We start from the raw sequence: 71397 nt of genomic DNA, 5'->3' as shown, positions 1-71397 counted from the left end.
GAGCTCAACGATTCACATGCTCGGAAGCGAGGAATATATAAGTATAAGAAATGGGCCATGGAAGTTTAATACTTAATGAAAATTGTAAACTTAGCAGTTCAAGAGTAGATTTTTGTTGAAGAAGACATGAAATGATGAGATATAAATTCTGAAAAGTGAACTGAAACAGAAACAACTGTGGTGAAAAGAAGTTCATTAACCTACTTCTAATTCTAATTACATTTTTTTTTTCAAAACATAAAAAATAGTTATTTGCTATTTGGTAAAATCTTTTGTTTTTGTTCCAACTTCAAAGTATCAAAGATTTTTATCTGGTGTTTGGTAAACTTTTTCTAAAATTATTTACCCGCAAAAAAAACTTTAGATACTCTATCATTGAGGCTCAACTCAAGTGAGTTGATGCAATTGTTTTCCTTACGTAGAGTTTATGTCAACCTCTAAAGTTGGGGAAAAACCTACAATGGATTTGACTTCTTGTAAAGTTTTCTTTGATACAAAAAGATATATAAAAATATTTTTTTTAAAGAATACAATTTTAAAATGTTTTATAGAAAATACGTTGTTTGAATTAAAATTTTGGAATTTATAAGGATAATTTAATTATTTAAAATTAGATGTTTAAAATTTTTATTTTAAAAATAAATTAGGTTTAATATTAAATTTAGCCTTCTTTATATTTTCTATTTTATGGTTTTTAGTTATAATTTTAATTAGGATATTTAGTTAGAGAAGAATCGTCTCCAATTCTAAATAATATAATAATTTAAGTTAGGGTGCTTCTTATTTCTTAATTAATATTAATTTAAGTATTTTATTTGTTAATGTATGGATACGATATGTATGACACGTATCCTACAACCATAATAGTTTATTATAAAAATATTAAGATATGATACGTTATATTTTAATATTGACAAGTGTATAATATCTTTTAAAAACATGATAAATATATTAATGTTATTCTGTATATCCAAATTAAAATCATAAGTATTAAATTTATCAACATAAAAAATTATAAATTATTGTTATCATAAAAGTATTGTTGCTTTATATATATTAGATACTTTTAATTGAAAGATATTTTTAAAAACATAAATATTCCTATATAATTTCTAAAGTTTACATATCAATTAAATCCACGTCAAAATTTTCAAATCAAGCAAACTTGAACGAATGTTTAATATATATATTATTCAATGAAATTATGCTTTAATACTAGATTATTTTATTCAAATATTAATCAATTTTAAAATGAAGCCATTCAAACTTAATATATTTTGAACTTTTTGGAAGTTATAAAATGTTTTATTCAAACACTTGAACTTGAATCTAACGTTTTCTTATCACTTTATCATTTACTCATAAAATTTAACAAAAATTCTACAAGTTTTGTTAAGTGAATGTGATTTGTCTTCGACCTATGCCCAAATTACGTACCTCAATAACAAATCCATTGTTTTGGGTCAATCATGAATATTAATTTTAAAAATATTCTAAAATAAATATTTTTTTTTTCTTATCAAACGTTAAAATCTATCAATTCATTGATAATATTATAAGAAATACCATATATAGGAAAGAGATATTATAAATCTTTTATAAAATAGGAAAGCAGATTTTGCGTACGTAGCATACAAGTAAATAAGAACACCAACTATACGACTTCATCCCATATATATATAACTGTTACGTAAAGTTAATTATATTATATATTTTTTGTAATTTAAAATATCTATATATAAGGAATGATTTTAATAAAATTTTAAGCATGTTATTGAAATAAGTTTCTTAAAGGTAGAGTTATTTAAAATGTCATTTCTGGAAATACAATTTATACGAAAAAAAGAAACGTCTTTTTTTTTTTGTGTGATGTATGTACTAAAACAAAATATCTGCTTATACAAATAATTATCAAATCATCATCATATACATGTTCAAGTATATTGACTAGAGATAAGCAAATATATACAATTAAAAAACGCATCTCTTGAGTTTTAATTGATACAGACTTAATTTCTACTTTCGATGGATATTAACCAACATATTTTACTTCAACACGTTACTCATAATTTGGTAAAAAATAGAAGATTGATTGTATTATTTTTACAAATTCAATTTATTAAAATAAAAAAGATAAAAAATATTGGTTCAAAATTTTATTGAATTTTCAGAATTATAAATTTACGCATTTTTAATTTAAAAATTAGTAATAATAATAATGAATTCTTGGATTAAAGCTTCACACAGATAACAACATTAAATTTTATAAACATTTTCTTTCAATGTTTGAAAAGTCAAAAGTGTATTGGTTTAGTCTTTTAGAAATTAAAATTTTGTTAAAAAAGGATCATTAATATTTATTATATATGTGGTCAACAAATCATATTCTCTCACATCAAATTTATTTCAAGGAAAAATATACTTTATCTCATGATAATGATTTATTGATTAAAATAAACCTTTTATCATTTGTGCATGGGCCTCCTCGTGAAAACGAGAAACACCCAAGGAGGAAGGAATTTGGATTAACTGAAACCCAGGAGTCAAGGGTTGCTTCCAGTTATGGACTTTCAAATTGGGCCTGCCCAAATAGATGCATTGCATCGGAGTTCACTGTATAATATTTTTTTTTATATTAATAATTGTGTGATATATCTTTTTAAATAGGTTAAAATACTCCCTTGGTTCATGTTTTTGTTGAAAAATTTCAAATAGGTCTTAATATTTTTTTTAGTCTCAATTAAGTCCATATTTTTGAAAATGTGTAACAATTAGGCCCATTCCGTTAGTATAGAGTTAACAGTGTTAAAGATGTGTCATGTGTCAGCTCCACATATTTTTGATTTTTTTTAAAAAAAATTATTATTTTTTTTAATTTTTTTAATTTTTTTTTAAATTATTCATGCCACGTGTCACGTCAGTATTGTGTCACGTGTCAAGTCAATAAGGTGACACGTGTCGAATCATTGTCTGAATCTCAATTTGGTTCATATATTTGTTATTTTTATTACATTTCAGTCCATTCTTTTAAAATTTTTTAAATATATTTATTTTAACTTTTTACAAAATTGTTTTAAAATTTTATATTTAAATTTATAAAATTGTTAATTTTTAACCAACTCTAATTGTATATAAATTATTTAAAATAATTTTGTAACAAGTTAAAATAAATATTTTAAAATTTTAAAACAAAATATAAAATAAACTTAATATTATTAATATGTTTAATAAAAATATCATTATAAAATTTATATAAAAGTTAAATTTGATATCAATTTGGAGAGGATGAAATTGAAAATTAAAAAAAATGGATTGAAATATAATTAAAATAACAAAAATATGGACCAAATTGAGATTCAAACAATGACATGACACGTGTCACCTTACTGATTGACACGTGGCACAATATTGATGTGACACATGGCATGAATAATTTTTAAAAATAAAAATTAAAAAAAATTAAAAAAAATTAAAAAATATTAAAAACACATGACATATCTTTAACACCGTTAACACCATACTAACGGAATTGGCCTAACTATTATACATTTTCAAAAATATGAATCTAATTAAGACTAAAAAAAATCTTAACACCTATTTGAAATTTTTGAAAAAAACATGAAAAATAAAGTATTTTAACCTTTTAAATATTACAGAATGGCATTTAAAGTGTTATTGAAAAAGAATAAAACTATTTTCTTTTAAAATTTGTGTTGATTGGGTAAATAAAAACCAAATCAGCAAAACAGTCCTCTGGTTTTCGTTCACAGCCGGTTAGAAAGGTTTATCACACTCACACAACCTCCGATTTTCTCTGAATCCAAGACACACTCCAATTGATACGGTACTTTCTCTTCTCTCTCCGTCGTTTCAGATCTACGATTTCCATGTCAATGCAGGCCTTTTAGATATCATGCGTTTTTCATGCTATTCTCAACTCGTTTTCCTCTTCTCGTTCATCCTTTTTTATTCTCTATGCTTTCATTACATGATCAACGCTTGGCTTTTCATCTGCTTGTTATCGACTATGTATTTTCATCTGATTGATGCAATGTATAATCACCATGGATTATTTGTATATGTCGTTTTTCAATTGGCGTTTTGATGCGCGTGTTTGATCTGCTTTCTGTACGATATCGTTGTCTTAAATCGCAAAAAGGAGAATTAGGTTTTCATATTTAAGTTTATTAGCATTGTAAGTATATTGAATCACTTCACCAAGGGAGAACAAAAGTAAATTAGGGGAGACTCTACTCTAGTGTCTAAAATTGAAATGTTGTACATAATTGATGATTATTCTCCGCCTCCTCCTTTTGGAGTGAGGAGAAGTGTTTCCGGTGGGATTACTTGTCTAATTTGTTGAGCTCAAGGTCTTTGTGTTACAACTTATGCGTAGTTATTTCCATGTCGCGATTGTGGTGGTTTGTTTGCAAAGGAATTTGTTTGAATTGCTGAAGGACTTGTTTTATGTCTAATTTGTAGATTTTAGTAATTTCGTAAATGTTGATCGGTACCAACTGATTTTATCACAGAATGGCATCTAACAGGGGTCAAGGTGGAATTCAACAGTTGCTGGTGGCTGAACAAGATGCCCAAAGGATTGTCAATGCTGCAAAAAATGGTATTGTTCATATTCTTGTCTCTTTCTTTCCCTTTTGCGTTGATATTTTCATTTACATATATAGGTCTGAGTTATTGGTTTCATTATAATCAGACAGCAAATTCTTTAACTATTACTATAATAAGTTATTCCACCTCCTCCCTATGGACAATCCTTGATTTTTCTAACGTAGTTTAGTGTAATCTATTGATTGATGTAATATTATCTTTTTTTTCTTAAATAATTAATGATCCATACTAAGGCACATCCGATAATAAGAACGAGAGTTAAAAAATGGGAGTGGTTATATAATTTTCTTTTGTTTTTTCCCTTTCCTTTATTGTACTTCTATAACTTGCGCTGAATATTGGTGTAATCTCTTCATTGGTGAACTTATCAGTATCATTATTGTACCTTGCTAGAAAAATTGGCTAGACTGAAGCAGGCCAAAGAAGAGGCTGAAAAGGAAATTGCTGAGTACAGAGCTCAGTTGGAGTACGAGTTTCAAAAGAAAGTGTCAGAGGCAAGTCTATAATTGACTACAGTAAAATAAAATAACTATAGCTTTTGTAATGTGTCTTGTTCTAATTATTATGGTCTCATTTTTATGAATACAGAGTAGTGGAGATTCTGGTGCTAATGTGAAGAGACTTGAGCTAGATACTGGAGCAAAGATCCATCACCTGAAAACTGAGGCAGGGAGGATATCAGGGGACGTTGTCACCATGCTCCTCAAGTATGTAACTAGTGTGCATAATTAAATATTGGTGCTGGGAACTCTCAAGTTATGCAGAATAATATATTTCATTTATCTTGTGTTTATTATTGGTCTAGACTGTGGTGGAGATAGAGTATTGCCTTTTTGCTATGATATGTGGTGTCTCGTTGCCATGTAAAATTAATTTTCAGTTTGTTAAAATAAGCGGTTAAGAATTCATAGACATGTTTTATGTATCACATTTTACCAGAGGTCCGAGGATCACTTTGTCAGTTTATATTGAGTAAAGCTGGAACCACTGATTTATTCTTTTGTAAACACCATCATATTCTCCTTTTTACCTGATTTTGGCTTTTCGACTGAGTCTGTTAATTGCAGTTTCCACCGTGAGTAATAATAGATTGAAGCTCTCTTTTGAAAGCTCTTTACTTTTCTTTTTAGGTTCAAGACTTTAATGGAATTGTTTTGTCCAAGGTTAAGGTAAGCATGTTTCATATTAGTGAAGTTAAACTAACTTTTGTTAAGACCGAACCAGAAATTATTTTAGGGTAACTTATTAATTTTTTATATTAATTTGATATATTATGTAACTTACACACAAGAAATATTGAACTATAACTATATTGAGTATAGTATAGGAAATACTAACTACCAAGAGTAATATACAAGTGTCAGTAGTAAATAACGCCGATGACCTATGAAAAGAAAAAGAAAGCAAAAAAATAATAGTAACAATTCTCTCAAACACAAATAAAATAATAATCCTTTATATTCCAAAAAGAGATGAAATATGAAAAATACAAAACCGCAACTAAGTCACCTTTCAATTCCAATAAGACTAATCACATTATCTTTTATATACAATTATGATAATTTATATTAGTATTATATTGCTTAACATGCTTTTATGGCATGAACTTATGGTATTTTAAATTTTTTCAAATATCAAAATAATGAATACAAAATCTCACAATTTCTTAAATATTTAAATATATTAAATTTAATTATCACATTTTACATTATTTTTTTAAAATATTTTATTTGGATGAGGAAATTTAAATTTAGTAAATTTTAGTTTTATTGTTTGAATAAAATATTTCTCCATTACCACCAAATATAAACATTTATTTAAATATTAAATGATTGTTAATAATTAAAAAATGTCAATGTTGATAATGTTTTTAAATCAATTTTGGTTAATGTTATATTTTAGTTAAATTGAGATTTTGATTGACTTTATGTCAATCACAATTATTTATGCATTGATGTTAATGATAAAAATAATAATTACGACTGATATTGACAAACGTTAATTGAAGAAATTCAATTCATATATGAAAAAGATATAGTGTTTCCAACATTGATAGAGAAAATCCTAACTAATATTAATCAAGAAATAACAATGGTTTCAAAAAAATCTAACAATTTATATTACAAAATAACTTCTATCAACATAGATAAAAACAACTATAATTGACATCAATAAGAAAAATAGTCATCTCAACAGTGTCTCAATGTCAAAAAAAAAAAAAAAAATCCTATCCAATATCGAGTTAAGACAAGTATATGAAGGAAAAAAAGTGAATTTAAAAATATAAATGATTTGAAATCCATACTTTTAGATAAAATTTAAGATTTCCTAATTTAAGTAATCTAATATCTCTAATAAAATTTCTCTGTTTTTTTAATTTTTGATCCAAACAAATATCTTGACATAAAATATTTTAAATTTTCTATAAAAATAAATCATCTTTTTAAAGCTTTCTATTCAACCGACTATAAGTTTTTATTATGGAATTTCACAGAAAATTTCTGTTGGAAGAAACAAACATATGAGAAAAAAAAGAGAGAGTAAAAGATCAAGAAGGAAGATAATCAAATACAGTAATATAACGTGATTGGATTAAAGTCATAATGAAATTAGATATACATCACCGTGTTAATTTCACCTAAGAATGTATTTTTTCTCTATCGCAAATTAGAGAAACAACTAACCAAATATTACAACTGAAACTTTATTCTCAATAAAAATAAAGACTTGCTCACACTTAAGTCTTATTTACGCAATGCAATAAAATTTAAATCCGTGACATGTGAAACTTGAGTTTAACGGTAAAACACATTTGGATAATTTACTGTAATAGTTGTATAAGACCATTTTTTATCAAAATAGTCTTCAAATGTGGATGAGACTCTCTTTGTTAATAGTTATTGCTCTGCTATCAAATCCTTTTAATCATATGCACTCTATTCAGCTATATAATAGTTGATACATGCCTAATAAAACCATCATATTTACTTAACAGTTTTAAATTAAAAAGATTACAAACTGCTTCTTGATGCTTTTAGATATTTTTATTTAAAATAAAATATTTATTTATTAAATTTGTTTAGACAGACTAGATTGATGAATATAAAAAAAATGGTTAGATTAATCTTATCAAAGAATAGTAATAAGTATATTTATAAAAATATTAGAAAACTCAATTTAAATGTAAAAAGAAAAAAATATTTTATCTAAGCCTAGTAATAAATTTATTAAAAAATTATTTCATGTAAAAACATATTTGAAGAATGATAAAAAAAATTAAATTGATGCTTAACTCCATTAAAAATTTAAATATTTTCTATTTTAGTTTTTAAATATGACTTAATTAAATTTTAAATTTTTAATAAATTTTACGTATTTTCAATTGAGTTCCTATTAAAATTTTCTGGTTTATTAAGTAATCAAAATTTTTATATTTTTAAATAGAATTCATGTTGTTTAATGTTTCTTTTGACTAGGTGATGTAATTGTTATCTTTTTCATTAATTTATACTTATGTGAAAAAAATTAAATGACAAGGAGTCAATTAAAAATATTTAAACTTTTAGTACTCCATAAACTAAAAATAATTATTAGGACTCAATTAGAAATGTTAAAATTTATTAGACTTTTGAAAGTTATTAAGCCTAAAAAGATTAAATTATCATTAAATAAAACATTTTGATTTAATATAAAATTATAAAATTGAAAATGTGAAAAATGCATTGAAATATTGTTAACTTTCTGGTAAAGAGCATTGGATTCACATGAATGTGGTGTAAGATACAAAATGAGGTATTAAGAGATGGAATTTTATGAATTGTAATGATATTTTGTTGTTTTATAATTATGTGAGAGAAAATATCAAGTATGCAGCTGAGTCAAAGTCATTGAGGTACAACCATGAAAGTAAAAAAGACAGAACAACATATTTTAACTTTCTGGCTGAGCACAACAAATTGGAGTTGAACTACATGAGGAATCATTCTTTGCATGAAAATCTGGAGCACCAACCCATGAGGTTGAGTAGATAAGAAATCTCTCCCAAGAAGTAAAGGTCAAGTGTTAAACACTAACACAATGGGCTAATTTGAGAAAGAAAACAACCTGTGAAGAAACCCATGTGGCTGAGCGCCAAAAGTTGAGTTGAGCACTGCTAAAAAATTCCTATAAATAAATACCCCATTTACTCATTCTAAGTATTGAGTGGAGAGTTAGAAATGTAGTAGTAGAGCAGGAATATGACTCTAAGGCTAGAGAGATATACTTTTATTATAAATTCTATGTCCGATGAAGTTGTATTACAATATTCTATGAATAGTTGAACTCTCATGTCCAGGTTTGATGTAATCAATTTTAATTATCTATGCTCCTACTTCTTGAGTATTTATTTATGCTTTTATTCAATAGTTTGTGGCTTGATTTATGCTTAATGATGAATTAACAACTCATCTTATTTTACTTTTGCGGATTGAGTTGGAAGACTGGTCTCAACTGTTTGAATGAATTGACAACTCATCGTACTTCACTAGTTTTGATTGAGTTGGAAGACTAGTCTCAAATTGAGGCCCAATCAGACCATCATTGTCTTACTATAAGCTTCCACAAGATTTAGAGGGTGTTCAAGATGAAGGAGTCTTGCACAGTAAAGCAAGGATTCATTCAATCAGGAGTGGAGAAATCATATTGGGTTTAAAGTCCTTAGGTTTTAGACTGCAGAAATGGGCCTACTCTAGGATATTAAATAATTTGCATATTAAGTAGACAAGATAGTAGTGGTGCAGTTGAAGAAAATGAGATGAAATCCAATCAAAGTCCCTGCTCCGCTCAATCTATATAATTACTACTATCAATATTTAGATGTACTATTTATCAAAATTCAAAAACTAACTATCAATATACTTGTTAAATCCTTATGAATACGACACTTTGATACTACTATGCACCGATGCACTTTCTGTAAATGATTGTTTAGAAAACATCATCGCATATTAAGAACCATATCAACTTTATACTACTAGGCACAAAACAAACCATAAAACATGAAATGAGATTAAATAACCAAAACTTAAAAGAGAAGTTAGCATTAAACATTACAATAGTTTTTGGTATTTTTAAAATAAGAAAGCTAGTTGGATGAATATGTTAAGATTCGACTTCATCACCCCACTCTCTTATTTCATTAAGCTCAAGAATAATGATTCTCCTCTTCTTCATGGTCATCAATCTTTATCATAAAAAGTTATACACCAATATCTTACATTAAACATTAAACGTTAAGTATACTCTATTGAATTACAATTCCTTATCAACTTAATAAAAAAAAACCTCATTAAGGTCAAGAATTTAAAAAAGATTAATAACTCACTTTTCGTGTCTAGACAAATGGTTTATTGATTACCCTATCTTCGGTCAAGAAATCGTAAGGGTTTTCCAACGTCTTACAACTTATGAAGCTCCGAGCACTAGTGTAGTAATGACTTTTGGCCCCAGTTGTTTTTGTTATTCTGCCTTAGTTTTAGAATTGAGACATATTTGGACGAGGCCAAAAGGGGATGACTTTTGGCCTCGAGTGCGAACCGAAGCCATAGAGGCGCTATTTTGCCTAGGTTCTAGGGGGACCGAAGCCATAGAGGCGCTTTTCTATCTTGGGTCTTGTCTGAATTGAAGCCATAGGTTCACAAAATTTTTAATTAATTTAAAAATTCACAGAGCGTTTGGCCTCGGTTATGGTAAGAACTGAGGCTATAGACCACCTTTTTGCTTTAGTTATGGTAAGAACCGATGTCTAGTATACTATTTTTTTTAAATACATTTTCTGTTTTATTGTTATTCACACATTTAAACCTGCATATTTTTTTTTAAAACCAGCATAGACTAGAACAAAATATTTTATGAAACATCCACAATCCAAATACATATCCTAATCAATTCTGTTGTACATATGAATTATAAATTTTGCACATGCTATCCTACCAAATTGTATGGACTTCGCGGGAATTGGCACAGAAATCTTGAATGTCTGCAAAATAAGACATTAACTTAAGTTAGTATATATAAAGACAATATTGCAAAGTATTCATTTTAATTCAAATATATATTACCGTTTCCCAATTAGTTGTAATACAAGCATACACAATGATTGTCATCCATTGTATTATATAGTAACCGTACTCATATGAGTCACTTTATCTATTAGACTATATTATATCAATAACATTACAATTAATTAAGGAAGAAAATCAAATAAACAATTATAAATATATGATAGAAATATCAAATTTGGAGGAAACACCGTGCAAGATATTATGCCTTAGCCGTTGAGATAACATGCCATATTCATAGGATTGACATTGAAGTTCTTACCAATAATTAAACTAATGTATAAAATATAAAACTAATACATAACAAACTACAAAATCATAAAAAAATAGTAGAATTAGGAACCTAGGAGCGTAAAAAGCAAATGACACTGGAAGATGATGCAATGCAACACTAACCACGTTTTCAAGAGTTACAAGAGACAATAAAAAACACAAGAGAAGGTCACAAATAACACAAAAAAGAAAAAACAACCAAAAACCATGACAAAATATATTACATATTGAATTGTAGTGTTGTTACAATGCTTTTAAATTCAGACTTAATGCTCTAAAATTTAGACCCACTGCTCTTAAATTTAGACCCAATTCTCTTACAAAACTACTCAAAAGACCCCACACAATTTCAAACCTAATGCAAATCAATTCTCGCGACTCAACAATAACCCAAATTGAAAATAAATATATACAAAACAAAAAATGAAAGGAAAATGCGTTTGGAAACTTACCTTGGAGGAAAGACGGCGTGACGGAGGTCGGAAAATGGGGAAAAAGGTGCAGGAAATGGACGTGCACAAAATGGAGGTGCTGTAAATGAAGGTGCAGCGAAACAGCGGAGGCGACGCGACGGTGGCCGGAGCAGGGTGGTGGTAACGAGGTGGCAGGTGCAGGTTGCAGGGAGAGAGAAGAAAGAAATGGAGTTGCAGCGAAGAAGAGAAGAGAAGAAGCGCGAGGAAGAAGAAGAGAAAAAAGGGGTTCACGTTTTGAATCCTAATTAAACTCTATGGCCTCAGTTCAATTAATAACTGAGGCATATGATAGCTTTTGTCATCGGTCTGCTGCCACCCGAGGCCAAATATGTATCGACTAGTGGCATTTTTGAAATATTAGCAAGTTTTTGGCTTCGAGTCTCCGCAACCGAGACATATGCGAGCTTTTGGCACTAGTTTTTAATGAACTGAAGCATAAAACCTTTTTTTTGCTTCGGGTGTTCTGTGAACTGAGGCATAAAAGTTGGCTAGAATTGTAAAAATACCACCATGCCATTATATGCTTCGGTTCTTGGATAACCGAGACATATAAGACGAGTTAAAAACAATAATCTGCACTAGTGGAGACGTCTCAAAGACCCACGTTTGCCCGCTTCTAACGCATTGTGAACATGTACACAAATCGAGGACGTACGCAACTGTTAGACATACTTCTTTAGTCCAGACACAACATTGTTGTCGGATGCTTCAGAGGAGATACAACCTGGTTATAGAAGCATTAAAGTTGAGTTAACATTGAAGAGGAGATATAACAATTTAAACGCATTTTATCATAATATTTGAGTTAACATTGAAGCGAAAATGTGTCAAATGGTGTAAACAATTCAAATATTTTATGAAATGTGCTTCAAATGTCAAATAAACTTAACAAAATTTGGAAGGACTAAATTCACGCATTTTTAAAAATGAAGGACTAAATTGGTCAAAAGTTTTGAAGAGGGACTAATTCCAAATTTCATTGAAACTTGAGGGACCAAAAACATATTTAACCCAAGATTAAAAGTCAATGTAAAAGAATAATTTTATGACTATATCTAGTCCAAACAAAAGAATATTTAGCTACTTATGAAGTTGAATAACATGAAATCTCTATATAAAAACAATGAACAAATGGAGGTAGTAGTCATGGGTGGTGTCTCCAATAAGTGACCTAACCTTCCCTTTTTTGTTATTTGCTATGTTCTCTTTTCTATCTTCCTATACTCTTATATGTGATTTCGAGCTAAAGGGAGAACATTCCATAAGTGACTTGTTAAGTCAAACTTAGACTTGTTGAGTGAGATATGCAACCAAAGTTCTCATGCTGTTTACTTACAATTTTCACTGGTCAGTAACGTCTCTTGTTAGGTGAATCTCGATGCTTAAGATATATTGTTCTTTGGTTCGTGGTTTGACTGAACAAGGAAAATGTTGATTGGATGCTACTAAATAATTATGATTAAGCAAGGAACTACTCTAGTTAAGCAAGAGACCATATAAGTTTGATTATCTTGTCTTCTTCTATGTTCATTAGTTCTTGTAATTTTTATTCCATCACTAAATTTTACAAAAAGAATTTAAAATGTTAAAATGTTATATATATTAATAAAAAATATATATAGTTAACCTTCTATTTTCCTATAAATGTAAAAATCGAATAGAAAACTATGAAAATAAAGTGTGTAAAAAACTTAAATAAGTAAATGTTATAGTTAATAAATTAAGTATAAATAACACTTATCAAATATTTCTTAAATAATTATAGTTTATATAATTTGAAAGCAGATAAAAATAAAAATAAAAAAATTCAAAATTGTTCATAATGGTTCATAGTAACTTGATTTGATTCACGAAGCAAATGATTTTACATTTCAATTAAAAGTATTCTTGGAGTTTAGTTCTACAATGGCGCACAGTTTGTTGTAATGTAACCTTGATATGCTTTGTATATCTAATGTGAGTTGTACATCAGATTAAAAGAAAATATTATTTCAGTAATCTACAAAATAAAATAAATAATAATTTCTTTTCACGCATCTTTGTCAATAAAACAAAAGTCAAGACATTTCAGACAAGAGAAAAACCAATGAACCAACGTTACACAAAGTTCAAGTTAAATATTACTAGTTTTGGGAAACTAGATTAACCTTATAATATAACTTCTATTGAATGATATATTTATTAAGGTTTAATTATTCTTTTGGTCTTGTTTTTGTCAAATTGATCTTTTAATGTTTTTAAATTTTAATTTGATCTCAATTTTTAAAAAATTGATGCAATATGATTTTTTTCGTTAAATTTTTTGAAACAGGCTAAGAATTTTTAATTAAAATTAAAGTTATTAATAATGATAATATGTTTTATTGATGTAATTAACATAATTATACTGTCAATTTTGATAAAAAATTATTAACTCATTTCAAAAAATTTAACAAAAAAAGGACCAAATTATATTAATTTTGTAAAAGTCGGGACCAAATTAAAATTTAAAAAAACTGAAAGATCAATTTATTAATTTGGAATAAAAATAGAAAAAAAAATAATTAAACATATTATTAATGTCATTGGAAGTCATGGATTTTTTTTTTCACATTATAAACAAAATTTTGTTTTCAAAATTATGTTTATATATTTTTCAAAATATATTAAATATGAATTATTCATTATGTTGCTAAACCATAACAAAAATTTAACATAAAGAATCATTGTTATATAAAAAGTATAATTTAACAATTCAATTGATAAAATAGGCTTTTTATTATTAATGTTTTACTTTTAAAAATTATATCGATCCTTCTGGAACGTGATCTCTCCCTCACACCGATGTTCAATAATTTATGGCAGTTTATATGTATTGGCCGATTGTCTGTGTCCTCACTTAATTGTAACACATAGCTCCTAATGATTTGAAGTACCAATTGCTGTGTTGCTCTCATGAAAATAAAAGAGGACCACTCATACCTCATTGCAAAATCATTAATATGGTTTCCTTGTAAAAAACAAAACTGTCCCCACATTTAATCGAATTGTCAATTTAAGATAGTTTTGGGTTAAGCATGTCATGTTAAAAAAAAAAAACAACTCAAGGATACAACATAGAAAAGTTGAAATTAGAAGACAACAATGTAAACTTTGTTTTTATTTTTAAGGCTACATGTTTGAATTGACATATAAGTATGAAATCACGTTGTAACGTTAGATAATGTAATTTTAGATAAATATTATATTATAAATTTGACATGCATGCTTTGTGATGCAATGTTGACTAGTGTCTATTAGTGTGTTGTCTTATATAATTATTTAAAACTGTGTTGAATTGATCCGAATAATGTAATAGTAATTAAAATATAAGGGCAAGCAACTTAAAAAGTTGGAAGTAAAGCAGAAGGCATGTGCACAAGTGCTGGTAGCAAAGCATAAACAAAAAAGAAGAGAAGAGCATAGAAGGTTATTCCAAACACATATATGTTGCCAAAGGAGTGATATAGCAGGTTCCTACTTCATACAACAATGTTTTGTAAATATTTGTCTTGTCGAGTATTCTCTACAAGATTCTGAGTATGGAAAATCTGCAGCTTTATTTGCAACTTGAACGTGTTTGTTTCAGGATTGGTTCTGGTCCTACGTGAGATTCCTGTCTAACTAGAAGGGAACCCTCTACTTTAGCCACTCTGCTTTTGCATAATTGCATGTGTCTTTGCCCGTGACTGTTGTAAGCATTACCCAGGACGTTGCTTTTTTTCCATCATGCATGCAATTCATTCAGCAGTTTAACATGTTAATGCCTTTCAATTTGTCTTTTCTTTTTTTTTTTTTTTTTCTCTGGGTCGAATAAAGTTTCGTGCTTTCCCTTTTAATAATTTCATTTTGGAGTTTATCAGTTCTTGCATGGAGTATCAACAGACAAAATTTGAAAGCACCCGTGTATACTACGCAAGACAATAGGTTACATACTTTGGTACAGACGACAAACAATTCTGATTCAAAAATTTTCGTTACAACCAAAGTTCATAAGAAATAGACAGATTACTGAACACTTTATCACAGTTGTTTGTTGCTCTAACATTTAATTATCATATGGTTTACACAGTGGACCACAACGAAGATGGTAGTGGTAAAAAATGATTTTACAACAGTTTATTCTGCAGAAGTTGATTCAATGGAAAAAAAAGGACATAAGAAAATTAAATAAATATGTTCCATATGAGTAGCTCCCTTTCAATATTTCAATTCTAGGTTGTATTCTTACATCATGTATACCATACCAAAAGAGAAAGGAAAAAGAAACACTTTGTGTAAAGGGAAAAGGACAAGAGAGGGAAATATCTTGTTCTTTAAAGAAACTGAATGGTGAGGGAATAGGAATCTTAAGGGGATCCAAGCACTTGGAGACAAGTTAGTTTCTCAAGATAAAAATGACTTGCCCTTTATGCAATGGAAAAAGAAGTTGAATCCTGAGCCATGCCTAGAGCCATCTCAGCCAACAGTAAACATGACAAGACCCTCATAGTCCCTCTTCAATCACTTTTTTATATATATATATATGTGTGTGTGAGTGTATTATATATGTAACACTATTCTCTTCAATGAGTTTGTAACTCTTAGGGAGTTTGAAAAAGTAAAGTGGGGAACAGAAAAAGAGAGAGACAAGGTAGGTTCAGGTAGAATTATTTACAAAGCAAACTTTGCTTCATGCCAAATTTCTAGCTTCTTAGTTGTTTCCCAAGTTAAAACAGTAGCCAGAAGGGTTTTAGGGGTGTTTTTGTCATTTGGAAGACATAGAAGGCCTTGTCTTTGTGTATATATATATAACATGCTGTTCAATTGCTTCTACCTCATATACATACCTTCTTCCATGTTACTGAGAAAAACATGGCTAAGTTTGCATTTGGTTTTATATGTTACTGTTAACATGCTTGGCGTGCCTGGCTCCCTGTATGCCATTTGCAGAGCCCATCAGAACAGTGATGGCTTTAACTAATGGCGTGCGAGGAGTCATGCATGTTGTTAGTTATTAGTTAAAACAAAAACTGATGTAGTTTGGTTTCATACTTTCTGTGAAACTCAGTTCATGATGTCTCTTTTGTTTTCCTAATGTTTCTTTCTACCTCTTCTGTCGGAATGAATGATGTTAGAAGAGGTTTGAAAATAAGGTCTCATATTAATTTCCTCTCATGTCTGATAAATGATATATCTACTGATCATGCTTGATTGTGTTAGGTTTAATCCATGGCCTACCTGGTTCAAAGTATCATCTAGAGAGGTAAGTGAAGGAAATAAAATAATTAAAGAATCATTGTTTCTTTTGATATTTGCTTTCTCTTCTTATCGGTATTACATTGAGATCTTTTGTCCTTCAAAGATCATTGTCATCTTGAATTTGATGCATGCACCAATCCTTTTCATTGTTGTGTTGTCATTTTTTTTGTCTGTGATTGACTAGTTAACATCTTGGCTTCATTTGCATTTGTTTCTATTCAGTACATTTCAACCCAAATCATGCACCAGGTTTTGAGATATTCTCTATTTCACTAGTTTGAATTCGTTGACAGAAAGAAAACAGTGACATCATTAACTGTAAATTTTGATGATATAACATAGAACAAATATATTATGTCTTGTAGTTAGTAGATTTTTTCCTTAATTGTTTTCTGTCTCTTTCATGTTTCTATTACCCTTTTAGTGACACAGGTATACTCTCTTGAAAATTGGGGTTACGTCATTGTTCGTGGAGCCTATGTTAGCGATGCTTGTCAGATTGATTAGTATTGTTGCAAAAGCTTGGTGCAGAACACTTTCTTCATTCAACTCAAGCATTTGTGAAGATGGTTTTATTTAAGTACCACTACCTATGTGTTTTCATTTTTTCACTTTGATGCAAATGAAGACTTGTATAGTCACAGATTCTTGTTTTTCTGGTTTCTTTTCATCCAATTTGTACCTACTGATCAGAAAACTTTCACAAGATTTTGTTACACAATATTTAATATCAATTATTGCTTTCAGTAATGAGTTCTAGAGTGAGAAGTACATCCTATAATTCAGTAATGACTCAACTTTTGAACTATTGTTGAATGTTTACTGAACCATTCACTAGTACAAGTATTTATTTCTTTTTCTTTCTGGTTGTCATGATTTATATAACTTTACCAATTTTATTTTATTTTACTTGGCCAGTCAACACGATAAGTTGATATTTTCTTTTTTTATAATTGTTCTGCAACTATATAAATTATTATTATACCATAATATTTTATTTATATTTATTATTATTATTATTTAAATATAATTTTTTTTAAAAGGAGTTGTAAATCTAGATATTTGTGAGAAGAGAAAGAGCTGTGAAAACAAGTATTTTTCTTTCCTAGGTCTGTACATAAGTACACACCTTTGTGGTTATTTTTTTCAGAAAAAAAAAATCATGAATCTTCAACAACACATCTAATAATACGCAAGTGCAAGAAGAAAAAAAATGAGAAGAACAAAATGTAATATGCCCCCAAATAATAATTTATAGGTTTAATCCTTCATGTAGAAATAATTTTAAATCAACCTATGCTAGAAACCTTCAACTTTTGGTGATTTTGAAGAATTATTTGAGCACTTTGCTATTTTAAAAAGTATTAAAATGTTTATGAATTAATATAAAAAGTTTAGATTTAAATAATTTTGAAATTCTAATATATATATTTTTTTAGACAATTTATTATATTATGAAAAGCAACATTGATTGTTCTGGTGGTGAAAAAAAATACATTGGAAGAGAATTATTTTAAAGAGTCCATATTTTTTTCAAGAATTTTAAATCAGCATTTTATAATTTATTAAACAATTTAGTAGGCAACAAATTGAAAGAAAAAATTATTTAATATTAAAAAGACTAATCATATATTAAGAATTTAAAAGTTAATTAAGTCAAAATTTATAAATAAATTATAAAATAGAATTGCTTGGTTAAAATTAATTAGTCTTCTTTTTAACATTACATATCAAAGTATGATAAACTTACTTATTTGCTGATAAAACAAATTATCTCTTTCCAGGAACTATTAAATATATTATCGATGATAAGGATGACCATTGATATATTACTTGCATTTATAATAAATAGACATATCCAAATTCCAAAATAATTTTTTTATAAGAAGTGCGACAACATGACATAAAAATTATGACCAGGTATATTTTATTTTTAATTTCAATATCTTTAGTTTTATTTGTCTTTATTTTTAACATTTTATCCTTATATCCTTGTATCTTTAACTGAGATGCCACCACACTCTTTAAGAAACCGAGTTTGAAGATTTTTTAACTTTGTCAAGTGTTAAACAAGTGACTTTTACAGATATTTAATGTTGACATACTTAAATAATGTTTTTTTCTTTTGGAACATAATTTTTTATATTTAAAAAGAGTTTGCAGTCTGGACAAATAAGATTATTTTGTTTAACATTGAGGATAAAAAATATCCAAGTTTTAGATTTGAACGATCATCAAGAGTTAAAAAAGTTTGTATTGGTAACAATCTCATTATTAATATTAAAAAATTGTATTGATGACCATCTTGATCAAAAGTTTAGTTATGGTAGTAGAAAGAAAGTGTTAAGTACTTCATTATTATCTAAAATAGTTTTATATCTTTCTCATTCACATTCACTATAATATGAATATTAATGATATTTGTCTCTGTATAATTTTGAAAGTGAACAATTATGTAGAATAAAACATTTAAACCATGGTGATTTTTTTTTTACTCAAAATATTTTTTTAAAATAAAAATTAAATTAAAAGTATCTAAATTTATGAGTGACTTAAAATTTAATTAAATCTATTGATAATAAAAATACATAATATTGAAATAAGGAATTCTGATTTGAGTTGTGATTTTGTAAGTTATATAGATTTTGTAATTTCTTGGTTTGAACATAAATAATTTTATTAAGAGATAACAAAATTTGTACTCAATGTAATTGTCATACTACCAAATCAGAATACTAAAAACATGTTATGAACAATTGCATATCATCATATTATTGTTATTGTCTAATCAGAAAATATAACTTTCATATATAATTATTTATCATAACCAATTTAATTTTTTATATGTAAATGTTTTATTGAGTCTATTACAACCTCAACCAAATTTCTTCGTCTTCGATTTTCTGAAATTCAAAGTCATGTTATTCATTTTGAAGTGACGAATATACTAAAATCCATTGAGAGTGAAAAACATATTTTATTATGAACAAGTACTTTTACGAAAACAAAATATATGTTACTTACTCCAAAATATTTTTGTATAATTGTTATTATTGGCTACATTATTCATTATTATTGAAAATTTTGTGTAATTTGTATTTTTTGTTTCAAATCACGCAGAAAGGTTTTATGAACACTCATATATTTTGTTAATGTATTCCAACCTCCACACATTGTATTTGGATAAATGATTTCAGAAACAAAAATTTGATGGTAATTCATACATATAATGCTTTGTTTTATTTTTGTTAATAAATTTAATTATTAGTGTTATTCAAATACAAATTTGATACATAATGTTATAATGTTTTTTATATTTTTTTAGTGATATACAAAATGTTATTTGGTTCTACTTTTAAAATTACGCAAGTTATAATTTTTTCATGTTACCATAATTATTTACAATATTTTTTTTTCAAAATTAAAAAATAATAATAAGGTGATCAAATACATTTTTTTATCATTTTTTCTCTATACGAATCACTTAATTAAAAAGGAAGTAAAATGGTAAATATGCAATCAATAAAAAAAATAATTAATACTATTTTAAAATGATGCACAAATAGAAGTAAAAATATTTGAAAAATCCCATAATTAAGGAGAGTGTAAAGAGAGAAAAATAAACTCAAAACAGATTGGCATAAGTAACTAATGGACTTGCTAATTTTTCCTTTACATGTTAGTTGCACATCCAATTGATTTCTAAAAGGAATTTTGTGTAAGCCCATAAATATGCATTATGATTTCCCCAAATGAATTGACATGCAACAAAATAAAACCAAACAACACTATTAACTTGAATAGGTCAAGTTAGGTCAAAACGCATATCTAATTGGTACTCTTGTGGAAAATGGTTCACTATTCTCATTTCAATGTAAAGTTTTCAGTGCCTTAAGAAACTTTTCTGAGTGAAATTTAATCATTTCACAATATTTATACAAAGAAATTCTTTTTTTATTATTATTTAAACAATCATAAAAAGGGCACTAATGTATCAATCCTTCTTTTTTTCTCAACCACAAATGACTTCCAACAATCAAGAATCATAAATATTCACTTGAGCACTTGCATCCAATCAAAAAAATTCCATGTGGAAGCAATATTATTTGGATTATTGAATCAACAATTTGACCTCTCATCTCACGCAGTAAATGAAACTATCTCTATCTCTCACTTCTTTCTTGTTACATATTTCTATTGTCTCATTCTGATATGTATAAAACACCTTCCAAAGAGAAAATTCATGTTACATATATATGCAGGAAAAAAAAATTGATGATTGTAACCACTTGAGAAAAACTATGATGAATCTTAAACGCAGTTAACGATTTATGATCCTACAGAGCAACCTAAGCACGCATCTATGAAATCTAACGAGCAAGATTGGTGGTACTCCATCCCGAGGAATCTGCAAAGGATGCTGCTGCACTTGATTCCTCTGACGAATTTATTTGCCTCCTCGTTCCGGCGTTCCTCATGTCATTCACAAATCCTGGTCGTGAAACATTAAACTCTTCCATCTCAATGTTTTTGCTCAACATGTCTACAACCTCTGACATTCGTGGCCTCACCCTGGCCGTTTCTTGCACGCAACAAAGCCCCACCATTAGAAACCGTTTAGCTTCTTCCATGGGATAGTTCATCTTCAGCATTGGATCCACCATTCTCAGAAGATCATTACCCTCGTACGCAGCCCAAGACTGTCATCATCATGTTCAAACAATCACAATCAATCAACATGCATGTCCAAACAATAAAACATTTATGTTCACTTCTCCAATTCTGTTACCTTCTCAACTATGAAACAACGATCATCTACTGCTCTTTGGCCACTCACAATTTCTAGAAGCAGTACTCCAAAACTATAAACATCTGATTTTCGTGTCAGGTGGCCAGAACTGGCGTATTCCGGAGCAAGATAACCTCTACAAAAAGATTAAAGAAACCCATCAGTAATTCAGTAAAAAGAATCCAAATTTGTTTCATTCACTCAAAAGGAGTTTTGGTTGTGGTTTTGCTCACAATGTGCCTGCAACTTGGGTACTGATGTGGGATTTTTCATCTCTCAGTAGCTTGGCCAGGCCAAAATCTGAGACTTTTGGTGTGAAATTTTCATCAAGAAGAACATTGCTGGATTTGATATCTCTGTGCACAATATGGGGTTGAAGTTCCTCATGAAGAAAAGCAAGCACTCTAGCCACACCTACTGATACATCTCTCCGAGCCTCCCAGCTGAATGTCATTCTTTTTTCCTCAGAACCTTTCAACAGTAACAGAAAATCAAAAGACAGTATGAGTATAATTCTACACTAAGAACATAATAATAATCTGAAGATCACCTAAGAAAGTGTGACGAAGGCTATTGTTTTGCATATAATCGTAGACTATGTATCTGTGGGCTCCTTCAACACAACACCCTCGAAGAATAACTAGATTTTGGTGCTTCACATTTGCAAGTGTATTCAATTCTGCTACAAAACCCCTCTCTCCTTTTACGGAATCTAGCTCAATCGAGAGCACTTTAACAGCCACCAAACTTCCATCCCGAAGCTGCCCCTTTACAATTTACACAACAACTTCAAATTCAATTCTCGATTCATCATCAATCGTAGATTTCTTCAATACCCACATGAAAAAAAAGAAAGAAAAATGACGATATGATATGTGTGTAACCTTATAGACAGAGCCGAAGCCTCCTTCTCCGATCTTTTCCGAGGGATGAAAACCCCGCGTGGCAGAATTCAATTCTCTGTAAGTGAATGTGCGAAAGTTTCCATCGTTCTCTTCACCTGGCTCTTCTGTTGGGTTATTATTACAGATCCAATGCAGAATTCTATGACTTTAAGATAAAATGTGATGAAAAAGCAAATCATGAGAGGAGAAAGAAAAGACATTGACATGTTTACACGTACCGTGCTTAGTTTCTTGTTCTTTGACCGATGCTGAGAAACAAGTACAAAAAGAACAACAGGGAATCTTCATGCCTTGAGACACGTGTAAAACAATTCCTAGGATGATTGATATGGGTGTGTGTTTCGTTAAGGTTTGTTTGGAAATGGCAATGGTGTGAAAAAATCGAAGGAGAGCATGCGGAGGTTGGAACGAAGAGGAGGCGGCACACAAAGGTTTGTGATTTAAGCTAAGTCTTTGACCCATTGACTTAAATTTTATATTTTTTTTCTCTATTTCTGACAGATTCTTTTGTTTACCATGTTGCAATCTCATTTCATTTCACTCCTGTCTCTTAGATTTTACTTCTGGATTTTCTAGATTTTCTGGATTATGGATGAAAATGATACTGGTTCCAAGTTTGTCATTTTTTTTTTAAATGTGGTGGAGTTTGACTATGTTTTATTTTTTTAATTGAAAGTTGAAATTGATCACTTTTTAAATCAAGATAGTTTAAGAGTTCAACTTGATTTAAAAGTTTGTTTAAGAACCTGTTTCACGCTGGCAAAAAGTTATGCAAGTAAAAAATAATTGTTTTGAATAAAAATTCCTGAAATTTTTCAATACTTTTTCATTATATATTACTCGTTATCCTTTGCCCTATTTCGCAATCCTTATTTTTTTTTAATGGTGAAGTAAGAAAAAAGTAGTAAGGAAACAATTTGAAAATAGTAATAATACAGAAAGAAAATCTAATCAGTTATATATAAAAATTTGAATCGATTATAAGTTTTAAATCAACTGAATTAAATTATTCTGAGAACATAATCTATTATATAACTATGTGCATTTTTTTTACGTCTATATGGAAAGTTTTCAGTACGCTTTTTTAAAAAATAAACTTTTTAAGCTTGACGTGTTTCTCTTCCTCTTTTCTCGCACGTTCTTATTGCCGTTCCACAAATTGGAGCTAAATCCTAATAATTTAAAAAAATAGAATATTATCCACAACGAACCTTCGTATAGAACATTTTCATTACACCTTGAAATTAAGAAATTTCTAATTTGTTTTGATAAGTAAAATTTGAAAATGTATATTTTTGCTATCAGGAGGACAAATAAATGTCGGATTGATATGAAAAGTCTTATTAATTTTAGAGTTATCATTTTAAACTTTATTAGTTAATCTAAGTCTAATTTATCCGTCCAAAATACGTATCTGAAAAAAAAAATCCAGTCCCCAATAAAAATAATAACAAATAATAGTAACAGTCTTTAACAAATAAAGACATAATTCAAAGATTATTGTGAGATAAGGACTCTGTTGAAATGTATGTTATAACAGAAGAAGTATGTTAGGTCAAAGAAAGTTGTACATTCGAAAAATGTCATCTTCAACGTATTTTCTTTTGGGTGACAGAGTCTTCTTATAATACTTTTCCTTGTGTTTCAAACTGGAACTAATAATGCATTCTTTGACCAATTTCAAAGATTCTGAGAAGCATGACAAGGTTTTCTCAGCTATATAGGATTTTATTTTTAGTGTAACATTTCATCCCTGTCATGTAGTAACATGGTTGTGACATAATACCAGAATTTAAAATTCATAAAATAGGATAAATTATTACTTTTTATGAAGTTTCTATATATTCGTTACAGAATAAATAATCACTTCCAATTTCCAATTCTATATATTCTTACAATATATCGAAGTATCCTTATTTTTCATCTTTTCTATTCATTTTCTTCGGTTTAGATGTGAGGTGGATTTATGTAAAGACACTTTTAACGCTTAAATCAGCAATTTGCGAAATATAATAAATATAACAATAATTAAAGTTTTTACTTGGTAAACTGTGTCTCACTTGGTAAATCCAACTTAATTGTTTAGAGTATCTTAATATGAATATTAATTACGTGATTATTTTAAACAATATCTTTAATTATGGTCGAGATGATGCCCACAATAAAATGATGAATCATCCTAGTCCTATTCTGCAGAGTATAAATTCAAATCTCACAACACAAGAAGTTAAAAGCTCTCCGAGAAATTGTATATTTGGAAAATATTTTTAAAAACAATAATATAAATATACTTTGATTTTGTCTACATTTATTATACATTTGTTTTTTCCTTTTATTTTTTGTAATTATATTTTACATCCTATAAATTTTATCACTTTTATATATTGAGTATTGATTAAACTTTTTCTGTTGTACATTAATATTTTTCTATTTTTAAAACTATAAAAATTTAGATGTAATTTTAAAATTGAAAATTTATGTTAATAATTTACACTACTTAATTAATATAAATATTTATTTTATATATTACAAAAACAAACTTTAATTTTAATTAATTTACCTAACTTTGACTCGTTTTATAATTGATTATAGATGTTGGACCAATACAAAAGTAACTTTACTCCAATAGAACAATTTTTTTTTTCTCAAATTATTCTTAAAATGTTATTTCCAAACACAATTTTTAAACTCGATCATTAAAAAAAAAGAAAAATTGTTCCCAAATCTAAAATAAACGCACTTATAAATTATTTAATTTAAATCTAATATTCATTAAAATTTAATCTCAATTCATAATAGTATATTTATCTATTATCCCATATTTGTTTTACAATTGAATACATTTGAGATAAGATATCAAGAAACTTTTTGATTCATATATATCATGTATATTCAACGAGATACATCTTCATGTTGAACAAAGTTTAAAACTTGACTAATTTTAAGCATTTATTTTAATTAATCGGATAATCGAGTAGTACAACTATAACGTGAATAAGAAATTTTGATTCCTAAAATAAATTTTGACCAAAATACCGTACATATTTTAGAGTCAACACCAACATCGGAACATTTCCTCATTAAAAAGAAAAAGAAAAAAAAACAACGGCAGTAATTTGTTAAGGACTGTATAAAAAATTTACAATGTTATATAACGAAGAAATCATCATCATAACGAAAGATTAATGAAAATCATGCATAAGAAATATTGCCTTCATTTCTTGATTGCAATATTTATCATCTTCTAACTAAATGTGCCAAGATTAACATTCAAGTTATCTAAAACTAGTGCAAAGTACTAAAGTTACGTGTGAAGGAAATAAGAATTTGGAAAGTGTGTTAGAGTACAAAATGAGATTCTCATGAAAAAGAAGAAAAAAATGAAAAGTGTGAATGAGAATGTAGTTTAGGTATAAACTTGGAAATACATTATAAACCACATAAGGATCACAGGTGATGTTCCTTAACGTGGTGTTGTTAATTATGTGACAACAATGGAGCACTAGTTTGCCTGTGATGTCTTATCAGCTGTAATGCAATGAACGGAACAAGATATTAGAAGGGAAATACAGATTAAGAAAACTTCACTAATTGTTTTAGTACATATATATCATCTTAAAACATCAATAGCAACTACGTAGAACATGATTTAGTATTGTTTTATGAGAATTTGGATTTAATGATCAAATAAGGTTCTCTGGGAAATCAAATATACTCGATGCAGTGGACCGACAAACTTCATGTTCTAGGTATCTACTGTTAGAACAAATTTCACCGACAATTCTTAGATTAAAGTTAAAAAATTTTAATTCATTTGGATTGTCAAGTTACTTCGGTTATAATTAAAAGATAATGCAATTATTTAATTCACTCGATTCTTGTTTTGTGTTTTTTTTTCTACTTTTTGCAAGTTAATGTAGTTCAGATTTTTTATTAATTGTTTAGGTGTTGACTTTAAATAAGCATTAAAAATATATTGTATTGATAATTTAAATATTTTTTTAATATATTTTAAAATATTAAAATTAGTGATAATCAGTGTATTATAAAAACGTAATAGATGAACAACAAAAAAAACTAACAGAAACTTTAATATAAGATTCATAAATGATGTATAATTGAGTATTTTTGTGCTATATATGAAAAAATGTGTTAAAATTCCATATTATTTAGATATAAAGTAAATTTAAGATACATAAGTATATGTAAATTTTACTGTAAGATTAACATAAATTTAAAGGTTACTTATTTATTCAAATAATGTCAGAAACTTTGTTATTGAACTTTTATGATGTTTTGCCCATATATATTTATTAAAGATAAAGTAAGTTTAAAATATATACTTACAACACGACAACTTATGAAGACAATTTATCTTACATACACAAACGTTATAGGTCTGATCAAGAATATAAGTTGGAGAAGAAATGTTAAAATTTCGTTCTTCAAAGCTTCCATAGATTGAATGTGGGTAGGGACGTTTATTCCACTTGTGAAAGATGCTATATATAATCTCGTATAAGAAAAAGGACATGGACAACTACAGTGAGACGAGAAAAAATAAATTAATACATAGTCTTTGTACCGTTGTGGGTGTCTAAATTTTACAACTCCTAATAATGTGCCAACAAAAATTGTCTCTGTCTGAATATATATTTTTAAAAAGAAAATGATGCGAGCCATCTAATATCTCTGTTAATTTCGCTGTATTTACTTTTATTTTCTCTATTTCTATTCTTTTCTTTTCCTTCATTTCTCCAAAATCAATTCTCCACGCATTTATTATTCTTACCCTTTCAACTCTTAACTTTTCGCTTCACCCTTCAATTCATTCCTTTCTTTTTTTATTATTTTTATATCAACTAATTAATTATTTAATTAATAATTAATACAACTTTTTTTCAGTTTTACTACGGGAAGGAAAGAGCGCAAAACTAAACCACCACCACCACCACCTCCGGGGGTGCACGGACAATCCAACCACCCAAACCCAAAATTAGGGCTTTTGTTTCCTTCTTTCCTCACGTTCATGGGCAACGTCTCAAGCGGTGGCGCCAACCACCGTCGCCGACACAGCGGAGCGATAAGGCGGAGTCACCCGCCGCCTCCACCGCCGGTGACGCCGCAGCCTGAGATCGCCGCGAATCCGTTCGTGTACCATGGTGCCGCACCTTATCCGAACCCTACCCTGCATTACCCGCAGTACCATTACCCCGGTTACTACCCTCCGGCGCCTCCCATACCTCATCAGCATCATCATCAACAGCATCAACATCATCATCTACAGCATCAACATCATCATCCACAAAATCAACATCAACATCATCTGCACATGGACCCGGCGTGGATTCCAGGGCGTTACCCTTGTGGGCCCGTGATGCCTAACCCTGCACCTTTTGTTGAGCACCAGAAGGCCGTTACCATAAGGAACGATGTCAATATCAGGAAAGAGAGTCTTAGGCTTGAACCTGATGAGGGAAATTCTTCCCACTTCCTTATCTCGTTTTCCTTCGATGCCACCGTTTCTGGGAGGTATGTTTTGTTGACAATTCGTTAATATTAGTTTTGTGATTGCTTAATGTATTGTTATCATCGCAATTGTGAAATGAAGGGGTTGTTTGATTCGAATTGGGGATCTGAGTTCTTTGTGACAAGCTATCTGCATGCGGTTTATCTTGCACTAAGATGAGATTGTTGGGTGTAGGGTTTTTGGATGCCGTCATCTGCTTGTTGGGGGTGGGATTAGATTACTAATTAGCTTCTAGTTATTAATCAAATAATTGAACTGAGAACGAACAAAGCTAGTAGCAAGTAGCATTCACTTTTGCGTGAGCAATTAAGCAGGGTTCTGCTATACACAAGCAATCAGAAGCTAAAAAGTATATGGAACCAACTTCAACCAGGGTTTTTCTTTTTAATTTTTATTTAATATATCTTGAGTATTTTACAGGCTAATGGGAGTTATGCTCATGCGAGGGATTTTTTTTATAGGAATGATGCTTTCGTGGGGGATTATTCGAATGGTACTTGCTTGCTTGTCTTATCTTTTGTATTGCTTAGGCTCGTTCATTTTAGCTCTCATGGTAACTTGAGTTTTACGGAATGTTATGGCAACCATTTTCTTTTACCTTACCAACATGTCATCCTATGGTTACCCGCTGGGTAGCATAATGGACATTGCTCTGGTTAGTGTTGTAAGGTGTAAAACATGCATATGATGCAGGGTAACTGCAATTTTTCAAAGGTAACTGCATTAAATAAGTTGATGCTTTAGATAGCTAGTTTCTTTTTCCCGTGGGAGTGGATATAGTTTTGTAATGGGTATCTTGTTTTTGGGTAATTGTGTCTTTCAAGGGTTCAGTGTGTGTTTGGATGTGTTGGCAAAATTGTTTTTGAATGAAATTGATTTTACAAAGTAGATTTTGGTTAAAATTGATATTGAAGTGATGTGATTTGTGTTTCAATTGGATGTATTTATTCTATAAGTAAGTTGGTAATAAAACTCGGTATCTATTTTTTTATCCAACGTAAAGGGTTCGTAGTGTGCTTCAACCAATCAATTTTGGACCATGAATCAATTATTTAACATGAAACTATCAATATGAAAATGTGCCTACAATCACGTTAGCTAGTATTTTAATGTGAGTATGAAGAATTTAACATGAAACCAAGTGTGTACTCAATTATCTTTGATGAGATGGAGAATCAATTTGAACATTTTGAAATCTTTTGTTACTACAGATTGGCAGAGTGATAAATTGATAATAGAAGGAATAGCGTTATTGATAAGCTAATGTTCAGACAAAATGAACCTTTGCTCTCAAACTGACTACCATGACTGGCAAAATGGCAACTACTTTTCTTTTAACCATCATGAAAAGGGTAGCATTAATTAACTTGTAGAAAATCCTGTTACAATGGTAGCAAAGAGACTGATCACATAACCTCATTCAAACTACCCAAACCTTTTGCCATGCCACTAGTCCAATCATATAAGCTTAAAGAAAAAGTCTTTATATGTAATGTTCATGATCAAGTGAAGGTATATTATCAATGGTAGTAAGTATAGCATGATTTGTATTGCAAATTGAATAATTTGATTATTATAAATTGAGGGTTGAATTGATTTTGGGTTTGACTTGTAAGCAAATTGCTTGTATTGCTCCAAAATCACACAAATCATGGTTTGGCAGCGAAGTTGGTCATGTCCTCAAAACTAGGTTGGGTCATGCGTGACCGACTCTGTAAAACCCTACACCCTCTCAAAATTAATTAGCAGAAATGAGAAGGGATGCACTTTTATTTCCCCTCTTGTTAGACCTTGGCCTTAGCATCTATCATTCTTCCCTCTACCATTGCCAAACATGAGTGCCCCATGAATGACTTTTGTCTCCTCTCATTCTTCCTTCTCACTTTTATACTTCTCTTCCCATAATTTCTGCAGCACCAACTACTGTGTGCTGAAGTAGTGAATCTGTGTAGCGGGCAACTACTCTCTTTTGCCTTGTGGTTGTTATTTTGCAACAAGTGTTTGCTTTTATGCTTCTACGACACTTTATTAGCTATTTGACTTGAAAATGCTAGTGTATGTGCAGATAGTATTTATGTTTTCATCTCTCACATGTTTATTTTTGTTAAAATTATCCTAGAGTTATGTTATTTTAGTTATTAATCAATTTGTGCTTCTGTCTTATATGTGTGTGTGTGTGCTAAATTTTTATGATTGATCATGAATCTTACTTTTCACGGTAATTTCAATTTGGAATTCAGAAAATGGGTTTTTCAATTTACACTTTAGATCCCGATTCAACTACCATGGTTTCGTTCTGTATCTTTAAGCTGTTATAGCTATCAAACCAGGGTTGGAGTTTATTGTTTGTTCCATTTTAATTTTAGCTTTTGTTCGAGAATGTAATGAAGCCATATCAAAGAGGTGTAGCTGCACAATAGTTTGACTGTTTACAATGCTAAAATAATCTTTAATTATGTCCAACCCTATATTTAAATTGGAGTTCTGTTTTTAAATTTTGGGAGATAGGTAATGGAGACTGAAGTGCTTTTGATTGTCTAGGTTTTTGTGCTGTTCGGGGTGGTTTACAATGATAATATAATCTTTAATTATGCTTTTTTTTATCTTTTCCACCCTTATATTTAAATTGGAGTTCTACTTTGAATTTTGGGAGACAGATAATGGAAGACTGAGGTTCTACTTCCATTTATTGCAATTTTAAAATTATGGTTGTAGGAAACAGTACCTTTTTTTTTTCTGTAAGATATCTGAATGGTTAATTTAATGCATATTTGGCTTATGCTTCGTAGTTCTTACCTATGTTGCATAAGAAACTTTGAACTCGTGAAAATGTTACTGTCAGTTATGTTCAGATTTGGAGTATTGTGGAGCTTAATGGGCACATATTTTGCTACATGTTTGATATTTAGGGCTTGTAAAGGCTAATGCGCATTTGTGACATTGGGCAGGGGGGGAAGGGGACAGTTGTCATCGATGGTTGTGCGTGTGAATATTTTGAACTATATTTATTCATGTACTTGTTCTAAAGGTAGTGTTTCTTTTTATCTGTTTAACAGCGTCACCATTTATTTCTTTGCAAAAGAAGGTGAAGACTCCATCCTCACACCAGTGAAGGAAAACAATCCTGCTCCACTGACAGTGAACTTTGAGCAAGGTCTTGGCCAGAAGTTTAAGCAGCCATCTGGAACTGGTATTGATTTTTCTGTTTTTGAGGAGTCCGAGTTACTGAAAGTGGGTGATATGGATGTGTACCCCCTAGCGGTAAAGGCAGACGCATCCCCTGGTAATCATGATGAGTCAGATAGAACTCCAGCATCTGGTAGCACAAACTCACAGATTACCCAAGCAGTGTTTGAGAAGGAGAAAGGAGAGTTCCGGGTGAAAGTTATTAAGCAGATCTTGTGGGTGAATGGAATGAGGTATGAGCTGCAGGAGATATATGGCATTGGAAATTCAACAGAAGCTGACTTGGATGAGAGTGACCAAGGAAAAGAATGTGTTATCTGCTTGTCGGAGCCTCGAGATACAATTGTTCATCCCTGCCGCCATATGGTATTTTAGCTTCCCTTTCTGAATGAATTTTTCTTTGATTTGTTGATAGAATCAGTATGAATCTATGACTGTTCAAATCTTGGGTTAAAAACTAATTATTTGTAAGTTGAGACCTTGAATACGTTGGGTGAATTGGTTTTGTATTTTCAGTGTATGTGTAGTGGATGTGCGAAGGTTTTGAGGTTCCAGACAAATAGATGCCCAATTTGCAGACAACCAGTGGAGAGGCTTTTGGAGATAAAGGTGGGGTCTGAGGAGTGAAGAAGAAGAAGAAGAAGAAGAAGATACATTGTTAACTCCTCAAGCTTCCTGTACAGCCCAACTGTTATACTTTAACATCACCCCTGTCTTATTTTCATGGTTTCACCTTAATTTCTCTATTTTCCTATAATCACAAAAACAAAGGAAAATGGAATTTATATATACTTGTGATTCAACGTGAACGACAGGCTGGCATTGCTCATAACTTGTACATGACAATGCCTCCAATGAGCTTGTTTCTCTGGGCTTCTAAATATCATTCTATATCATTAAATATATTTTGTCTTTGTGATATGGAGAAGTTTCCAATCCCACTGGGTATGTTTGGCATGTCACGGTTGAAGGAACTAAAAGGGTAGAAAGAGAATATAAAATTAGGTGTAGAAAGTGGTCTTTTCTTTTCTACTTGTGTGGAGCTGCTGCTATCTGTACCTGCAAATTATTTGTATTTCGTTCAATAGTCTTTCGGTGTTTTAAGCTGTACTTCGGTTTCTATTTTTAAATACTATAAATTAGTACTTAAAATAAGATTTTTCTTATAGCTTTATATATATATATATATATATATATATATATATATATATATATTTATTTATTTATTTATAATAGAAATATTTTACAAATTAACGTGTTAATGGGTACGTTATGTTTTTTTTTTAAGATGACATGACAAGTAATGGCTAATCTCTCATGTTTGCTAGTTATGAGTATTCTTATGAAAAATTAACAAAAAAGGTTTTAAGTACTAATTTTTAATTTTAACCTGATAGCTACTCACTTTTATATGTTTTATATAATCTTGTTTTGTTCAACTTTTTGGTAGGGTCGGTTTATTAAAGATTTTGTTGGTTGATTGAGTTTAATCAAGCACCTTTCAGTTATTAGGGATAAAAAAATGTAATTATTTATCATCTGTCCACAAGAAATTCATTGTTAAAAGATAACAAATAAATTACATGACTTAATAATTTATCTATTATTTATAAAAAACGTTAATAAATTATGCCATCAATATTCAATTAATTAAAACTAGTTTAACCATTTTTTTACAATTATATCTATCAATGCGTTTGTCAATAAATTTATTAACAAAAATGAAAACCCCTTGTGACTATCGAGATGAGTTGATGAATAATGTGGATGTTTTTCCGAAGTAATACTATTGTGGGTCATTATTTTATTTTTAAAAAAATGATTAAATTTTAATAAACAGTTATTTAGAGAGTAAGATGATAAAATAACTATTTTAATTTAAAAAATAATTAAATTTAAATAAGTGATAACTTAAAAATAGAAGTGGTAAAAAATTGTATATACTAAAAATAGTCTTCTTATTGATGCTGTTGATTAAAACTGTTATATGAAACCAATATCATAAAAAGTTCCATTTATGTTTTATTTTCTACAAATATTATGTGTACAATAACATATATAATAAACTTCATTTTAACACATAACTAATTACGTGATCTATACATATATGAAGAAAATTTTTTTTAATCTATACTTAAAAAGAAGATTTTACACATTTCATAATTTTAATTTTACCTTTTATAAATTTTACACATTTTATAATTTTAATTTTACCTTTTATGATATTATTAATTGAGCTTAACCGTTGTATTGAATTAAACCGTCACGGGTTTTATTTATTTATTTTATTACTTTTGTAGTTTTTATGTTAATACTTCTTCCTATTATTTCTATTTTTTTTTAATTTAAAAATACAATGACAACATTTGTGTTTTTACTAGTTAAGTAAAAGAATCTGAGAAAAGGAAAAGAGATTTGTTATGTAACAAATAATGTAATATATAAAAAACTGTTATTGTCTAAAACATTATATAAGTTGTATGAACAATAACATCTTTAATTTATGCTTTCTCTTTTACAAACTTGTCTTAGGTACAATTCATAGGTTAGTTTAAATCAGATTTGGAAGAGTAGAATTTGAAGGCTTTATTTTGTTAACAAATGTACATTGTCCACCATCTGCATTGTAGATTTTTTATTTTGTTTGATAAATAGTTGTTTTGCCCTTTATCAATAATTCTAAACATTTATTGTCATATAAAATACTGATACTTTATTTTTCTGGATGTAGGGCTTTTCATTATTGACCTTTCAACAGAAGCGTTGGATCCTAGACAAAATAATTTCAAAATTGAAATGTATAAGGTGGATGAGGTCTAAACCTTTTTACACTCAAGGTGCATTTTCTTTCATGTGGGGATATATCTTTCCAATTGTGTATTGATTTTTATAGGATCAAAAACTGACAAATAGATTATATATAAATAAAAGAAAAAAGAAGAAGGAACAATTAGCTTGAAATGAGAGAAGTGATTAAATGAGGTCTGAACTACATTATTAAATAATTGTTGATATTGGAATATTGTTAACACCCGATTTTCTATGTAACAGTTTTTAATTAAGAACCTCATTTAGTTTCATATGCTTTGCTCATGGAGACACCTTAAATTGGAAAATGTCAATAAATCAGTTTGGTTATTATTAGCCATGGTTGAGTTCAAATGTTAGAATCAGTTGACGAGTTTTTAGAGTGTCTCTCAAAGGTGTTTTCGGTTCAATGTCTGTAATTGGAAAGTAAACTGAAGATCGAGTGAAGTGCTAAAACCAGACCACCACATTGAAAACGATAACATTTTTTATGTTTTCGAAAAGGAAAAGCAATGATTCCAAATACAGTGAATCTGAGGTTGTTGATTTTACATTATTTTAATCGGTATGGCAACATGAGCTTTGATCCCATCTAAAGAAATGATTCCTTCCTTACGGAATTTATTGTGTCAGGAGCCAACCAATTCCAACTTGCCATTATAACCTAAAAACAACCAAAAAGAAAACTCACACAGCAACACGAAATCATCACAGGTTTTATTAGCAAACGAGAACTACAGTGGTTGTTTATTTAGCATTCAGTGCCCAACCATAAAAGCACAAGGATGTTCATAGCATCCTTCACACTTTCACAGACAACAAAAACAACAATTGGACTATAGTCCAAACACATGAAACATAGAGAAAGTTGTAACAACACAAAGATATGCAGTGCTGCAACTTAGTCTCCCCACCATTGATGGACATAGACACCATTGCTTCTGAGACCCTTGTAAATATCCATACAACTTTCCATGGTGGTTACACTTTTATCACCACCTCCCCTCTCGGGACACTTGAGAAACAACTCATCAACAAAGCATATAGCTCCATTCTCAAATATATCCGAGAGGAACTTGAGTTCAACATTCCCTGCATTCATCTTGAGGACTACAAAATCAGCATATTGCACAGTTTCTCTGAACCAGGCAAGGAAATCAAACTCCTCCTCGCCAAGGAAAGAATCAAGGTCATCATCATCATTATCATCAGTTCCAAGTTTAGCTGTGACCTTCCCAATACCAGCCAAGCCAGGGTGATAAACAAAGGTAATACCAGGTCGCTTCACATAGGACAACATGATGGAAGTGTTGTAGTGAACAAAGTAAACATTGAAATCTTTCTGATCAATAGGGTATGATGGCAGGAACCAATCACTGACATTGGCATTATGCAGCTCCCCCACACCAATATCAATATACACCAACCTCTTCCTACTGGAAACATCCACAAACTTAGGCAAATAGGGAATGTTCTTGTGAAACTCAGGAGGTGCTGCTTTCTGCTTCTCACTCACAAGAGGCTCCATTAACTCTATGAGGGGTTGGGTGAAGGTGAGACTGGGACAATCAGCGGGTAAACTATGTTGGTAAAACGAAGTAGTATTGTCATGTCTTTTCTTGAAAACAACGAGGTTAAGCTCATTGACATAATCAACATGCACCACATTGGAAGATCTTAACAAAGAGGAAACAGGGGTGGCTGCCCTTATCAAATCATTGGGATGCGAACCGGAGCTACCTACAATAAGGGCGCCAATCCCACCAGGCTTAAGAACACGCTCAATCTCGAGAACCAACAGAGCAGGGACAGATACCTTGTCGAGGTCCCTGGAAAACACGAAATCGAAGGAAGAATCCTCGTACAGGACCTCCTTCTGCTCGAAACTGCGCGTTTGGACGGCGCTGACGGCGGAGAAGCCTAACTGTTTCATTGCCGCGACGGCCATCGAAGATCCTTCTCCGACGCAGAGGCTCTTCGCTCCGGGGTAGAGAAACCGGTTCCCGGTGAGCTCGGTGACCACGGTGAGGGTCAAGTTGGCGTCTTTCTCGCAATTGGCAGGGACCCAGAAGCGGGTTCGGAGCAAATGGGACGCGGGGCGGAAAGTGACGCCGTGGAAACCGGAAACGCAGTCCAAGTAGGTAGCGATGGGAGCGAAATCGAAGAGCGACTGCGCGCGGTAGAGAGAGACGATGGAGATTGCGCAGGCAAGGAGGATGGAGCGTAGAAGGACGCGCCTGGCGATGGAGGCATTGAGGATGTGGAGGTTGAAGAAGGCCTTGGTGTCCATTGAAATGATTGGATGAAGAGAGATTGATTGATTGATTTCAATTGAGAGAGAAAAAATTTGAAGCCGAAAGATGAGAGAAAGAAGAAGATTAGCGAGTGCAAAACCTGGAGGAGGTATGGTTCCCACCCACGAGGACTCCCATTGATTTTTGGAAGCTTAACCAGACCCTCCTCGGAACCCTTTTCCCCTTCTGCGTCGGGCTGAACCGGCCCCCACCCATTTTTTCTATTCACGGCTACCTCATTACTTGTTCATCTTGTGCCTTTCTGCAGTGTGTAATGGTAGATCTGAAACCAGAAGAAGAAGAAGAAGAAGATGATGATGAAGTGAGTGTGGAGTGTGTGGAGTGCAGATTTAGATCGAAAGATATAACACAAGATGATGCCGCTAACGCTGAACGAGTGAAGGTGCTATCTGTGATGTGATTGTGACCACACGTCATCTTTCTCCCATTACGTGTCAACCCATCCAAGTTTCACTTCTCTTTCCATCGCACATTTTTTTTTTAACTGCTTCCTCCATTATTATAATACCTTCTAAAACCAATGGCTACTGTTTTATAGTTACCCTCGTAACAAGCCAAAACTATGAATCCTGATATTCTTTTCCCAACATCATGCTTTTCTGTTAACACCACTTCAAGAATCCTCTCATTATTATTTCCGTTAAATTTATTTTTATCTATCACGAGCCTTTTTTTCGTAGGAATTAAAAAAATTATAGTTTTTTTTATTTTTCATAAAATAGTTTTAAAGTTTCTCATTTAATTCTTTTATACTAGATACGTAGATTAATATACTGCGAAAATATTTTTTTTATCAACTTGGGAAATAAAAGATAAATAGAAATATAAAATAAAAATCCAAAACACTTTATGAGTAAAAGGGACCAGAGAGGTTTTTTTAATAAATGACATAAGAAAAATGTTTGCAACATATTTCCTAATGTATCCTTTTAACGCCTTCCCTGCTATTGATTGAAAATGACTGAAAAACACATTTTTGAGTCCTGCTTCTTATTTAATAGTTACCTCTTGATTTTATAAATTTCAATTAATTTAACTTATTGGTATATTAAACATATGTTCTTAACGACATTCTTTACTAGGGAAAGATTTATTGAAGTTCTTGATACTTGACGAATAATTAGTTATGGCATTAACTAAGGGTGTAAGTGAGTTTGATTAAGTCTGGTGTAATTTTGGACCTAACTCAATAAAACAAATTTGAATTTAACAATAATTTATTAAAACAATTTAAGAAAATTAAAGAAAAACATTCTTATTCGTCAAAATCAAGACATTTAAATATATTCAAATTACCTAAACCATAATCTTACTCAATTAAATAGTAATATAAATGACAATGTACTCAATACAAAAATGTGTAAAATGCTCACAAATATATCACTTTAATTTAAGCACAATAAAAAAATTATTGACATTATTGATTTTTGTACGTAGAACAATTGCTAATGGAATAAAAACTTCACAAGACAATACGTACAAAGTAAACGTTTTGAAACAATTATTATGGCTGTTTGGAAGAGTTAATGCATAGTTTTTTAAACTATTTCTTAGGATAAAGGTTTAGCAGAATTTTGAAAAATATTTTTAAAATAAGATGCTTCTAGATATATTTTCATCTGTCAAATATCAATGTTATAATTTAAAAGAAAAAGACATTACACCTAACAGTTTATTAGTGGGAACGGAACTCTCTTTCTCCACTATAAGTTGTTTTATAATCTAGGTTTGGAAATTATCATAGAGAAATAGTACGAAAGTTTTTTTTTTAGCAATTTATTTTAAAAAATATTTAAATTGAATTTAAATATATTCAATAAAAAAATAATAGATAAATATATAGACGAATAAGAAGATGAAATATACATATAAAAAGAAAATAAAATAAACATGATGGTGTTAAATAAATGTTTTTCCTTGGTTATACGAATAGTGTGATATATACACAATTTTCAATTTCAATAAGTGGAATAAATGAAACATTCATTAACTTCTCTCGCCTCAATTTCTTTGTAGTCTCCGAAATTTATCCCTAAACAAATCACTTTCAAGAAATAAAATCTTAATTATAATAATCCAAAGATTTACATTTGGATTTTAATTTAAACCTTTTTTTTTCGCTTTTATAAGTTTTGCATATGGACTATAAGAAATAACTGAACTTACTCAACTAAAATTATCATAATTTGATGTTAGGATTCTGTTTCGATGGTTCCAAAGACTTAAAATCTTCTACTTTAACAAAAGTGAGTAATGAAGTTGGAAGAGACCGTCGTAAAGGAAAAATGTAGAAGAAAATAGAAGGATATAGAAAATGAAGAATAAAATAGGAATAAAAAATTATATTTCTTAACTTTACAAAAAGACAAATAAATATATTCTGACAAAACATTTGTTTATATATTATATTCACTATTTTCTTAACTTAATTAAAAGGCTAATTCAAAATCCACACCCGTCATTATTACCTTTATATTTAGTCAATTAATAAAGTAAACATATGAGAATTTATAACCATAATAAATTTCAGGTAGAAATAAAAACATCACATTATTAAAGAATAGTGAAAACCATTGATATAACTATATGTTCCATCAACCATAAGAAAGGTCCATTTGCTCAATTACATGATAAGGTTTGTTAGAAACGTAAAGAATTTAATGGCCTTTTATGTGCTTAAATTCAACCACACTTATTAGAATTGGAAACCCTACTACAATTTTTAAAATTAAAAATTTAACCCTCATCATACATTTCCCTTTTTGTCTACATTTATGGATGAAATTTCATTTCATATAATCTTATTAAATTGAATCTATTAGTTGGGCTTGAAATTAAAAATTATTATATTTTTTATTTTCAATGTAAGTGTGTTAGCTATGGAGTGGTTGTAAGCATTAAAATCTTAATAAATTCTTGAAAATTGATATAATAGATTTAAGTTAGTGGAGGAATAGTGCACACTTCCTTAGAGCGAAGAAAAGGTATCAAGAAAAAAAAAAAACTAAAATAATACTTACGGCAACATAAAAGAGAGAAAAAGTTGCAAGAACGTTAGGAAAATAAATTTAAACTAATATATTCAATATAAATAGCTTGATTCATGTTTCAAGGAATTTTCATATTTTCATAGAGAAAAATTTGAATTATAAGAAAAATTGTGTAAAAGTGTATGTTCATATAAACATAATATTTATTTAAATATAAATACTTTAGAAAAAAAGAATCTTGCAACTTGCTAAACTGTGTACTGTCCAGACACTGTGCACCGACACATTGAGCCAATGAAAGACTGACAGATATAATAAATGCTGAAACTAAAATGGAAACTTCAAAATTCAAACAAAACTTTCCATCTTTTGTGCAGTGATCCTTAATTTTATGGTTAAATCAATTTTTCTCCTGATTTTTCTTCATTTTTTTAAATTATTCCTTTTGTGAATCTTTTAGCAGTCAAAAAATTTACACTAGTTTTTTTATTACAAACACGCTTTCACGAGTTTATCAAGTGATGAATTTATGTAAAAAATATTTATTTGAGAAATTTTTTTATAACGGGAAACAAAAAGCTTTAAGTATTACACAAATAAAAGTAAGAAATTAAAAAATTGAAAACAAAGTTTAATATATTTTCAAGTGAAGAGTGTATTTAAAACTATTATTTATCTACCTTTAATTTCAGGGTTCGATTTCATGTTTTTAAGTTGAAAAAATATTAATTTTCACTTTTCTATAATTTTTTCGGTTTTTATTTGTATTTCTTTTGCCATTAAACTACTCAGATGCTGCCACGTGGTGATTTCATATTACAAATAATAAAAAAATATTACGTGACAAGATCAGGTAAGATTATGTAAGCACTTTTTAGTGACAAAATTGATAAAAAGGAAAAAAATATTAAAATTTTATGTACGAGTTTCGACAAAAATGAAGGTGTCATGTCCCCAATATGCCAGGCTGACACAAAATAATGTTAATGGAATGAGCAATCATATTCATAATTCAGGCTCCTTTCCAATTTTAATCCAAATATTATATATTTTACATTGTTAAATAATTCTTAATTTATAACTGTTAATTTTTAATATTAGTAATTACCGAAAAGAGATTAATATATATTTATAAAATTAAGTTTTTGATAAAGCAAGTAGCCTAAAAATAATATTCTGCTGATAAACAATTAATTCTATAGTTTCCCTAAATTCATTTCACACTTCACTTCATTATCAAGTTACTTATATTATAAATATTGTTCAAAATCAACAAACAGTTAACATAGTTTCTATAATTTGTGTCATATTATTTTTGTTTTATTTGGGATTTTAATATATTTAATCTTTAATTTGAACATTATATATGTCCCTGTTCTTCCTTCTCATGTTTCTTTCAAATATTTACATTAATGTTTTTTTTTATTTACTTTCAAAACATATTCATTAATTTTTATACTATATAGTAGACTCATGCGAAGGCACGTATCCTGTATTAGATCATTATTAAAGAATTTATGTTGCGGCACTGTTTATTTTTTATTTATTTATCATAAGTGATTAGTTTTTGTTACATAAAAAAATTGTTCAAGAAACAATTATAAATTAGTAAATGATATACTTTAAATTCGTTACAGCTTATTTGTTAGAGCTAGAAAACTGAGTTGAACACTCAGTTTACTCGTTTTATAGCATATAATTATTTGTTCATTTTAACATGTCACCGACAAAGTCACGGAGATATCAGTATCTTCACCGAAATTGACTCTAATACTAAAATTTTTAAAATGATTATTTAGTTTAATTGTATTAATCCTACAATTAACGTACACATTAATACTTGAAATATCTCTTCATTTATATCTTCAATTTACAACATTACAAATCTTAAACAAAATAATATTTATACGTACATATTAATATGTAGGATCTAGATCACCATAATAATAGATTGGTATTTCTTTAAATTATAATATTAATACTTTTTTAGTAAAGACATAAATTAGATTAAAAAAGATGTGTAATAAATAAATAACATACATATTTATGATATTTTAACGACTTTGAATGAGCTCAAGCTAATTGTCTAAGTTGTCATTATACTTTATTTGCATTTAATATGATGATTAGGTGTATAATGCATGTTATCTTACAAAGATCGAAATATCATAATCTATGTAAGTAATATCATCTTGCCCTATAAATAATATATGTCCTATAAATAATATATGGATTAAATATGTTTTTATCTTTCAATTTTTAGTGAAAATTGAAACTAGTCCTTATTGAAAATCTTGAATAAATTTAGTCTATTATCTTTATGAATACGTGGATTTAGTCATTTAAACCAATTTTTTTAAAAGTTTATTGGACGTTTCGAACACATTTTACAACTAATATTAAAGCGAATATATGTCAAACAGGAAACAAACTAAAATATTATAATGAAAAGTATTTGAAACGTCAAATAAATTAAATAAAATTTGGTTAAAAAGACAAAATTCACGCATCGACAAAGTTTAGAAACTAAATTGGTTTTAAGTTTCCAAGAGAGACTAATTTCAATTTTTACTAAAAGTTGAAGGATCAAAAGTATATTTAACCCATAATACATTTATTCATGTTTCGGGTGTAGGGGTTGGAACGTTTACTAAAACAATTTGTCGAGTCTTTAATCATTCGCTCCAGTCGTCCGTTCCGATCGATCCTTCTGCTAAAGGCACTATGATGCTTATGTCAGTTAGGATTCGATCGGACAAAAACAATAAATGTCGTCATAAATGTTAGAAACAATCCTAACAACAACCATGCTTTGACTTGTATTTATAATTTTCTACGTGGACCCACAATTAGGGTTGGCCTAATCAGGGTCCAATTACTTTTTAAACCTACGAAGTTGCTTGATTTATTCTGACGTCGTTTTGTTAGGCTTGTTGGACAATGTCTTACCTATCTTGCATAAGAGGACACTAGGGTGGAATATTGGGGACAATCCAACTACTCAAATTGGAAAGGGAAATCGACTCGTAGCCGATTGGTGTTACACATATCTTCATAAGTGGACTCAAGGGTGAAATCCCATGGACAGTCCAATTGTTGGCACTGTATAAGGAATATGACTAATTCCCGCTCGTTGTTGATTCCATAAGTGCAAATCTTCTTTGAAGTGATCTCAACCGACCAGTGATCAACCAATGTAATACGCTTTACATCTGTGCTGACAGACCATAGTAGTCAAGGAGAGTCATATCATAACCTCCATTAGACAAATCTTCTTTCAAATAATCTCAATTGGCCGATGATCGACCTACTGACCAATCCATACAGTACAATTCCCATAAATTTAAAAAGTTTACTTGATCATGAAAAATCTAAGTAATAAAAATGATTTTTTATTTTCAAATTTACCTCGATTCTAAGTCCATCTAGTAAAATAAATTTTTAATTTTTTGGAGTCAAGATTGCCTTAAATATCATCAATATTAGTCCATAGATAATACAACTTCACAAGATCTAGAAAAGAGAAAAGACAAGTGATTTTAAATGTAATATTTTATTTAGTTATGTAATATTTTATTTAAGATGTATGTAAAGTTGGATTATACTTAAAATTCATTCTATAAAAAATATTAAAAATTTATTCTAACACGATTTGATAATCTATCATACCGTTTATTATTGGTCGTCACCAAATTCATTTTCAAAGGGTCTAATATTTTGTAATACAGGTTTCACAAAGATTTTTTTTTTCATTAACAAATAAGTCATCATATATTAATTTTACGTTGATTTTCCACCAACCAATGTAGTATGTGTGATGTAAGTTGTTCTTTTTATCCTAATGTGTTGCTTTCGTTTTGTCTTATTGCTAAATTAAGGTGATATGTTTACCCGTATTATCTCTCCCATTTATTTAAAACATGGTTTACTTAGAAATGTAACTTAAAAGAGCTTTTAATGAGGTGGACATTTTGTTTATGCAAACAACCGTTCCCACTTTTGTTGGTACTATAAAATTTGATGGGTTTTTGTGTTTGGGATGACTAATTAATTAATCCTTTTTATGTTGATATTATAGTGTTTTTTATTTGATGTGATTATGCTCTACTCGGGGAAGTAAACCAATGGTTTCATCAAGTGATGAGATGAAAGCTACACCCTTACATGTTTAGCTTATATTTGAATATTTTGAGAACAACGTTTAGGTAGATTTAACGAAAAATAATTTTTTCGATATAGATAACACAATAAACCCAATAAATATAATAGGATGAACTTAAATTCATGACTTGTTATCATATTAAGAACTTTAAATCAAATTTAACTTACAAAACTGATTTGTACAATAAAATTTACACTTATATATTATAAATTTGTCCTATACCAAGTCAATATAAGACTTTCAATATCATAATATAACAGTTAATAAAGCAAAATCAATATTCTTTGATTTCTTGTTGCCTTGAGAGTGTATAGGGTGGTTTATGTTTTGACAAAGATTCTTACTTCTTTTTAAAATATATTTCATGGATATAATGTATTTATTACAAGTTTTAACTATAATAAATTTATATATTTAACGTAAACAATTGTTCTTTTTAATATACTTTAAACTTCTCTTTCCCTTATTAATAGACACAGCTTTCTTAAATTTAAGGCAATCTTTTTCCTTCATACACTGCAAGAGGATAATAAATATATTGTCCGAAAAGTGTAGTGGTAAATATTTATACAAAGTTTTATATTGTAAATGATTTATCATATGTCATGAAAATTATTTTTTATTAGAAATTAATGTATAAATTAATGTATAAATCATGAAAGGTAAATGCATCTTACAATGGATAAAAGAATATTAATATTTACATCAAATTATATAATCTATTTTAATTTTTTATAACTGAAATTTATCACGCGAGTGTATTATAAATTTGAGTCCTAAAATATTTTTAGAACAAGACTACTCTTTAATACTCTTTTTACTATGAAATAAAATGAATGGAAAATCACTAAATTTAGTAATAAAGAAAAAGCAAAATAAATTAAAGTTCATGATATTTAATAAATATATGTCAATATTAGAAAAAAAGGACATATTAAAGGAGTGATTTAAAACAAGTTTATGATAGTTTTCTTATAAAGAACATCAAATTGAAGATAACAATGTGGTCTTTTTTTCTACCTTTTGGCATACATAAATTGAAATAAAAAGGGTGAAGTTAGTTAGTATCAATCTCACTTAACTTTTTAGTTTTGTGTCACAGAAAATGTCTACATAAAGCTTTTTATGCGACTTGTCTTCTCTCCTTTTCTTAATACCTTTTGTGCTTCTTTCCAGCTCCAATGATCGCAGTAAGATTTCTCCATTCTTTTCTGCAAAATAATGTCACCACAAACGAGTGATGTTTTTCTGCTTCTGAATTTTCCGCTAAATCCTTTCATATATGACCAAAAGGTGCTATTTTCTTATGTTCTTCAATTCTTCCTTTGCCTATTTTTGTTTTTTCGTATATGTTTTTTCAAAATGTACCGAAACTTTTAGAATATTGGCTTCTTGTTGTAAGGGCATTATCACTGTACATGCCTTTATACACTGATGAATGATCATCAAGGTTTTGCTTTCATCTACTCTATGCATAACCCCTTTCTGCATTCAGACAGCTTATAGCTCATGAAAACAAATGATTAATTGCAACACTTGATTGAAGGCATAAAACCATGGATAATAAGTTGAAATGTAAATAAAAAACGTTATGTTAAGTTGGGTACAACTATGCTCAACTCCTTGTAGAGTCTCGAGTTGAAATTTTGTGAACAAAAAAGGCTCAGTCGGAAGGAAAAATTATATTTGAGGTGGTCATCAAATTTCTTCAACGAAAATGGCATTCACAAATGTTACTTGACATCTATAATATTTAATAAAAAAGGCTAAATGTAGATGATAGTAATAGCATTGGTGTGGATTCCAGTATAGTGGTTTTCAAATGCATTGGTAAAAAAGATAGTCTGAATTTTCATTTATAATGTCGTTATTTTGGTACATTTGTTGCATGACAGCTTAAATTCACTCTCTAATTCAAACACAAGAGAGAAAAGATGAATAAATATATTTTTTATAGTCCTATTTCAACCTATTTATATTTAAATATAATGGACATATAATATTTAACTTTATTTCAACAAATCGAATTTCATGACATGTTATCTTCTCCCTCTAATTTAATATCTCACCAAAATTGAAAAAAAAAAACCTTTAGTTCATGACATGCACATAAATTTACCTTGTAATTTATTTTCCCCTTACATAAAAAATAATGAAATATTAAATGACAATAGAAAATCTCTTACCAAGGGAAGCAATTATCCCTTGTAATGCTACCGTAGTATGGCTATGGAACGCTACACTAGACTTTCCAATTACATACTTTATTAATATTAAAATGTACCAACACTAATAAAAAAACACTTTTATCTTTTGTGTTAACACTAACAACTATTTCAAATACTTCCCACATCCCAAAAAAAAATGTATTTTAAGTAACTTCCATTTCACAATTGGATTTTAATGTTGCAAATAAATAAGGACAAACTCTGGAACCTCCTTCACAATACAAACATAAAAGAGCGCAAAAGTTTGTTAATTTTCTCGAATTTGTAAATGATGATGTGACTTTATCTTTATCAGATGTATTTCAACCTATCAACAATGACCGCCAACACGATTCCGCCACCCTTCAGCTCCCAAATCACGACATTTGCTTTGAAGTTTTAGATTTTCGCTGTTTATATTTTTCAAAGACGGCAGAATTTTTTTTTCGAAAGCCCTCAAGGATTGTTATTAGTACAAGTTACATAAAAAATTATCAATTAGCAACTAATATATAAATACTGAAAAAAATGACTAAAGGATTAGTGAAAGTCTATCATAAAAAATGGTGACGGAATTATTCGATTGTGTAACTGAAGTTTTAGATTGTTGTAGCATGGAAATTAAAAATGTGACAAGAGTTGTTTGTTGATTGAGAATTTTTAGAATTTGTTTTAGAGAAAAGAGTAAGAAAAAGTGGCAAGGTTGAGACGTAACCTGAAAATAAAATGAAGCAAGAGAAGAAGCAAAATGGGAAAGCAGTAAAAAAGGATGTTTTAGAAAAAGAATAGAAAAAGGATAAATATAACCGAAAGGAGGCTTAACAAAAAAAAAGCTCCAAGTAGCTTTTATCTAAAAACTAGTGTTTTTTGAAGAGATTTACATTATAAAATAAGTAGTAGCTTAAAAATTTAATAAGTTGTATATAAATGTTGTTTGGCCCAGGAGAAGAAAAGTTAAAAATAAGTTGGACCAAACAGTGTGTCATTGTTTGTAGGGAGAATTGGTGATCTTGGTTGAGAGTGAAGGCTTGTCCTTGAGAGAGGTGGCTAACAAGTTTTCAGAGTTGGTTGATTGGGTGTCAGCAGCAAGTCCTGGCCTCATCCAGACTTTAATGTGACCCTCCCGACAGGCAGTGAGGACAGATTCCTGGGTAAATATCAACCCAGAGAGTGGTTCAGTATGCACGCGGTGAGCAACCAAAGGAGATATTTTTGGAACATCTCTCATACTCGGAGCAGGTTGCAAGCTACCCAATGGGACCACATTGTCCCAGTGTGATGACTGGCTTCCAGTACTGTATGTTGGGGATCCACCAGGTGGCCGTCTCAATGGCACCACGATTTCGTCCATTTCCAGGTCCCATAGAAGTAATTGTGTATCCTGAGTTTATAAAACCATCACTCAATTTCAATTATTACTCAACTCCCACTATCAAAATATTTTAAACAAAACATTTTTTTTCTGAGTACCTGACCAACAGAACCAAAACGATACATAACCGTCTCTCCATTGTCATTTGAGTTTGGTGATGACCAATATGAATCGAAAGCAACTCCACTCACCTGATCACAGCATTTGAAGCCAACCAAAATAAGCCCTATATATAGAAAAAGTTGCCACTGCTAAAAATTAACGCGTAACTTACCCACGATCCATGTCCCTCACCCCATGCCACAACCTTCCGATCTTCCATGCTCCAAACTTGAACTAAATCATCTTCCCCTCCCGTCAAAATATATTTTCCATCCATGCTGTCAAAGCAGATTTTCAATTATGAATTTCTATACAAAGAAATAAGAATCAATAAAAAAATCTAATGTATTAATATTTTATAAGCTCTAGATTAAAAGGCAAACAAAAGAAATAGGAAAGATCCATAATTGCCATTTTCATTAATAAATTGACTAGAGCCAAGCATGCCTAACCTCCACGCACAGCATAACAAAGCACCGTAGTAACTTTTCCCGCCACAGATAAGTTGTTCTTTTGAGTAATCAAACACTCGCAAATAACCTGGACGCAGCAAGTAAAATAAATTGAGATGTTATACTTTTAAGGACTTGGAAACGAGTAGATATTTCATGCTGTGAGGATAAAATTGGATATACCATCTCGTCCAACAGTTGCCAAGTATGCTCCATCCATTGAGAAAGAAATGCTGTTAATTGAACCCTGGCATATATGCCATCTGGCTATGGGATTACTCTGCAAAAGTCAACATTTTTCAAAAAAGGATAGAAAACATATTCTCCAGAACTACAAGCTGTAGAGTTCATATCATCCAAAAACTAATTATGCCTAGGGATGTATTAGTAGTATTGCCAATAAAGTATTGAGTGAGAAAGCTGCAAAGTTCTACAAGAACTAAGCAGTCATTACTAACAAGTGATATAGGCTTAATTCACAACAGAAAAATTAAAATATATAGTTAGATCAAAAGGGGGGAAAGTAAGTTTTATAGCAGTAAGTTATTTAGAAAACAAAAAGTCATTAAACTCAATACCTTACTGTAACGTGCATGGGCAACAGAAAATTGAGTTTGATCTTTTACAACTGGAAAAGAAGAATCAGCAGCACCATCTTTGTTCTGAAATGGGAAAGAAAAGCTACATATCATCTCAACTTACTATAAGAAATATCACATTCTTAGTGAACCATAAAATAAGATTCTCCACTGATAATCGATACTTACCTTCTCATACACGTACAAATTACCATCAGAATGAGATACAACGAAAGCACCATCACCTCCAGGCACCCAAGCAATGCATGTACAACGACTGTTCAATTCAAAATGCACCAATTAAGAGTTTCAATCAGAATCTTTGGCAAAACATTCCAACATATTAAATTAAAGCTCTAGAAGTTAGCCATACAATTATAACAACTCACAATTCAGATACTGATCTCTAACTTCTCTACCACTCAATGCAAAGCATTACAACCACTGATATCAACATTCACATAATTTACCAAGTTAAATAATACATTTAAGACAAACCTCGTGCATACCATCAAACAAACTTTTCCACTGACTGGGAAAACCATGTTCTGACTCAATTCAGAGCATTTTTTAGGCCAACTAGTCTACTGGATTTGAATAGGACCCCTATTCTAAAAGGCATCAAATAATCGAAAAGAATAAATCCTTAACCATAGTCATTATCATAGAAAATGTTTAGACATAATTAACTATCATTTTTATATTTATAATTAATTCTGGTCGAAATTTAAAGAACAAATAGACATTGAAAAGGATGGGATAAAGGAATTCTAAAATTGTAAAAATTGAAGAAAGATGAATAATTGAAAATCTATGAGACTAGTATCTCATAAGCATGCTTCACTCAAGGTTGCCAACTTCTGTGATGCACTTTTCTCACAGACCAAGCAATAATGAAACAGCTAGCAGCATCAGCAATGAAGCAACTAGCAAAAATGGCAGAAAAACATCTAGCAGCAGTAGCATCAATCACAAATAGTAAGGGATAATCAAAAAGTGGGGTTCTAAATGAGCACTCCAGCCAAGGGTGACATAACAGGCAATACTACTTGGAGAAATTACATGGTGCAGCACCATTATAAAATGGACTTGGAGGTCGACCTGCCAACTCGCATATGAACTTGGAATTATAAGCGATCTCGCCTCAGAGTTCACCAAGAAATGACTTTACAATCAACTCAGGCCAATTTGCAGGAATGAGCTAGTTAACAAGTTTATGAATTGACACTATAGTTTAACAACCATTCTTCCAGTCACATTAAAGTGACATGGTACCTGAGCCTTGGGATAATGGTTGCATCAAATCTTCATTCACATAACAGACAAATCACCATGTCCAGGATCACCATTCACCAAGACATTCAAACAAAAAAATTTGCACATCTCAACGTGTTTTCACAAACTGAAATAGTATCTTTCTTAGTTTTCAGGATGACATCCTGAAAGAACCCATAGGAAACAAAAAAACCTTCCATCTACTCTTAAATAGGGTTTGATAGGAAGGAATCAGGATATGTGAGTAATAATGAGCATGTACACAACGTAATAGGCATCATTATCGGCAACCACAACAACATAAACAATAAATAACCTTGCCTGAATTCTAATGAGCGCCTTACTCACTCACTAGTTTAGGAAAGAAAATTGGAAAGTGTTTCAATGAAAAGGAAAGTATTTATTAATATCAAATCATAAATTAAGAATATTTAATTTTTGAAGTAATTCAAATCATTTAATAGAAATAGCAAATCTTCCATAACCAGACTCTTTAGGACACCCATTAAATCAGAAACTAGCACGACCTATATTGTTCATTTTGATTACAGAGTGACAGTCAAAGTATATAAATTACCTAAGTCGAACCACCGGTGCATAATATTAATTTATAATCTATTCTTGAAAACTGACCTACGAGCTCAATCAATACCCAGAGATTTCTAAAAGAAAAAATGGTTGTTGCTTATAAGGTTGACTCATCAGAATCAACATTCGAGAATGAATCTCTCCCTCTTATGTGTATCAGCACACGAAGCACTCAAAATTCAGAATTGTACGTAATTCCAATTGCCTACTACTCTTTGCATAAAGAAAAAGAACTCTTGAAAATTAGGCCATTCAACAATTCTGAGAAAAATTAGCACCCATAATTAAAAGAGCACAAGGGATAGGATAATCATATCTTGCCTGTTATTGACTGAACCGTCTTTGTTGTAATGCAGGGCCCCAACAAGCTTTTTACCAACATCCTGTAATTGCTGTCTCAGTGACACTGAGTAGACTACAATAATGCACAGAAACAATAAATTCATAACACTTGATTTTCCTTAAAACATGAAAATTTAAATTTTAGCAAAGACTTCTTTACCATCGCCAGAGTTCAAACCAATGAGCAAATCATGCCCATCCTTAGAATCTTGATCAAACGCATGGCACACTGGATTCGAGTTACTGAAGTGAATAGACTTTATGGGGTCCTACACGCAACAAAGAAACACCTCATGAAGTGAATCCAAAATTCTTAAAAACAATCAAAGTCCGAATAATAATATACCTTGTCTTGAGAATTCAAGTCGCTAATGAAAATTGCATCACCGACGTTGAATATAAGATACGTCCCTTTCCCATCAAAATTTGGATTAGCCATTGAACTACTTGTACTGGAGGCTCCAATGGAACCTATCCTACTGTTCCCTCCATTATTCTTGCTACTACCGTTGCCTCCGACAAAACTAAGTGCCCGGCTTCCGTTGCTTCCACCCAATAATCTAGCTGCCGCAGACCGAACACCACTGCTGGCACTGAAACTTGAGGACGACGCAGTTGGTGTAGACGGTGCAGGCTTGTCCTTGAGATGTGCCAGGGTTACCTAATCGTTCAATCAAACCAGCAATGCACACTCATATGTCAAGACAAGCATCGTTTTGACTCAATAAACAGTAACGAAAAAAGCATTACAGAATTCCCCGAAACTATTACAAAATAATACTAAAAGGCAATAAAACCACATGTTGAATAGAATGCCAAGATCAATTGCTCATCCCAAAAATGCCAACATTCCCCTAAAAAACATCGCCACGATTGAATTCAGAAGAGAAAATCAGAACGCAGGTGAGTCAAGATTAGAGAATATAATGAATATCAAGGAAACTCCTAGGAATGAATCAAAGCAGAAATAAATAAAAAACGATGTAAAAAGATAGATTATAAAATTACACATAATAAGCAATGAAGAAAGCGAGTCTCTACAACCCTAACACCAAAAATCACAAGCAATAGCAAAAAAGAGCAGCAAGCGTCATGACAAAGAGAATTGAGTCGGTTTAGAGAAAACCTGAGTAACGGTTTTTCCATGGGCGTAATGAAGAAGACCGGAAGGGTGAGTCTTCTCGTATTGAAGCTTATATCTTCCCTCGAGAGTTTTGAAATAGGTTTTGAGCCCCGGCGACTGTGTGGCTCCCGACGAAGACGACTGTGTCATGATGCCGTTGGATGTGTTCATCTTCGTGCCGTGTAGCGTCACGTGTGAACGATCATCACATCGCAATTGAGTGCGTGACTCTGTTAGGGTTTGGAAGGCCCAGCAATGGCTTCTTCGCTGCCAGCACGGATCAGAGGGGACGCCAACGAGAAGAAGAGACTAAGGGTTTGCGGCTGTTTGATTTGATGTGTGCGCTGGCGATGCCAATGGGGATGGCAAGTGCGAATCGCGTCTTTTTTATATTCATCGGTCAACGTAATCGACGGTCACGATTGCCATTTGCGAATTAGTTACAACTTTTTTTTTTTTTTGCTCTCTTCTTATCTTATCTGATCGTATCAGCTCACACTTTTTGAACAGAAAAACCCGATTCCGCCGATAGGTTCGATGCGCTAATTCCTGCAGGCAAGCAAGCTAGTCTACTCTACAATGAAGCACCATAACATTTCATCAATGTGTGTCTTCTGATTTGTTGTGTTGCGCAATCTTTCACTGTCCATGTTTTGTTGTGCGTGCGTGCCATAGGCATTTGGGCCTTTTAGGAGTCCATGTCAAAGGCCCACTAAATGGATTCTCCGAAACCCGCTAAACCGCGTTGCGTAGTAGTAATGAAGTTGTTAAAAGGAATATACTACGAAATCCACTCTCATCTCAAGTCAGAGTTCATTTGAGAGGGAACTCTCAATATTAGACTTATTCTCTATATTTCTTAAGAATAATTATAATCTTGTTTTTGAGAAAACAAAATCTATCATTAGAAATTGAAGAAAATGTTAGTTTGTTACAAATGAATTCCAATTATATGATCCAGGAGCGTGTGTTATGCGGAATCCTAAGCCTCTTTGCTTACTGGGCCAACATAAACCGAGACTTTGGGCTTATCCGAAGGTTGGGTCAGCTATGGTATATAACATTTCTTAATGCACCTCCATGATTTTGACCTACATTCCAATAATTTTTTGTATTTTGGATTGTATTCATTCGGTCTCCCAAGTTAGATTTTTTTTTAAATGACTCTATTTTAGAAATTTTATTATTTGTTTATTTTATCTTTATTAATAAATATAACAATTTGGATAATTTGTTAAAAGTGAGATAAAATACTTAAAATTAGATTAAAAAATAATATCTAACATTAAAGACATGTTTTCTCACTTAAGAAGACTCATTCTGAAAAAAAAAACATTAATATATTTTTATCTTGTTATTTTATTTTTATATCTTATAATTTATCTTTTGTCTTTATTTTTATTTATTTATCTTTTAGTACTCATTTAAATTTTTGTAAAAGCTTATAAACAAACATTGTATAACTTGAATACTACTCTGATTCCTTGGTACTTGATACTGAAACTTAAAAATGGGTACACTTGCAAAAATATTTAATCCAAATGAAAAGTTATGTCTAGTTAGTTAATGTATGTATGCAAAACTTTCCTTGTCTATTTGATTTGCTATATGTTGTAATTAACTTTAGTTTATTTCAGTGAATAAATTGAGATTATTTATGTATACACCCACCAACAAGAAATCTTAAAAATATTAGTTGTTATATTAAGCTTGATATTATTAGTACAGTTTTTAATAACGAAACTGGAGTTATTAGTGTAAAAACCTCTGCGATATATCACTTTAATGAAATGATGTAGGAAAGGTGTTTACTAAATTTATGTCGTGTTGTGAGTATAAATCAATCCAAATTTTATTAGCTTGATTTTCATTAGACGAAAGTTATACTAATATAAACAAGTATAATGGCAATATTTGTTTTGTTAGCTTATGACATTTTCTACAGTGTCGTCTGCATAACTTTTTAAAAGATAAAAATAAAGTAAAACAAAATAAAACCATCAAAGTAAAACATAGTTTAGTACCAATGAAATTAAAAAAAAAAATAAGTAATGTTATATTAAAACATTAATTTTTTTTCTACTGAAACTTTACATTTAGCATGTATCTATTCTCTTTGGATTTCTTGATAAATGAAGAGAGTACATAGTTTCACAATTTCATTGTACACCAAAAACAGAGCACACTTAGTATGCAAACACAAAAAATAACATCAACTGCAAAATAACTCGAATCCAGAGAATTAATTAGATGCAGTGGACGCCATTAATTATTTCTGTCTCTTTCTTTCTTCTTCTGATATCATATTAACTCTTCCTTCTATCATAACCATTTTTTTTGTCTTATAGCAAACAATGTCCATGAATCGTTTTCATTGTATAAATAGAAAACCTACTTCTTACTGCAATGGATTGTTGATACAATATTTAGATATACGGGTATAGCAGATGAACTGAAATTTCACTACGTACAGTTGCAGCTAAAAAATATGTATATTATGGTCACTGATCACTAACTAAAGTTTTCATACCATTAACTCTGAATCAATTCAATTGACACAAATGTGTGAGAAACTGTTACGGTTACCTGAAATTTAAAGTCATCTTGCATCGTGACAACCACCACAGAAAAGGAAACGGGACAACATCAAATTGACCCTCCTTAACTAACACCCACCTCATCATCACTTCTTCACAAAGCAAAAAATTTCTGTAAAGCACATTGCTTTTCTTACAAGCATCTAGGATTGCCTTATTAAGTATTTACATACCTAAACAACACCATTAGCAAGTGGTCCCTTCAACAAAAACTTTCTCAAACAAAAATCATCACCCATTTCCGGATCTTCACCAATAAAAACACTTATATTATCAAATTCAATAGTTTCAGGTCGTTTAGAAGTCGAGATCTAAAATATTTTAATATCTCTTCTTTCTTCTATCTTTTAAAATGTCTTTCACAGACAAAATTGTAACTATATAATGAAGGACAATTGATATTTTTTTGAAAGTCTCACGTCGACTAGAGATAAGACTAATTCACAATATATAAGTGGGTGCAATCCTCACCTTACAAGTCAATTTTGTGGGGTTGAATTAAGCTTAAAGCCCATTTCTAACATGGTATCAGAACCAAGTTATAGTCTATCTTAACGAATTTTCTTAAACATTCTATTCCACCCGATATCAAGCTGCTAACAGACCACCAACAAGTCACACATTCACTAGAGATAAGGCCACTTAAAAAATGACCATTCAAAGGAAGCAATTCTCCCTCCCTGTAATATCAAGCTTTTGGAAAGAAAATTGATTGCATGAGGGCCTCTTGCCACCTTATACTAATTGCAACCTTTCACCTAATATGGAATCTCCATGCACCCTCTCTTTGATGTATATATTACAATACCACATCTCTTCCTTCCACCATCTTAATCTTCTTCTAAGCTTTTTTCTTCACAGCAATGGCAAAGCTTTTCCATTTCCTCCTTCTTCTCTTCATTCAAACAATTTCAGCCCAAGTAGCACCAGCAGCACCAGCAGGACCCACCAACATCACCCAGGTGCTAGAAAAAGCAGGGCAATTCACAACCTTCATGAAACTCCTCAAAGCCACACAAACAGCTGACAGACTCAACTCACAGCTCAACAACTCAAACCAAGGCATAACAGTGTTTGCACCCACCGACAACGCATTCTCAAGCCTAAAAGCAGGAACACTAAACTCCATAAACTCGCAAGACCAGATGCAGCTGGTGCAGTTCCACATCCTCCCCACTCTCTACTCCATCTCACAGTTCCAAACCGCAAGTAACCCTTTACACACACAAGCTGGGAACAGCGACGACGGAGAATACCCTCTGAACGTCACCACCTCCGGGAACCAAGTGAATCTAACAACCGGGGTGGTTGATACAACAGTTTCCAACACTATATTCAGCGATAACCAGCTCGCGGTGTATCAGGTCGATAAGGTGCTTCTTCCTATGGCACTTTTTGGCTCCACGGCTCCGGCGGCAGCACCGGCGGAGGCTCCGGCGCCGTCCAAGCCGGAGAAGAATGTCCGAGCAGGGGCCGCTGATTCTCCGGCAGGGTCTTCCGACTCGTCCGCTGATGCTTCCAGTGCAGTGAGTTTGAAAAGGAAAACAGTTGAAGTTGTTACCTTTGTTGTTGCAGTTATTGCCGTTTCTTGTTTCTGAATGTAAGTCCCAGGATGCCTCATTTTTCATGTTCCTGTTTTAATTTTTTTTTTCCCTGAAGCAAGTTTGGGTTGATTGATCGATGATGACGATGATCGAGATGCAGATCTTGTGTGGTGTTGTTGCTAAGATGTTAAAAAATTTTGGGTTCAATATAAATGATTTGTTCTTTCTCTCAAACAGTTAATTTGGGACGAGCCATTGTTTGTTTATCATTGTTAAAATGTATATTTGTTCCTATCTCATCATGCACTTCTACAAGAAAAAAAAATAAAAAGTTTGTAACTTTTAACCATGGTCACAATTATGCTAAACAACTGTATCTTTCAAATGTCATCACACTTTTTGGGAGATGGTGTTCAAAATATCTTAGTTATATACAATGGAAAAGTATAAAGGATTGTATTAAGATTTTCTTTAACGTTAATGTGATAAAAATAGGTCAATTATAGTAATTAGTTGATTTTGTGCCTATTAAAAAAACTTAGAACATATTATTTAATCCATTTCTTTCACTAATTGAAATTTATTAAAATCATAAAATTTGGTTAGTCTTATTAATGAATTTCTTTCCTATTTTTAAGTTTTTGATAGATTTTAATTAATGTAAGATGTTCTTCTTACTTTATGGAACATGACACATTTGCTTTATTTTCACTTCCACGTGTTCATCATCATTTATTTAACTATTTTTTATATTTTTTGGAGTTATTATATTGATTAATAAGAAATGAAAAGGACACCTTATCTGATAGTTAAACAAAAAAAACGCATAAGAATGATAATACACTCCCCAAGACAGGTAGACAGAAAAGGAGAAAAATATAACAACAAATATTTGGGGTAAATGATACCAAAAATTAAGATTAAATGGAAGAGGTGTCTAATAAGAATGACATAAATGTTTGATCAAGCAATTAAATATTTTTATAAAAAAATTAGAAATATTTTATGATAAAATATATTATTTGAGAACAGAAAATTAAAATTAATTAAAAAATATGAAGGTAATTTCATTATCTAAAGTTATACATTTTCAAATTTTATTTTGGAAGTAAGAATTTGAAACACTTTATATTTTATTGTCTTTCACATATAGTCTCTGTTAGTGAGGTTAAAATAGGAGTTTTCGGAGTTTTTTTTTAATATAAACTAGTTCAACATTATATTAGATTTCCTAGATGCGAAATGCATTTTTAGTTAATGTCAGTAAAAAAAATATGAATACAGAATTATTTTAATCAATATCAACTAAAAAAATTATTTTAATTAATATTTATAGCAAAAGTTGACAAAAATATCTAGTTAATTAAGTAAAAAAGAAAAAAAAAAAACTCTCATTACAAAAACCTATGTAACTAACGAGCAATAACCTTAATCAACATCAATGAAAAAACCTTTCGTTAATATCTTCCAAAACTAAAAAATCTTCATTAAAAATAACTCAACTAAAATTTTTCAAAACTTCTATTCAAATATTAACTAAATACTATTATTGACTGCATTTTTTTTAATTATTGTATATTTTAATATTAAATGTTCTTTGTATTTTGTACTAAGTAAAATATTTAAAAAAAATCAATTGTTTAATCCAAACACAATATTTTAAAAACAAATAATTTAAAATATTTAAACTGACTCAGTTCATTAAAAGAAAATTTGAAACAAGAAAAACTTGATTGTGAATAAATTGTAGAGCCACAGCCACAGTAACAGCTAATCAATTTTAAATTTTACTAGATAACTGGAAGTTCGCAACTAAATAGATCTCAAGTAGTAGCTCAAAACTGCGAAGGTGTTAACTGTGAAGCAATTCCATGATGCCAACCCAAGAGTTCTGCTTAAAGCAAAAATTTCTCTAAAGCATGTTTCTTATCTTACAAGTAAATGGGGATGGCCTACGTATTGATCTCAACAACTGTTAGAAAGGGATTAGTTAAATAAAATTGTTGTGGTCCCTTCAGAACATAAAAAATAAGGGGTGAGGCTTTTCCAATCAGAAGTGAAATTCAAACCCTCCAGGAAAGCCCCCTCCAAATCCACCACCACCAGGGAAGCCACCCTCAAAGTTAAAGGTAAACTGCTGGCCCCCACCACCAAAAGGGTTGAAACCACCGCCGCCGCCACCTCCCATCTCTTCAAGGTCCTCCCCCCTGTCATATCTTACACGTTTGTCTTCATCGCTCAGAACCTAAAACAAATTGCAACAACCAGTTATTGCAGAGTCCTTTCAACACACTTGTTGGGTGAACTTGGTATAAGTCCCACCAAACTAAGAATAAGACAAAATTTAATTGATCCCAGTTAAATTTCACTAATATCAAAACATGTGTTAAAAAGGAATGTGTTGTTAGCAATTCCCATTCAACAATGATCCGTGAGTCCCCGTTAAATACTGTAGGAGAAAGGTAAGGTAACCAAAATATGAAAAGAATAGGTCTCACCTCATATGCAGCAGCAATTTCTCGGAATTTAGCTTCTGCTTCTTCTCTTTTGTCCACATTCTTATCTGGGTGCCATTGTAAGGCTAGTTTCTTGTAGGCACGTTTTATATCAGCAGCAGAAGCAGTTTTAGAAATTCCCAAAGTCTTGTAGTGATCCTTACGTTTGCTTATCTTTAAAGCTTTCTCCGCCCTCATTAATGCTTCACGGATACTCATATCCTGCAGTTACAGACAAACCATTACCAAACGCACAGAAATATTAAGGCATTACAGTATTAGTGAATCTTTATGATGTCACGATCAAAGAACTGTCGAAACTTGAAAACTTTCAAATCACAGCAATATCAAACACTGGTAGGATGAGTATGTTTTTTGTATCATTTTCAAGGGAATTCAACATTGAGCATCTGTTCCTCACAAAAAGTCATCCCAAAAAGTTTTAATTTATTAATGGTCTTGAACATGCTATATGAGTACTATGTATTTAAACAAACCTGAGGAGATTTTTGAGCAGCTGATTTCATATCATCCACAGCTCCCTCCCAATCTTCTACTAAGAGCTTAGCCTCTCCTCTCTGTAAAAAATTACAACAAGAGCAAGGTACACCACAGTTATCTTACTGTAATCACGTACTTGTCCCATTACACAACACAACAATAAAAAAATTAAGAGACAAATTGCTAGCAGATTGTAGCCAAACAGTACTGCTAAAAGTGAAAAACAAAACAAAAGGGCAATGATGTTCATAGCATACCTGAACAAGAGCTTCAACAAGTTCCTCATTGATCTTAAGAGCTTCACTACAACTTTCCAAGGCATCTTTTCCTCTGCCAAGCTTGACTAGCACTTTACATAAGCCAAGATGAAGATGTACATTGTGCGCAAGATGGTCTGGGTCTACAGCAAGAGCAACTTTGAATTCTTCCACTGACACACGTAGTTTACCCTTACTCGCATTATCTTCAGCCTTTCACATTGAAATAAAAGGAAACCAACCATTCTTTAACAACCAAAAGAAAGAAAAAAGAAAAATAGACTCGAGGTGAAATGTAAAAAAAAAAAAAAAAAAAAAAAAATCCACAATATACAAGGCCTTACACTTTTACTCTTCTTCAGTAGATTTTTCAATCGAAAATATGCTTTTTTCAGTTCACTGTGCTCTGGATCTGAGCGAAGACCTTTCTGAAAATGCCTGAAAATATACTCACATATAAGATATATTATATAAAAAAATATTAGAGGAATACCATACAAATTTAACAATATTTCCACAAGACACACCTCGTGGCAACATCATGATCAGCTAAATAATAATATGCACGACCACGTAACAACAATGCCTCTAAATTATTTTCATCTTCCTTGAGAAGAAACCCAGACTCAGCAATGGCACCCTCATAGTCTTTATCAGCTATTAACACCTTCACTTTAAGAAGCTTGGCCTGCATAAAAAAATGCACATAGAGTTAACATGTTGGTTCCACAAACCAAATGCCAGAACAAACCCAATGCCTATTTATACATTCACTTTAAGACTATATACTGTAACTACTCAGACACAAAAACAGAAAGTACATTTATAAAACTACAAGAGAATGAAACAGTTACCTTAGTGCAATCTGGAGAGAAAACAAGAACAACTTTATCAATAAAGTCCAAGGATTTTGAGAAGTTGCCCAAATCATAGAGGGACTGAGCTGTTTCTAGGGCACTTTGAGCCTGCAATAGTTGAGAGAGTTCCTTTTCTGCAGCTGAATCTCCAGGCTTCAACTCCAGAAACTGTTTGTAGCTCCTCTCGGATTGCTCATATCTACATTAGCCAAAAAGCACCTGAATGATATAACTTCTTAATTAGGAGTTTGAGAGACTTGGGATGAGGGGTAGATTAGAGATAGGAGGTGAGGAGAAGAGACGAAAGAGTCATATGATCGTCATTTTCTGAAACAGAGTTTGAACGAAGGCCCTTATTATGTCTCTGCTAACTTTAGGAAGGAATGCAGCAGAAAGGAGTACAGTACTGCTGTTTTTCATAATTCTTGATTGATAATAAGAAGGTTTGGGGTATACTCTCCCCCTCCCTCGTAACAAGAGGAAAGTGGAATAAAAATAATTTTGAACAAGTCAGCATTAAATTAAATAAATAAAACAGTCTTAAAACCACTTTGAATGTGCATAAAAAATACTCGAGGAAACACACTTCAGTAACCAGCATTTTTTACAGTATCCCCTGTCTTCGTGATAAGATGAGCTTATTTCATGCGGTATTTAACAAGGAATGTAATATAAGATGTAAATGAATCTAAGATTGCAAATGAACCACACCTGCATATCTGACGAAGAACTGAGGCTCTGAAAAGGTATGCTTTTGAAAGGGTTGGGTCTGCTTCTATTGCAGCATTTAGATCATCAAGTGCCTCAGTATAGTGTTTCACTTTTATGCTTTGCGATACCCGCTCAAACAACTCAGCAGCATTTTCAGCTGATCACATCCGAACCAAAACAAAGAATGTTAAGGCAACACAAACTGTAATCAAACTTAAACATAGAACCGTTGCAATACTTCAATCTAATATCACAGATACATTCTTTCACAATCTCTATTTTCTCATCCCTCTATGATATATAAGATTCTGTTGTTGGGTTGAAAACATCACAGTTGAATTTTCTCATCCGCACAACAACATATCTTGTTAATAATCTACTTCAGTTTCTAATGTTGATACTACCCTACACTAAAAACTCCATGAAGTTACAGCTCTAAAATCATAATTCACAGTGGAATAACCATGCCACCGTCTATTGATAAAATTGATATATCTTGGAAAAAATGAGTAACTTGGTTAATAGCAGTCTTGCAAAATGCACTTTTTCTTTTGCAAACCATAAGAATCTACAATTAAAATATACTAAAAACAGGAATAACTCAGGTGTTAAATACAGAAACTGATATCATACACAAATTTAAACTGTGGCAACAACACAACTCATGAGAACTAGGGCAAAACGGAAAAAAAAAAAACAAAAAAACAAAAAAAACATCAAATCAAAACGTGCAACAGAAAATTTCAAAAGAAATTTGAATTTTAAACTGTGGCAATAACACAACTCACGAGAACTAGGGGAAAACGAAAAAAACATCAAATCAAAAAGTACAACAGAAAATTTCAAAAGAAATTTGAATCCATAGAGACAGATCAGGGTGTACCGGAAGCGAGAGGGTGAAGGAGAATGAGTTGGCAGACCAAAACGAAATTGAGTATGAAGAATGTGTAGAACAATCCTCTGTAGGCCACGGAATCCATCGTCAATAACGAAAAACCGATAACATTGAACATTGTGATCTTCCTCTTCCTCTTAGTTTTTGGAATCCTTGGTTGTTTTCCACATTCGCACAGAGGACACTGTTCCAAGAATCACCACAAGCAGCTTATTATTTTATTTTTAAGTTTTGTAACATAAACTAAAACTAAAACTATAAACTGCAATACTTGAAACAGAGGGAGGGGGGTTTTCGTAAATTTCTTAATATTTTGGGCTACCACTACATACATGTCACGCCACGTGGTTTATCCAATAGACGCTTCACACGTGGATTTCGACACCCTTCCCCTTATGAAACTTCTGATGCCAAATGTAGACCAATAAATATCTGACACGTCATTTTGTTTAGTTTTAAACTAAACTCCCTGTCGTCATTTTCATTATTAAACATTAAACATTACTTTTGAAAGAAATATTTAATTTTATATAATTAATATTAATATTCATAATAAATACATATTTTAATATATAAGTTACATAAAATTCAATTTTAAAACAAATAAATACTTTTAGATATATTAAATTCATGATAGTAGTTGTTATCTTATCTATGTCAGAAGATTTCTTTATACTAATAGTATTTTACCATATGTATGACTTGAATAAATATTTATTTTACTTAAATTAGCTTTATGGTGAATAAATATTTAAAAATATATAAGTGACAACATCATTAAATCTTGGTAAAAAATATTGTTGAAATATCGAATATATTTTAAATCTATTATAAATAATTAATATTGTGTATATTTAATTTTAAATTTTTTTAATTAAACAGTAAATTTTGAATTATAATTAAAATTAATACAAATTTTAAATATTGTAAGATATAGAAAGTCAAACTAAATTGTTCAAATGATATAAAAAACACAAGAGAATATATTTTATATCTCTGAAAAATGTAATTTTGAAGATTATATATATATATATATATATATATATATATATATATATATATATATATATATATATATATATATATATATATATATATATATATATATATCATGATAAAATGGTTTTTCTGATAAATAACGACCTTTCATAATTTAAACCATATACACAGATAGATAACAAAAATATAATCTCAATATTTCTGTAGTTGTTAGTTTTTTTAAATATTTCTTTAGTCATAACCTTTTTAAAAAATAACCTCTTGTCTATTTTAATTTAATTTCAATATTGTTCAGAAATATATCACTTATTACAAATAATATTATACCATGGTATAAACTATCTCTCACAAATCTGTAATATATTTTTATTTTTAGATGTATTACTTATACTGAATTTAATTTATATAAAATAAACTTTTATTTTGAGTACATAAAATAAAATACTAATTTAGTAAACTATTAAAAACCTCCATATATGTGTATAAATAAACATTATAATTGCAACTATTATGTGTTCTTTTTTCTATAGAGGGAATGAAAAGTGGTTTTGGATTAATAAAAAGGCAACTTTGATTTAAGACAACAATTAATTTGAAATATTGGGCCAGACCATTGGTTCAAAAACAAATTGGGCCAGACTATCCATACGCCGAACAACAATTTATTAAAATAAAACCGCCAAGCATCTATGTAGTTGTGAATAAAACTGCCTCTGGTGTTGGTTTGAATATTTTAAATTAAGTAAATTTCTGAACCAAAATAATAAGTTGTATTTTAATGGTCCAAAATTTTAATCCATGGTGAAAAAACCAAGAAGATAATCAATTTTTTTAGACTTAGGTGTATTTGGAAGAATAACCAAAATTATAGTATTTTAATAATCTATAATTGTTATGATTTATTGTAATCAGTATTATTTTTTCTGTTTGGAATACTTTGTTGAAATTTTATATTCAGTAAAATATTAAATCAAGTTTCATTGACTTGCTTTATCTTGAGAATTATTTGGTTGTGAAGAAATTCAGCTGCTTTTGAGTTGTATAGCAACACATAAATTATTGAACTGCCTAACAGAATAAAGAGGAAAACATGAGATGCCTAAGAAACTTTCATGCACTCTTATAAAATGTGTGTAAAAAATATAGAGGAAAAGTAATTGTTAGAATTTTAAATATAAATTACGAGTTTCATATTGATAAAAAAAATAAACAATATTTAAGAAAAAAAATTATAAATATTAAATTTAAGATAATATCATAATCTTGTATATAAATAATTAACATCTTATTAATGATAAATCTTTTAATTTAGAAGAGAAACATAATTGTAGAATAAGTTTTGAATGGCAAAAATCGTGATTGCACTTCTATAATATAAAATTTGTATATAAGTGAATGTGAGTTATTTAAGGTTCTGATGGTGAAAGATTAATTTTCCATCTGCATGCCCTGGGATCGAACCTCACACCTTGAATTGGGAAAATATATGACCGTTAATTGAGGTATTTCAAAATACCTCTCTTTTCTGATTCAACACCTGAAACAGGATAGAGTATGAGAGGGCATTCTCGCCAACTTCATTGTCATATCTTGAATTATCACAATTTCTGTTGCGATTGTATTCCTTTGTTATTTCATTATTGAACCCTAAGTTCAAAAAGCAATATGTGGCAACATATTCGTCGTAAGTAGGTTTGTCTATGAAACCAACTTGTCAGAGAGTGGTGAACATTCAAGTGAAATTTCTAGAAGAATCTCTCAAGTTGAAAGTTGGAGACAATTTACTATTTGAAACCTATCAACACATATTATAGTAAGTTGAACTAACTATGAGGGATATTTATATACCTAACAACTTTTTGTGTGAGTTTTATGACTGTGATAGCTTGATTGCTTTGGTAAATCTTGTTGAGTAGTCTTATCAAGTTAGTTTGATTAGTTTTACCCATTGAGTCCTTTTCAAATCAAATTTGTCTTCATTTGTTTTCTAAAGTTTTTCAATATCTTAATGTCTTCAGTTTAATTTAGTTTTTTTTTTCATTTCAATAATTTTAATCTGTCTTTAAAAATTCAAAAAAGCTAAAGATGATTTGATTATTCAGATTGTTCCTACCTTAATATGAGTATGTTAATTTAGTCTTTGTTTTTTAAAAATTTTCAATTGCGTTTCAAGTTTTGAAAAAAGTGTCTCAATTAGATCATTTAAAAACACATGTCAATATGTGTTTTTTTTTTTACTTTTTGATTTTTTGCAAGGAATTTTATTGTCACGTTTCATGTCCCTAGCAGGAGCAATATCACATGTTAGTGTCATTGCCAAATATTATTGGCTTGATTTCAATTTAGTTCCTAGATATGCCTCTTTGATCCACTTTAGTCTCTGTTATACCCCTTTGATTCAATTTTATTCTAATTTTTGTAATAGTTGAAATAAGTTTTTTTAATCATTTTTTTATAAGATTAAAACTAATTAAGTATAAATATTTTTGTAAAATTAAGTACTGATATTTATATTAAAATTTAATGATAAAAGACATGATTAACAACAACGGGTTAATACTATACAATAATGTAATATGTTAAAAATTGTTTTTAATACAAAATATTAGTATAATATTCATAAAAATAATATATTTGGTCTCAAATCGGAGAGAGACAATATTGTTATATTTTGAAGAAAAAAAATTGGGTGATTAACAAAACATGAGTTAATAATATACAACAATAATGTAATTTACTAAAAAGTCACTTCTAATAAAAAAATATCAATATAACATTTTATACAAATAATATATTGAATCACAAAGACATATCACGTGATATTGACAATGTCTTGTGTCACACTAGGTACCTGATATATGTAACAACAAAATCTTTGAAAATTTTTAAAAAATTAAGAAAAATCATAAATTAACACGTGGCATGTCATTAGTAATTTTTATTAGAAAGATATCTAATTGAAACACTTTTTAAAAAATTGAGATACAATTAATTTTTTAAAAAGTGAAAATCAAATTGTTACACTCCTATCAAAATACGACTATCGGAGTATTTAAATCTTTAAAGATTTCTTATAAGTGTTTTCTCGACTTTAAAGATATGTTTTATTGGCTTGAAACCTGAAATAATTTGTCAAATTTTTTACAAAGATAAAAAAATTATTAAATTATTAAATTATTAATTGTTTCACAAAATTAAGTGAAGTGATAGGTTGGTTGATAACTTTCTATAAGTTTTTTTCAAAATTAATAACTTATGATTCCTAAATTAATAAATTAGCTTATTAAATTACAAGTTTTTCTTATAACTATTTAATACAGTATATTATAAATGCAAGAAGTCATACAAAGCATAATTATATAAATAAAATGCAAATTTTTTAAATAAAAATATATTATTATGTAATTGTAATTTAAAATTTTAAAAAATAATACATATTTATTAATTAAATTAGTAAGATATCTTTTTAAACATATTTGGGTTCGTCAAACTTAATTACAAGACAGTAAAATAAATTGATAGTTAACTTAATAATTTTAATACAAATACTTTAAATAAACTTTAATCGTTTATATGAATTATAATTTTCAGAATTTCTGATTCTTACAAGTCATATTCTTTCTTTATTAAAAAGTTTCTACCGTACAAACTTCTCTTAAATGGTTTATAAATAATTTTAAAATATTTGGTTGCAACATCCAAATTAACGTCTCATTAATTTTGAGTATTCTATCATTTTTATCGGTTCTCAAACATTTTTATTTATTTTTTGTTGTAACATTTCACAATTGCTTTACAAAGGTTTTAAATGTCAACGTAAGAATCATATAAAACTTAATAAATTCTATTTTTCTGCTACTGACTTTGCCGGTTTCCTAAGTGATTTGATGGTTTGAATTAGTATTTCTAAGCTACAAGTCCTTGGTTCGAAACTAGCGCAGAGAGAGAAGAAGAGAGAAAAAGAAGAGAAAAATGAGGTATTCCAAAATACCTCTCTTTTTTATACAAAATTAAAAAGTTAAAAATTCAAAATAAAAAATATAGAAATATTTATTTTATATTTAGGTCACGTAAATAAAATTAATTATAATTATTAAATATATTTATTTGATAAATTCTAAAAGTATATATATATATATATATATATATATATCACTTTATTGTTTTTGAAATTATAATTAACTTTCTACAACCAGTCTCTCAAAAGTGTACAGTGATGTGAGTGTATTTGACTTGCAGGTTAAACATAGTTACATATCATGCTAAAAGCAATATAATTTAATTTATGTTGTGCAATTCAATCCAACCTTATACTATTTAGTTATAAATTATTCTAATTGATTCATCTAGACACAATTGGATAATTCCATTTGAAACTAAAAAAATATAATAAATTCTTAACATTATAAGATTTAATTTAAGTCCCAAAAATAATAATATTTTGAACTTAAAAGAAACCAAATAAATTTATTTTATTTTTTAAGTTTAAAAAGTTAATATATTGAATTGGCGAGATATAATTTCAAGTCCTACATTGTAATTTACTTTTTACGGTATTTCTCCGTCTTTGTAAAGTAAATACTGTAAAAGTTATTAGGCAAAACCACTGTTAGTACAGGAAGTCCAAACTTGAAAGAATTTTGGTGGACCCGACTCAAGTACTTTCCACAAATTAAATTAATCTGCTTTTTGAGACGATATTTTAACCTTTTGAAAACATATTTACATAATAATTTAAAATAATAATATTTTAATAATATTTATTTTATTTTTAAACTTTTATATATATATATATATATAATTCTTTTCGTACATGTTAAGAATCATGTTACTCAAACATAGCTGGTAGGGGACTTACATGAACCACCAATTGGCGGTTGGACTTGACAATAACTATAATATCATTTTTTATGCAAAAATCTTTCCCTTTTAATACCTTAAAAAATATGGACGGAGAAAAGTATTGAAAATTCAAACACTGTTTTGCAATGAACGCAAGTACAACATTTCTATAAGGTCCTACAATATATAGGGGTATGATGAGAAACGTCTTTAATAAACACCCCAAAACTAAAGCACTCATTTACTGTTTATTGGCATATTTTATATGTAATATTCATCAGAAAAAAATAAATAATCTAGTTCAACCAAATGACGCATATAGAGAAGTGTATGTAATTGTTTACATTTGTTATATTGTAGAAAAATCGACACCAAATAACACTTTCACGGAATAATAAAAATAAAAGCCTAATTTTTTTGTTGAAAAAGGAATTTTTCATGTTTAGAAAGATAATAATCGTGTTAGACAATAATAGTGTATGTTAACTATTAGGAGGTTTATAAAGAGGATTTTACCGAGAAGAACAAATATCAATGAGACCTGCCCAATTACATAAGGTATTGACACCACTCTCAACTCAAAACCTTGAGTCAATGGGTCTTTATTCTTATATAATGCTCTACTTTCTCATTTTTATATGTGAGACTTAGACTCATATTTGGATTCCTAAAATTAACAATATATATATATATATATATATATATATATATATAATTATTTAGTATATATGTTTTACCCTAATCAAATTACTTATTCAATATTCATCTATTGTTTCATTCCATTGTAAATTTTCACTAAATTAAAACCTTATAACATGTGTGTCTGATACTGAATAAAATTTGTCTTCTTTCATTTGTTAGTGGAAAACCTAACAGGAAACTTTGGCAATAGTTATTCTGGCAATTTTTTTTTCTACATGCATGGGTTATGTACGTTTGGATCCGCCATGGATGATTTCCAAACATCTGAACTGGTCTAGGGCACACTTAAAAGTTTCCATAAATGCAGAGAAGCAAGTAGCAACCACATAGACTGTTTTTTAATTCAGTATGCCACCAAATTAAGAAGTTTGACCTGAAAGCTAGTGCCAATAAAACATAGCCTTTAATTCAATAAATATATACACTTACTCGACGAAAATCAAACAAAAACTTTCACCTCTAGCTACAGATTTAGTCATCATAACTAGTCTCTATGAAAAAGATAGCCTATAGCATCTAGATTCTGGCTATTTCAAACCACTTCTAGCTACCAGCACTTGATAAAAAACGTCAAAAATGCTCGTGAACTTCCCTTGATCGTCATTATTATAATATTATGATTACTACTATAAAAACACGTAAAGTTGGCTAGACTTATTCATTGATATAATAATTTCAATACGCAAACTATTCAACTTTCTCGTTATGTAATGATAATTTTTGTTTTTCTCATTAACCCATGGCATGTAGGGTTGTTCAGGAACCGAAATTTGACCGAAGGTCAACAGTAATAGTTGTACTAACCAAACACTACGCAGTTCTAGTATTTTTTTAATAATTTTTCTACATTGTTCATATTTTTGTAGTTGTTTTATGATTACTTTATATCTTCCGCTTCTCTCGAGGAAGAGAAGCCAAAAACGATAACAAGGTTAAGACAGAAGACAAACCAACAACAACAACTACTACTTAGAGAACATGCACTGCTAGGGGAACTCGCTGTTCCTTCTTTCATCTCAAACATGCAGTGGGTCCCTACTACCCTCAGAACCGCTGACAATACACAGAACCATATCTGATCACAAAATCGCTCTAAACTGGTCTTAAGCTTCACCAACAATTCCCAATAATTTTCACTGTACTCAATTGGGACCACTAGATATGTCATATGAGTTATAGTCAGAAAGGACTTCATTGATGGCCTGCAGTGAATTGGTTCAAACCCATTGATGACCCTAAGGAAGCAAACTTTGCAAGCTCTTGAGGTAGAAATGGATGTCCACCTCCATTTCTGTTCATGCCAAGAAAATCTCTCGTCAAGTTATGTTCCACTGTGTTTGAGCCTGGATGGAGGTTTATCTGAGTTGCTTCCACGTTGTTTTGCATCAGAAACTGATCAAAACTGTTTGATGGATGTGTCAATGAGGGAAAGTTAGTAGAATGGCCTAACATAGTTGCACTGCTGCTTGTTCCATTGAAATTTTGCTGTTGGTTCATGTTCTGAAACACTTGGTTGAGCTGGTCACTGCTTTGGTTTGCATTGGTATTATTGAGAGTGGTAGTTTGGGTTGAGGATGAGCTCATCACTCCAAAACTGCCACTGAAAATTGAAGGGTTGGTGCTTCTGGTGGAACCCATTTGTGCTGCCTTCTGCAGAAGGGCAGTGGCTGACATTGGGGAAGCTGAGATCGAGTTCTTGTTTTGACTCTCAGAATAAATTGATGCCAAATCTGAAGCTCCACCTTCTCCCTTTGAATTGGTTCCGAAATTTGAGAATACTGAAGAAGAAGAACCAATAGCTTGTGCCATTTGCACAACCTCGGGCAAACCTGAGGAACTTGATGATGGCACATCAAGTGGGTTATTAATGTGATGTCCCTGATTCAACCACAGTGACAAGTTTGGTCTTTGTTGGTCTGCACCCATCCCCATTAAACGAAACCCGTGTGGACCAAAGTGTGGAACACTCTGCATTCCCTGACCAGTGATTAATCCACGTGACGACAAACCAGCTTGTGTATTCATCACACTTGCATCTTCGCTCTTGAAATTTAGACTACTGGTAGCTACTGAGGAAAGTCTCGAACTCTCTTCGGCTAAGGCATCGCAGAAAGCCCTGTGAGTAATAAAGCTGTCTTTCCTGTGCAAAGTTCAGTGAAAATTCCCCATTAATTATCTAATCATTTCAACCATACTTACACAATAATCACACATTAAATCTCAAACTCAATGCACCACCAAACGAAAAAGCCTTATACATGTAGAGTGAGCATGTATTCCATCTCAAAAAAGCACACACCAGTAAAAAGTAAGTTATACTACTAATAAACGAGAATAGAGGTAGATTTTTACGTGACTTTGCAACTGGGAATTAATTTATGTCTACTTACGAGAAGTTTTTAAATCATATGAATCAAATCAACATGTGACTATTCATTAGGAAGTTGCATGAATTAGTCAATTACCTGGAGAAGAGGGTGCCACAGTCGCACTTATACTCTCTGGTGCCACAGGTTTTGGTGTGAGCTTTCCAATCAGATTGAACTGCGTATTTTTTGGAGCACTTTTCGCACTTCCACTTCTTCTCACCGTGTTTTCTGCTATAGTGCTTTTTTATTCCGGTGAGGTCTCCGAGAGCCCTGGCGGCGTGGTGGTGGACACAGGTCTTCTCTGGACAGATATATACCTTCTTCCGAACCTCTTTGTTTGACCTCTGTCGTAGCTTCCATGGAAGGTTGTGACCCCTCCTATGAAGCTGAAGGTTCTGGTCCCTCTGGAACCCTTTGTTGCATATTTCACAGATGAAACGGTTGGTGGCCATGAGAGTCTTGGGTGAAAGAGCAATAACCTCAGCATCTGGATCTGCATAATCCAGTCCAAATTAAAAATTAATTAAACCAATCTGTTTGATAAGAATTAGAGGTTTTATATTACCTGGTGTTCCTGGAAGATTTCTCTTCTTCTTGGTGAGTGGAGGAGGAGGATTAGGGTTAGGGTTTGTGTTTTGTTCATTGGGAAGCCCTGGGAGAGTAGTGGAAAGTGAAAAGGGGTCACTGGGTATCATTTGCATATTGGTAAAAGGGGAGTAGTGAAGCTATATTGTGGAGTGGTTTTGCTTTCTAGCAAAGTAGAAGCAAACAGCTAAGTTTCATAGGTTTCAGACAGTACATGGAAGAAAACAAGGGATGTTAGAATAGCTATAAAGCCAAGAAATATAATATAAGTGTTTTTTGGAGGTTACCACCATATTCTGTAAGAGGGAGTGGCTGGCTTCATGTGATTATTCGGCCCAAGGACAAGAAAAAGCCATAGACGAAACTTGAATCGGATAAAATATATTTAACCCCAACAAAAATATTATATATATGCACACACTTGTGTAAGAGCTTCCAACTGGTGTCTGCACCCTTATTTTTTATTTCTTTAACATTTGAAAGATATAACAAAGACTATGACATGATGATACTATATATATATATATATATATATATATATATATATATATATATATATATATATATATATATATATATATATA

At 30.4% G+C, this 71397-nt stretch overlaps 8 protein-coding genes and 1 long non-coding RNA gene across 10 annotated transcripts; 4 read left to right on the top strand and 5 right to left on the bottom strand.

Annotated features, from left to right (window-relative positions):
- Nucleotides 1–3731: 3731 nt before the first annotated feature.
- On the top strand, nucleotides 3732–5636 carry LOC114180275 (V-type proton ATPase subunit G-like). The gene is made up of 4 exons (XM_028066571.1): nucleotides 3732–3844; nucleotides 4533–4621; nucleotides 5023–5123; nucleotides 5218–5636. The coding sequence occupies exons 2-4, from the start codon at nucleotides 4534–4536 to the stop codon at nucleotides 5359–5361; spliced, it is 333 nt and encodes a 110-aa protein (XP_027922372.1). The 5' UTR covers nucleotides 3732–3844; nucleotide 4533; the 3' UTR covers nucleotides 5362–5636.
- A 9186-nt stretch (nucleotides 5637–14822) lies between these two features.
- LOC114193623 lies at nucleotides 14823–17488 on the top strand. The gene is made up of 2 exons (XR_003606313.1): nucleotides 14823–14967; nucleotides 15084–17488. It is a non-coding gene; the product is annotated as an uncharacterized LOC114193623 (long non-coding RNA).
- Nucleotides 17489–20919: 3431 nt separating this feature from the next.
- LOC114176231 (putative serine/threonine-protein kinase) lies at nucleotides 20920–22888 on the bottom strand. Of its 2 annotated transcripts, none has more exons than XM_028061197.1 (6): nucleotides 22648–22888; nucleotides 22409–22533; nucleotides 22075–22291; nucleotides 21758–21995; nucleotides 21525–21660; nucleotides 20920–21435 (listed from the first exon to the last, which is right to left on the bottom strand). In XM_028061197.1, the coding sequence occupies exons 1-6, from the start codon at nucleotides 22715–22717 to the stop codon at nucleotides 21106–21108; spliced, it is 1116 nt and encodes a 371-aa protein (XP_027916998.1). In that variant the 5' UTR covers nucleotides 22718–22888; the 3' UTR covers nucleotides 20920–21105. The 2 variants fall into 2 exon arrangements, with proteins under 2 accessions (XP_027916998.1, XP_027917007.1); XM_028061206.1 differs by having other exon boundaries at nucleotides 22409–22524.
- A 4378-nt stretch (nucleotides 22889–27266) lies between these two features.
- Nucleotides 27267–32255, top strand: LOC114195813 (probable E3 ubiquitin-protein ligase LOG2). Its single transcript, XM_028086255.1, has 3 exons — nucleotides 27267–27961; nucleotides 31016–31511; nucleotides 31662–32255. The coding sequence occupies exons 1-3, from the start codon at nucleotides 27459–27461 to the stop codon at nucleotides 31770–31772; spliced, it is 1110 nt and encodes a 369-aa protein (XP_027942056.1). The 5' UTR covers nucleotides 27267–27458; the 3' UTR covers nucleotides 31773–32255.
- A 2394-nt stretch (nucleotides 32256–34649) lies between these two features.
- On the bottom strand, nucleotides 34650–36631 carry LOC114184906. The gene has a single exon (XM_028072303.1). It carries the CDS (start codon nucleotides 36241–36243, stop codon nucleotides 34855–34857), a length of 1389 nt encoding a protein of 462 aa, XP_027928104.1. The 5' UTR covers nucleotides 36244–36631; the 3' UTR covers nucleotides 34650–34854.
- A 9782-nt stretch (nucleotides 36632–46413) lies between these two features.
- Nucleotides 46414–52086, bottom strand: LOC114187287 (dystrophia myotonica WD repeat-containing protein-like). Its single transcript, XM_028075502.1, has 11 exons — nucleotides 51463–52086; nucleotides 50683–50997; nucleotides 50497–50605; nucleotides 50316–50409; nucleotides 48321–48408; nucleotides 48132–48215; nucleotides 47737–47833; nucleotides 47554–47641; nucleotides 47274–47379; nucleotides 47098–47190; nucleotides 46414–47008 (listed from the first exon to the last, which is right to left on the bottom strand). The coding sequence occupies exons 1-11, from the start codon at nucleotides 51628–51630 to the stop codon at nucleotides 46610–46612; spliced, it is 1641 nt and encodes a 546-aa protein (XP_027931303.1). The 5' UTR covers nucleotides 51631–52086; the 3' UTR covers nucleotides 46414–46609.
- A 2780-nt stretch (nucleotides 52087–54866) lies between these two features.
- Nucleotides 54867–55866, top strand: LOC114173874 (fasciclin-like arabinogalactan protein 11). Its single transcript, XM_028058533.1, has one exon. The coding sequence runs from the start codon at nucleotides 54920–54922 to the stop codon at nucleotides 55652–55654; it is 735 nt and encodes a 244-aa protein (XP_027914334.1). The 5' UTR covers nucleotides 54867–54919; the 3' UTR covers nucleotides 55655–55866.
- A 1498-nt stretch (nucleotides 55867–57364) lies between these two features.
- LOC114186930 (dnaJ protein P58IPK homolog) lies at nucleotides 57365–61564 on the bottom strand. Its single transcript, XM_028075042.1, has 9 exons — nucleotides 61305–61564; nucleotides 60422–60578; nucleotides 59708–59909; nucleotides 59381–59541; nucleotides 59198–59291; nucleotides 58854–59066; nucleotides 58593–58673; nucleotides 58099–58317; nucleotides 57365–57845 (listed from the first exon to the last, which is right to left on the bottom strand). Exons 1-9 carry the CDS (start codon nucleotides 61432–61434, stop codon nucleotides 57651–57653), a joined length of 1452 nt encoding a protein of 483 aa, XP_027930843.1. The 5' UTR covers nucleotides 61435–61564; the 3' UTR covers nucleotides 57365–57650.
- Nucleotides 61565–68722: 7158 nt separating this feature from the next.
- On the bottom strand, nucleotides 68723–71156 carry LOC114165964 (zinc finger protein JACKDAW-like). Its single transcript, XM_028050641.1, has 3 exons — nucleotides 70794–71156; nucleotides 70325–70721; nucleotides 68723–69999 (listed from the first exon to the last, which is right to left on the bottom strand). The coding sequence occupies exons 1-3, from the start codon at nucleotides 70927–70929 to the stop codon at nucleotides 69051–69053; spliced, it is 1482 nt and encodes a 493-aa protein (XP_027906442.1). The 5' UTR covers nucleotides 70930–71156; the 3' UTR covers nucleotides 68723–69050.
- Between the last annotated feature and the right edge of the window lie 241 nt (nucleotides 71157–71397).

The sequence above is a fragment of the Vigna unguiculata genome, chromosome 1 (genome assembly GCF_004118075.2).
Source record: "Vigna unguiculata cultivar IT97K-499-35 chromosome 1, ASM411807v1, whole genome shotgun sequence".
Classification (NCBI taxonomy): domain Eukaryota; kingdom Viridiplantae; phylum Streptophyta; class Magnoliopsida; order Fabales; family Fabaceae; genus Vigna; species Vigna unguiculata.
This window is presented reverse-complemented; position numbering and strand designations above follow the sequence as displayed.

Excerpts from the sequence above, each read along its gene's own strand:
- LOC114180275 (XM_028066571.1), top strand. The coding sequence starts at position 4,534 with ATGGCATCTAACAGGGGTCAAGGTGGAATTCAACAGTTGCTGGTGGCT. Across the intron at positions 4,622-5,022 it reads TGTCAATGCTGCAAAAAATG|AAAAATTGGCTAGACTGAAG; the intron begins GTATTGTTCATA and ends GTACCTTGCTAG. Across the intron at positions 5,124-5,217 it reads TTCAAAAGAAAGTGTCAGAG|AGTAGTGGAGATTCTGGTGC; the intron begins GCAAGTCTATAA and ends TTATGAATACAG.
- LOC114184906 (XM_028072303.1), bottom strand. The coding sequence starts at position 36,243 with ATGGACACCAAGGCCTTCTTCAACCTCCACATCCTCAATGCCTCCATC.
- LOC114195813 (XM_028086255.1), top strand. The coding sequence starts at position 27,459 with ATGGGCAACGTCTCAAGCGGTGGCGCCAACCACCGTCGCCGACACAGC. Across the intron at positions 27,962-31,015 it reads GATGCCACCGTTTCTGGGAG|CGTCACCATTTATTTCTTTG; the intron begins GTATGTTTTGTT and ends TCTGTTTAACAG. Across the intron at positions 31,512-31,661 it reads TTCATCCCTGCCGCCATATG|TGTATGTGTAGTGGATGTGC; the intron begins GTATTTTAGCTT and ends TTGTATTTTCAG.
- LOC114173874 (XM_028058533.1), top strand. The coding sequence starts at position 54,920 with ATGGCAAAGCTTTTCCATTTCCTCCTTCTTCTCTTCATTCAAACAATT.
- LOC114186930 (XM_028075042.1), bottom strand. The coding sequence starts at position 61,434 with ATGTTCAATGTTATCGGTTTTTCGTTATTGACGATGGATTCCGTGGCC. Across the intron at positions 58,674-58,853 it reads TTGTTGAAGCTCTTGTTCAG|AGAGGAGAGGCTAAGCTCTT; the intron begins GTATGCTATGAA and ends AATTTTTTACAG. Across the intron at positions 58,318-58,592 it reads CTGCTCAAAAATCTCCTCAG|GATATGAGTATCCGTGAAGC; the intron begins GTTTGTTTAAAT and ends CTGTAACTGCAG.
- LOC114176231 (XM_028061197.1), bottom strand. The coding sequence starts at position 22,717 with ATGAAGATTCCCTGTTGTTCTTTTTGTACTTGTTTCTCAGCATCGGTC. Across the intron at positions 21,996-22,074 it reads CCTTCGTCACACTTTCTTAG|GTTCTGAGGAAAAAAGAATG; the intron begins GTGATCTTCAGA and ends TACTGTTGAAAG. Across the intron at positions 21,661-21,757 it reads ACCCAAGTTGCAGGCACATT|AGGTTATCTTGCTCCGGAAT; the intron begins GTGAGCAAAACC and ends ATCTTTTTGTAG.
- LOC114165964 (XM_028050641.1), bottom strand. The coding sequence starts at position 70,929 with ATGCAAATGATACCCAGTGACCCCTTTTCACTTTCCACTACTCTCCCA. Across the intron at positions 70,722-70,793 it reads AAATCTTCCAGGAACACCAG|ATCCAGATGCTGAGGTTATT; the intron begins GTAATATAAAAC and ends TGGATTATGCAG. Across the intron at positions 70,000-70,324 it reads TGTGGCACCCTCTTCTCCAG|GAAAGACAGCTTTATTACTC; the intron begins GTAATTGACTAA and ends AACTTTGCACAG.
- LOC114187287 (XM_028075502.1), bottom strand. The coding sequence starts at position 51,630 with ATGAACACATCCAACGGCATCATGACACAGTCGTCTTCGTCGGGAGCC. Across the intron at positions 47,380-47,553 it reads TTGTTATGCTGTGCGTGGAG|CATGGATGGAAAATATATTT; the intron begins GTTAGGCATGCT and ends CTGCTTTGACAG. Across the intron at positions 47,009-47,097 it reads GTTTTGGTTCTGTTGGTCAG|GATACACAATTACTTCTATG; the intron begins GTACTCAGAAAA and ends TTATAAACTCAG.